At 34.3% G+C, this 63,109-nt stretch overlaps 7 protein-coding genes and 1 long non-coding RNA gene across 9 annotated transcripts; 4 read left to right on the forward strand and 4 right to left on the reverse strand.

Moving 5' to 3' along the window:
* The first annotated feature begins 5,673 nt into the window (after positions 1-5,673).
* Positions 5,674-8,979, forward strand: LOC129320775 (auxin efflux carrier component 1). The gene is made up of 6 exons (XM_054966368.1): positions 5,674-7,149; positions 7,278-7,521; positions 7,658-7,743; positions 8,125-8,282; positions 8,482-8,558; positions 8,681-8,979. Exons 1-6 carry the CDS (start codon positions 5,967-5,969, stop codon positions 8,745-8,747), a joined length of 1,815 nt encoding a protein of 604 aa, XP_054822343.1. The 5' UTR covers positions 5,674-5,966; the 3' UTR covers positions 8,748-8,979.
* A 7,812-nt stretch (positions 8,980-16,791) lies between these two features.
* Positions 16,792-17,749, reverse strand: LOC129320902 (uncharacterized). Its single transcript, XR_008595846.1, has 2 exons — positions 17,333-17,749; positions 16,792-17,126 (listed from the first exon to the last, which is right to left on the reverse strand). It is a non-coding gene; the product is annotated as an uncharacterized LOC129320902 (long non-coding RNA).
* An 8,030-nt stretch (positions 17,750-25,779) lies between these two features.
* On the forward strand, positions 25,780-30,866 carry LOC129319465 (phosphomethylethanolamine N-methyltransferase). The gene is made up of 12 exons (XM_054964538.1): positions 25,780-26,017; positions 26,111-26,229; positions 27,313-27,450; positions 27,567-27,704; positions 28,071-28,214; positions 28,439-28,549; positions 28,638-28,779; positions 29,257-29,537; positions 29,978-30,139; positions 30,268-30,321; positions 30,402-30,476; positions 30,557-30,866. The coding sequence occupies exons 1-12, from the start codon at positions 25,996-25,998 to the stop codon at positions 30,653-30,655; spliced, it is 1,485 nt and encodes a 494-aa protein (XP_054820513.1). The 5' UTR covers positions 25,780-25,995; the 3' UTR covers positions 30,656-30,866.
* A 544-nt stretch (positions 30,867-31,410) lies between these two features.
* Positions 31,411-33,693, reverse strand: LOC129319466 (tubulin beta chain-like). Its single transcript, XM_054964539.1, has 3 exons — positions 33,001-33,693; positions 32,443-32,712; positions 31,411-32,342 (listed from the first exon to the last, which is right to left on the reverse strand). The coding sequence occupies exons 1-3, from the start codon at positions 33,392-33,394 to the stop codon at positions 31,663-31,665; spliced, it is 1,344 nt and encodes a 447-aa protein (XP_054820514.1). The 5' UTR covers positions 33,395-33,693; the 3' UTR covers positions 31,411-31,662.
* Positions 33,694-36,110: 2,417 nt separating this feature from the next.
* Positions 36,111-38,888, forward strand: LOC129319270 (WUSCHEL-related homeobox 1-like). Of its 2 annotated transcripts, XM_054964275.1 has the most exons (5): positions 36,111-36,867; positions 36,963-37,262; positions 37,476-37,552; positions 38,132-38,632; positions 38,782-38,888. In XM_054964275.1, exons 1-4 carry the CDS (start codon positions 36,684-36,686, stop codon positions 38,615-38,617), a joined length of 1,047 nt encoding a protein of 348 aa, XP_054820250.1. In that variant the 5' UTR covers positions 36,111-36,683; the 3' UTR covers positions 38,618-38,632; positions 38,782-38,888. The 2 variants fall into 2 exon arrangements, with proteins under 2 accessions (XP_054820250.1, XP_054820249.1); XM_054964274.1 differs by lacking the exon at positions 38,782-38,888 and having other exon boundaries at positions 38,132-38,744.
* A 15,735-nt stretch (positions 38,889-54,623) lies between these two features.
* Positions 54,624-55,459, forward strand: LOC129320631 (calcium-binding allergen Ole e 8-like). The gene has a single exon (XM_054966163.1). The coding sequence runs from the start codon at positions 54,740-54,742 to the stop codon at positions 55,265-55,267; it is 528 nt and encodes a 175-aa protein (XP_054822138.1). The 5' UTR covers positions 54,624-54,739; the 3' UTR covers positions 55,268-55,459.
* A 417-nt stretch (positions 55,460-55,876) lies between these two features.
* On the reverse strand, positions 55,877-57,183 carry LOC129319776 (uncharacterized). The gene is made up of 3 exons (XM_054964843.1): positions 56,415-57,183; positions 56,142-56,331; positions 55,877-56,051 (listed from the first exon to the last, which is right to left on the reverse strand). The coding sequence occupies exons 1-3, from the start codon at positions 57,181-57,183 to the stop codon at positions 55,877-55,879; spliced, it is 1,134 nt and encodes a 377-aa protein (XP_054820818.1).
* Positions 57,184-57,522: 339 nt separating this feature from the next.
* Positions 57,523-58,537, reverse strand: LOC129319777 (uncharacterized). Its single transcript, XM_054964844.1, has 2 exons — positions 58,374-58,537; positions 57,523-57,913 (listed from the first exon to the last, which is right to left on the reverse strand). Exons 1-2 carry the CDS (start codon positions 58,535-58,537, stop codon positions 57,523-57,525), a joined length of 555 nt encoding a protein of 184 aa, XP_054820819.1.
* Between the last annotated feature and the right edge of the window lie 4,572 nt (positions 58,538-63,109).

Raw genomic sequence — 63,109 nt, forward strand, 5'->3', positions numbered from 1 at the left:
TTTTCATTTTATTCTCTTTTTAATTTCATTCTGAATCACATAAGAAATGATCTTGATTAGCAGTATTCAAATACTCGAACTTTCCTTTTCGTGGCCAGACTCTCTCACTCTAATACTTAAACGAATGCTGTCTAATTGTCTATTTTATGTGATAGAAAACACCCGGTATTTAATTATCTATTATTAATAATTATTAAAATGTTCATAATTATATAATAAGAAAAATTAATCTACAGGTCCTTGTACTTTCCTTCAATTATGAATTAGGCTCTTGTTTTTTGTTTTAACTAAATCCTTATAGTTTGATCCATTAAATATGTTAATCCTTAAAAATTAAACTTATTAATGAATGATTAAATTTTTAAAAATAAAAACACTTTTAGAGTTTATAGAAAATTTAATTTAATATTTTTGGGCAGAAAATAAAAAGGAAAATTAGATTTCATACAATTTTTAAATTTTACTATTTTTTACACAAAGTTATATGTATAGAAATTATTTAGAAAATAATATAATTATATAAATTTTGAAAGCAAAGGTCTATTATTAATCTTTAACTTTGCATGAGTTTTCATTTTGATTCTTAATTTTATAAAATACCTTCTCAATCCTTTAACACTAACATTGTTTTCAATAAAAATATAATTTGTGATAAAAATATAAGGGTTCTTAATTTTATTTTTAAAAAAGGAAATTCAATTATTTTAATTTTTAGGGATTAAAAATTTAATTGATTAAATTATAAAGGCTCAATTAAAGCAAAATAAGTTATAGGAACTTATTTAAAATTGAGAGAAACTATAGAAATTTGCATTGCATGAAAAACCAGATCGAATTGAATGGGACAACCCAAAAATCAATGAACTGGCCACTCCATCAGTTCAGTTTTCATGCTAACCCAATAAGCAGATGACCCGGTGTAACCCAGCCAACATGGGTTCAATCCAGTGTAAATCAAATAACCCAATGGGTTAGCTAGGTTAATTGGGTTGGCCATTTTGCCTTTAGAAACCCCAAAATGATGATGTTTTGGATTTAAAAAAATAAAAAAAAAAGGCACAAGGTAATTAGCTTAGCTTAGCTTGAATTAGATATCAATTACAAATCAAAGGACCTTCGAAGTCACCTACCCTCTCTATGTTCGAACTCAGTCTTAGCTCAAGTCAAACCACACTTTTTGGTTGTTGTCACTGCCCACTTTATCGTTGTTGTTCTCCTCACTCTCCTGGGTTGAATTTTGCAACACACCAAATTTTTTTTTAAATAATTTAACTCAACTATAGTTGAGTTACAGCCACCCAACACATTTTTATATCAATAATTTTAATATAAAATATTTTATCAATAATTTTAATATAAAATATTTTATAATTGGCTTCAACTTATACATTATAACATTTCAGATAAATTTTTACCTCCCACATGCCATTAGGCTAAATCACATTTGTCCATCCTTATACTCCCAACAAGTAAACTAAATCACATTTGTCCATCCTTATACTCCCAACAAGTAAAATAAGCAATTTAGTCAATTTTCAACATAAGGCAGTTATTTGACCTTATAATCATGCCATTTTAACCAATCCAAAGTAAACCAAATATTAAAATTACAGTCATCCAAATTGTACCAAAAATAGAAATAGTTTGAAAGGCATGATTACATTTATATATTCATATAATTGACAATAAACAAAAAGCCCTAATATTGGCAATATAACACATTATAAATCATAAATTAAATACCCAAAAGAGACAGTGGATTTATACCACTAAGCCTCTGGGACTCCTCCACATGTCACTCGTGGATCTTCTCCTAAAAATTGTTAACCATATAATGAGACTCAAAAGTCCCAGTAACCAAAGCCAATTTATGATAGTGTATACAAACAGTTAAGTGTGTGCTTACTAAGTGAGAATTAAAAATAATATAATTCCAACAAATATAAGAAATATTACAATACACACAAACAACCATCCTTATATCTCTCCATTAACCTCGAGCTGTAGCCCTCACTCGGTGCTAAATTACCCGGCCAAAGGTAGATTAGCCTGAGCCCTTACAAGCCACATATTGAGCTCCAATAGGGGCGTACCACGTGGCACATAAATACAACAACAATAGCAAGTCTCCCAACACCTCCTACAATAATCAAACAAATTCATAATAATATTGCACAGTTATACAATATTATAAAATTCATAATTTTCTCAATAATCACCCAATTAACATGAAGTAATACTAATCACAAATTAAAAGCATGGTTACCTTGTGACTCTTTCAATAAATTATTCCTTAAAATTTCTCTCTTACCACAATCTTCACTAGTAATACAATCTACAAATAACATATTATTTATAAATATTAGTTTCAATTTTTGAAACTAATAAAATAATTTTAATAATAGAATTAAAAATATAACATAATTTTTAATCTCAATCTTAATACAAATCTATAGTTAATACTATTAAGTAAAATTTTTAACTCCTCTTTTAATTATCAATAAACATTAATAATCTAAAAATCAAATTTTAAACTAATTTCTATTATCAAAATTTTCTTTTTATTTTATAAATTCGCACCTAAAATACCCAAAAATTAAAAATTGAGTCTCTAGCTTAGAATCATAATCCTATAGTCATAATAATTCATTTCTCATCCCAAATAATCATCCAAACCTCAATAAATCAACATATATTTTCAGATCTAGTTTAGAATTTGATCCATAAGCCATAAATTTAAAGATCATCAATAAATTTATACTCTAGAACATTTATTATACTACTGACAACCTCAAAAATCATATTTATTCAACATAAATTCATCCCTCTTCCAGATCTTAAATTTTCTACCTCTACAAACTCAGAAATTGAAGAAGAAGGATGGCTAAGAAAAATTTTTAGAACACTTACTTAGTCTTGAAAAGCTTAAAATCACACCCTAAATATCCTATTAAAAACTCTTACCTTAAAAATTTAGATATTTCGCACCGGCGACTCGCGTTCTCTCTGCCTCAGCACACACGAAGGAATGAATGAAAAAAACAAAGCAACAGGTGGGTTTTTATAAAAATTCAGTGGGTCCCACATTTTTTTTATTATTTCTTCTTTTCTCTCTCTCCCCTTTTTTTTATATTATTATTATATATAATGATTGTTGTGGGCGGCCGAAAGCAATTTTGTTCTTCTTCTTCTTCCTTTTTTTTTGCATACCTTTTTTTTATAATAATAATTTAATAATTTTTTAATTAATTAATTAATAATAATAATTTTTTAATTAATTTTTTTTAAATTTTAATTTATAATTATATCCTAAGTTAGATTTAATAATCATCTCCTATTAATTTGCTTACCTCTAAATATTTTTCAAAATTTTTATTAACCCAAATTAACTATTAAAATTTAAATTGAGATGTTACAAATTCTATCTCTCATTGTGTTGTAGAAGTGCAAAACTTGTGAAGCAGAACATGTCATGAAGCAAATCTCCTCCTTTGACATCACTCTCCTCTCTCTCTCTCTCTCTCTCTCTCTCTCTCTCTCTGTGAATCTCCTCCTCCTCTAAAGCAAAACTCATTAGTTTTCTAATTGCTCTTCCTCCTCTGCATTTTTTAATTCATGTTTATGGAGAGGGAAGCTTTTATCTAGCCTCAGTTCATTCAATGCTTAAGTTTTCTATAGTCAAGTTACTTTAAATTTAACTCCTTAAAGTCTGTGGCTAAAACTATTTTTATAATTATTGTTGTATTGATACCTTGCATTAGAGATTAATCTTGGATTTGGTTAAATGTTTTTATAATTAATATCTTTTTATTTAAATTATATTATTTTAATTATGATCAATTTGACCCCCAATTCAACCCCGGTTGAACCATTAACCCATGACTTTGTGTCTTTACTGATTCAATAATTGGTCTAGTTTTAAGTACTTTGAAAATTTACAAATATATTTTCCCCATATAATATCATCTTAAGCATGTTTTGATAGGTTCATTATTGCAATCATTGTTCACAGGCACACACTCTTCATCCTTATAATTCTTACTAATGAAGCACTACATAAATTCATAATTTACCATTTGTATCATTGCTATGAAGCATGTGTCTACGAACATGTAGGATCTTGAATCTTAAATCAATAACTAATAGCCTATTTGGTTTAAAGAATCAAAAGGAATGTAATGCTAAAGAATGAAATGAAATGTAATAAGGATTATATATGTTTGTTTAGTATGTTATAAAAGATGATTGTAATAGATATTATATAGATTTATTGATGTAATTCTCTTTATAACGTATGATGTAATCTCCTTCAACTAACGTAACCCTCTTTAACTTGCCTAGTGCCAACGAAACAGTTGGAATCATGTGATGCATCGGGATTACAAGTAATTTCTCCGCACTACATCGAACCAAATGGACCATAAAAGTCTAAGACCTAGTTTGTAGCAAGTGAAGGGTGCTGGTCAGAGCATCCCAAGAATTTTGGTATACAAAACACTATTAAAAAATAGTCTTTCTATGACACTTATTTTTTTTCAATGTATAATAATTGTTAACCACTATATATTTTGTGTTTATACACAGTATTTGTGTTTATATCCAGTAGTTCATAACCCATAAACCTTTCAATTAATTATATAACAGCCTTTTTTAAATAATCATTAAATAGTTGCCAAAGACATAGCTAGGCCCAATTTTAGTTATGTTTTACAACTTGTTCAGCAAATTATATTGGTTATTTTTTAGTAGTAAGAGTGTTAAACATTAATCAAAACCGATATCTACAAAACTCTGGTAATTTTGGGGGGTGGGGGTTAGAGTGAGAGATCAGGTAGATTTTTAAAATCCACATGATTGTCAATATCAGGATCAATTAAATTAAGATGTAAATAATCTTGTTAATATATATAGGCGTACATACAGCGGTGCCTGGTACGTGTTTTCCTCTAGTCAAATTTGCAGAGGACGCAATGGCTTGAGAGAAATATGATTGGGAGGGGAAGGGAGAACGGAAGAGGGGGAAAAGAACTATCATGTAGAATCTAGAATGAAAGCAACAGATGCATGCATTAAACCCAGGGACTGCGGAGGTACTGGACTTTGTAATCTCACCTAACTAAACTAAACGAACCCCCAAGCACTTGGAAGTGGTAAAACCCCCCAGAATTAGAATTAGATAGATATGGTTGGCAAACGACAATTAGGGCCACGTGATCCCCCTCTTACCCTCCTTGCCCCTTCCCTTTGTTTCGGCGTGCCATCTCTTTTTCATGTCACCTCACTTCTATTCACACCCGCCACCCTTTTCCCTCCTTTCTATTGGCTGTTGGGAAAGAGAAATATTACCTCCTCAGCAGCTCACGACCAGCAATATTGCTGTGGTATAAACTTTATTTTCTGTGACCGTCAGTTACTCTATCTCTACAAGAAGAAAAGCAGAGGGCGCTCTTTACGTAGCTTCAAGATGTAAAGAGGTATTGGAGACATGCCCAGCTCCAACTAAATGCTTTTTCTACGCTTTATGTGACAAATCTAGTCCCACAGAAGATAGAGCCACTCGCTAAGTTCCCGAGTGTAATCGAACACCCACCACGCCCTGCTGAGCCCCAAATCAAACACAGCTCAAAACAAAAAGCAAGAGTACAAAAATGAGCCAAAATAAAAAAGCGAACCCCCCCCCCTTCCCTCTCTCTGCGTTGTGCTTTGGGGACTGCAAGCGCAAACTTGCTCGCATCTCTCAAAGCTGAAAAAATATTTGCTGTATTCTGCTTATTACCCACTACCCAATAAACCAGAACACATGCTCTCTCGCATCCCCATCTCTTTTCATCATCACCCCCACCTCCCTCACCATCCTTGCTCCAGCATTCTTCTCCTTCTTCTGCTTCCCTTCTCCAGTTCCTCTCACCTCCTTGCTCTCCGTCTCCATCCCTAGACCATTTTCTGATCCCCGTTGTCCGCCCAAGATGATCACTTGGTTGGACTTCTACCATGTTATGACCGCAATGGTGCCGCTTTACGTGGCCATGATATTGGCCTACGGCTCCGTGAAATGGTGGAAGATCTTCTCTCCCGATCAGTGTTCCGGTATCAATCGTTTCGTTGCCCTGTTCGCAGTTCCTCTCCTCTCTTTCCACTTCATCGCCTCTAACAATCCCTACGAAATGAACTTTCGCTTCATTGCTGCCGATACCCTTCAAAAGGTCATCGTTCTAGTCATTCTTGCTGTCTGGGCCAACGTGAGCAAGAGGGGCTGCTTGGAATGGACCATAACACTGTTCTCGCTCTCCACCCTCCCGAACACTTTGGTTATGGGTATCCCTTTGCTTAAAGGCATGTACGGTGAGTTCTCCGGAAGTCTGATGGTCCAAATAGTGGTCCTTCAGTGCATCATTTGGTACACCCTGATGCTGTTCATGTTTGAGTTTAGAGGAGCCAGAATGCTGATCTCCGAGCAATTCCCGGACACCGCTGGCTCCATTGTTTCCATCCATGTTGACTCCGATGTCATGTCCTTAGATGGAAGGCAGCCATTAGAAACCGAAGCTGAAATCAAAGAAGATGGAAAGCTTCATGTGACTGTGAGGAAATCCAATGCTTCGAGATCAGATATCTTTTCAAGAAGGTCTCAGGGGCTTTCTTCCACGACCCCTCGCCCTTCAAATCTTACTAACGCAGAGATATACTCTCTCCAATCCTCTCGAAATCCCACACCGCGAGGCTCCAGTTTCAACCACACAGATTTCTATTCTATGATGGCTGGTGGTCGAAATTCAAATTTTGGTGCCTCAGATGTGTATGGTATGTCGGCGTCAAGAGGGCCAACGCCAAGGCCTTCTAATTACGAGGAAGATGGTTCCGGGGGTGGTAAGCCCAGGTTCCACTACCATGCTGGGCCTGGAGGAGCAGGGCATTACCCGGCACCAAACCCAGGAATGTTCTCGCCTACTGCGTCCAAGAATCTTGCTGCAAATGCTAATGCCAAGAGGCCTAATGGTCAAGCGCAGCAGAAGCCGGAGGATGGGACGAGGGACCTTCATATGTTCGTCTGGAGTTCAAGTGCTTCCCCAGTATCAGATGTCTTTGGGGGCCATGAGTATGGAGCTCATGAGCAGAAAGACGTGAAATTGACAGTATCTCCAGGCAAAGGTTCTATTTTTATCATTTTTTTTATTTATCATTTTCCTCTCTGAACCGTTCTAGTTCTGTTTTGGACCTCAACTTGTTTTCTTTATTAATTGGGTTTTGGTTTCTCGTGTTGTTCGATGATTAATTAGTGGAGGGTCACAGAGAGGCTCAAGAGGACTATCTGGAGAAGGATGAGTTCAGCTTTGGAAACAGAGGAGCAGACAGGGAAATGAATCACCACGAAGGTGAGAAAGTTGGAGACAAGTCTAAAACTATGCCTCCAGCAAGCGTGATGACGAGGCTTATATTGATAATGGTGTGGAGAAAACTTATCAGGAACCCCAACACGTACTCTAGCTTATTCGGCCTTACTTGGTCTCTCGTTTCATTCAAGTACGACGTCATTTCCTTTCTCGGATAAGTCGGGGGAAATCTCGGCATAATCTAGCACATTTTGTCCGTTTAATTTACTCTTAACTTGTTTAATATCGATTCTGATTGATTTTGGCTGGTCGGGTGTCCGTTGCAGGTGGAACGTTGAAATGCCTGCTATTATAGCAAAGTCTATTTCCATTTTGTCAGATGCAGGGCTAGGCATGGCCATGTTCAGTCTGGGTCAGTATAAACATCCTCCGTCTTACTGAACATCAAGTCCTTGAACTAGGCGCAATTTTTTTTCCCCTTGGGGAAACAAAAAAAAAAAAGATGAAGACACTGTTCAATTCAAACCCTTGGTTGCTTAAAAAAAGGGAAAAGAGGAAATCTTTTCGGATTCCATGTTATGTGAACCTCAATTATTATAATTAATTAATAAACAACATAATGTGGAAGAGAAAGCAGGCATAAGAAGGAGGCGAAAAAGCAACGGGTCATGAAACAGGGTGATAATACTTTATGAATGTGGGAGTGATAATGAAAAAAGAAGTGTGAGAAGCAGTGATGGGGCGAGGCATGCCTAATGCAATGAATGCCTTTTTTTTTTTTTTGGGTTGACAGGTCTGTTCATGGCTTTGCAACCGAGGATCATAGCATGTGGGAATTCGACTGCAGCTTTTGCTATGGCCGTGAGATTCCTTACCGGTCCAGCTGTCATGGCAGCCGCTTCCATTGTTGTTGGCCTCAGGGGCGTCCTCTTACACGTTGCTATTGTTCAGGTTCTTGTCTTTCTCTCTCCTCTGCCCCTTCCACTCCTTTAATCTCAAAAATTTTAAAATATACGTGCATGTGCCCTCCCCCCTCCCGAGATAATCCTGTAATATTACTCGCTTATTGCTTACTTTTTAGTCCTGCCCCAAAAACATTTCAAACTATAGCTGACCTCTGTGTTTGGAATCTATTTGACCAAAACAACAGGCAGCCCTGCCTCAAGGAATTGTCCCCTTTGTCTTTGCCAAGGAGTACAATGTGCACCCTGACATTCTCAGCACAGCGTGAGTATAACTATATAAATAAATCCTCTGTTCATGTTTCGGTTCCTAACGAGTCCGCTGCCTTCTCCATTCAATTCCATTCATTAATTCTAATCAGATGGAGTTCATGGACTTCACTGCAGAGTTATTTTCGGGATGTTAATTGCGCTGCCCATAACTCTCGTCTACTACATCTTGTTGGGACTATGAAGCATGTGATGGATGATTGTCCATGGAAGCTCGGGGAAAGCTACTGCAGGAGGAATAGGGAAATTAAACGATTCAATAGGAGTCCCCGGCCGGATGAATCTTCTGAGATTTTCTTTTGTTTGTCCTTTCCTTTTTTGGAATGAATTCTCCTTGCTCGGTCGGTAAAATTGAATGTAAAATCATATGCTTTGTAGCTAATCATCTATAAAATGGTTATTTATATGTTGTTAAATTTTATAGTTGATTTTAACGTCCTCGGATTCCAAATCATTCATCAAAAGAACGAGGAAGAGAAAGCGAAGGGGCATTATATTGGTTAAAAAATGAACACCTTCAACCTTTTTACCCAACACTTAGCTTGCCTTGGCTGTTCACCAACACAAGAAATTTAATAAACTAGAGTGTTCACACCTCAATTCTTGTTGTGCGAGTGATCAATTGTCAGCAAGGATGGATGTGGAGTGTTTGGTATGCGGGCAAGTTGCTTGGAGTGTACATATGAAGAAGTTTGTAGCTTTTTAAGACTTTACGATTTGTTATTACACCTAAAGTTGTGGGATTGACTATACAAGGATAGAAAAGAGAGGGGCATTGAGATGGAATGAAGGGAAGAACAATGATGTTGAGAAGACGAATATAGTGGAAAAAGGGACCCTCCCATACAAGAAGGGTTGGGGGGTTTGATTTTGATGTGGACTGCTTTGGAATATTGGGGGACAATATTCACAATCCAAAGTTTCGCCATCCTTTTCTCTCTCACCTTTCTTCTGCTTGCTTTATTCATCTCTCCCAGCCTCTCTCTAGCTAGATATATATATATATATATATATTCTTTTTAGTTACATACGTCGCCTTTTAGTGACACCTTTCCTTTTTCATTCTTGGTTTCTGTACGGTGCTTTGCATGACATCTTTTACGACCTTTGTAAAACTATAATCTAGATTAGAAGCCTGCCCCCATTCGGTCAATACAATTCCTGGTGCGTTGTAACTTCTGATTCGAATTGGTTTACTGCGCGTACGTTCATGGCGATGTTCTTTGAAATCGACAGGCCGGGGAACTTGTGTCACCGCTTGAGGAAATACCAGTAAATTAATTATCGCTACATGCACATGTCTATGGGTTAATTACTAATTAATGCCATTATTTTATTGAATAGGTGATTGATTTATTCATTTTGAAGTTGGCCTCGCAGGTGAAATTGAAATCCCCGGAGTACTTATAGTAATAGTGGCTATCCGATTAAATGGTATGAGACGTTTCATTCGAGAAATGAAAAATAATAAGAGAATATTGGCGAGGTGATATTCCCTCAAAGTTAGTGTCAGAAATTGGAACTGAACTTGTTTTCTCCACATTTTACATAGAACTAGCCTTGAGAAATTGGGGGCAAAAAGCTTTGGAACTCAGGTTTAAAAACCTTGCACAAAGACGAGCAAACTTATGAGATCCTGTCAAACTCGCTCATTTTTCACCTAGTTAGATGTGCATGGAAGTGGATGAAGAAATCTAAGTAGAACCAACAACACTGTGGTTGTGTTGAGTTAAAAAAAATTATTTTTTCTTAATTAAGGTTGGAGAGTTGAATATTATAAGTGAAGGGAACCACATTGAAAGGATTACTCTTAATTAATTATGCAAAGATAATGCTAGGATACAATATGATAGTACCAAATATATATTACATAGTGGTAAGAGAGAGAGTGAAGAATTGAAGCTACGTGAGGTGAGCAGAAATAGACAGGAATGGGCAGATGTGGGAAATGTATATGAAAGTGGGTACCATCAAACCTAAATGAATGGAAGAAGCTTCCCGCATGCTTGGACATATGGTTCGGTCTCGTATCCAACCACATCTCGCACTCCATTATCGTCCTCTACTCCATTATCTCTACTCCATTATCTCTCTGCACCATATGTATATATATGTGTGTGTTTATTTAGCTTGCTTATTTCATAACCCTACTGATAGTATGCATGCATTTCATCCGTGTTAGGCGTCAAGATATATGTAGAATTGACATAAATACTCGTAACACTGTTCATTTTAATTATTTGAGTTGAATAATTTGTTTCGATTGCGTGTAATTAAGATTAACACTAACGCACATTAGATAGACACACTTGTCCGTGAGGGATGTGATGTTGGCTTAGCATATGTGGACATGTGAATGCATGGGCTGGAATGCTTTAGCTTGTTCCCGGGTTTCATGATTCGTCAGTTTACTTTTAGATGCGAAGAATCCACATGCTCATGCCCACGCCCACGCCCACACACGCATTGAATGGTCCCTTCACTGATCTGCAAAAGTATAAAAATTCAAATCACCCATCGAGTTTAGCCCGGAATATTCTTCGTTATTAAAGCTGCTTCCATTATATTCATCCATACACGTCTCCATCTTCTTTCCCACATCTAGTAACACCATCCTCAAATTCAAAAACACACCGCACTTTCCATCATCAATTTAATTCTCAACCTGCGATGCTAGTTAGTGTGAACTCCACGTACATGCCAGACGACGATCATACTTTCAAAAAGCGGGGGCAAAAAAACTGCATCATGAATCGATCGAGCTAGCCTTCCCATATATATTATGATGTGATCGTACCATTTTGATTTTTTATCTTGGTTTTGGGTAGTTTATAATCGGGTGCAATCTTTTATATATTTCAACATTTTTAAGAGATTTAATCCTGCTTTCCGAATGAGTTCTAAAAATAATAATTACTAGATTTTATCAAATCATATAAAAATGTAATAGAAAATGAAAAGAAGTAAACAAAAAATTTAATGGTGAAATATCACATATATTTTTGCACAGAAATTAATTAAAAAAAAATCGATGATCACGTTAAAAAAATTGTATCTCTTCAGTTTCAACCGGGAGGGCCTTATGCATCTTGATTTTTCTACAGGAGCAAATTAATTTTGCTTTCTTTAATTTATAAAGACAATAGTATTCATGAATGTCCTACCCGCACTGAACGCAGTTTCGCACTTTTGCCCATATATATGATATTAGTTTATGTATATGACACTATCTCCGCTCCCTTCTTAATTATTAAGACATTACAAAAGGTGAAAGCAAATTAATTTTGAGCGCTATAATGGAAATTAAGAACCTTAATATGTGATATATTTAAAGTAAACAAAGGTATCATGGTAAATAATGTTGTTAGGCGCATTAATAAGCCAACCTTTGAAATTGTAGAAGATCCGTCACGACTTTCTAGGTTTTTTTTGTTTTTGTATTTTCAATAATTTTGTATTTAATCCTTGCTGGATATTAAATGAAGAGAACCCTTAATTTAATTTTTGGTTTTATTTTTCGAAACTTAAAAACGTTATCGTGGCATAGCAAGTGATGTCATTATAAAATTGGTGGGTAATAGTGATCCACTGCCTCGATAGTGGATATGTGAATGCGGTGATCTATGATTAAGAGGGGCGGGCTAGATTATGATTGATTTCGTGGAGGCTTTAAAATTATTTCCACTCAGTCCATACATTAATCATTAAATACTAATTAAAAAATAAAAATCGTTTTCCCACCATCTAATCAAATTAATATCATGCTGATTAACTAGAAAATTTTCTTCTTCGAAAGGGAAATCAGGCAAGATAAATAGAGTACGAGCCAGTGCATAGGGCCACCATCTTTGATTCGGGACACCATCTAATCTGTATCTGCCTTGGAACAGAAAATTTTACGAAATCCAAGTAAATACTTAGAAACGAAATTCCACCCAGCGAAGGCACATACCTATATATAAGTATAAAACTATAAATTATATAAAATTGATCTTATACCGTCACAAGCCAGGGACACACAGAAACTGGGAAATATGGGAAGTGGAGAAAGAAAAGCGAATATGCAGATGATACAATACGACAAAAATGAGCGGAAAAAACAAACAAGAAGGGGTCGATAACCTTTGATTCACGGAGAATTGATAGATAATCACTTAAATATGAAATAGCTGGACCAGAAGACGACAAAATGGCTGAGGCTAACTTGCTAGTGATAGATAATCTCTCCATGCACAACAGCATGTCATATGTGCGCAACATCCCTGAACCCCGTTGATTATCCGTGCTCTATATACATACATACATGCATGCATACATGTATGTATAGTCATAATTTCATTTCCTCCAAATGATCTCTTGCTTTTTTACGGGACAAATTAAAATAGGGATTCAGGTCAATGGGTTTGAATGCGTCATCATGAATGTCAATTAGTAGCTCGTGCCGCTGCGATTGTATACTAGCCATCATAATAAAAATTGTTACCACTTCAATTCGCATTAGAAGCATTATCTATCTTCAAAGCCATCACATCACATCATCGCCTTCGCCATACCTAACCTAGCTTTCGACAATCATCATATCAGGCTATTATCTTATTCGCCAGACTGGGTGAGTAACAAGGAAAGAAAGCAGGCGTTTGTAGAGTGGCATGGGAGAAGCAATGAGGGTAATTAGAGGAAGAGATAAATGAGAAAGTGGGGAAATTAGAATAGAAAGGCTAAAAATGAAAGGCAAGAGCAGTCTTTATCAGAAGGATGCTAAAAAAGGGCAAGTGGGTAACGTTTTGCTTGTCTGCCACTAACACCTGCTGGGTCGGCCCTTCCCTAGACATTGCTTTGTGCCTTTCTCAAGTTTCTATTTGTATTCTGTTCTTATTTACATTTCCCCCACCTTTCCTCCTCGTTTAATCCCTCCATCATCTCTTTTTATATGGGTTTTCTCTTCTCGCCCCCGATCATTCAAGGGTTAAAGGCTTTCTAACACACACACACATATATGCACGCTTTAATTATATTATATTAATTAATTAACAGGTACAAAACTAATAACGTAGAAATTAAAAGAGCTTGAGCAAAATCATGTGTGCTATAAGAGAAAATACGATATTGATGTGTGGGAGTGTTAAGAGAAATAAAAGAAATCTCACATCTAAAATTGAGAAAATGAATATTAATAAATATGTAAAATGTTTAATTAAATGGTGTAAATTATTTTGGTGAGTAGATTACACTTAAACAATAAACATAGTTATAAAAAATCTAACTGGAGAACAGTATGGAATTGACAGGTGGGTGCCATATATCTTTTAATTGTAATCCTCAACCCTCTCGCGCCCACCACTATACATGAAAAAGAGTTGCGTGTTAATTATTATTAATGAAAGGAGAGATGTCCAAACAAATCACTAAATCCATTCCTCTTGTCGTGGCTCTCCACTAACACATTCAAAGAAAAATTAGTAACGGTTCCAATGCGGGTAATGTTTATTTTAATCAACCACAGGAGCCATTTATGAACAATTGGAATTGATTTCCTCCTTCGACTGTGGATATGGATTCTTTTGTCGGCGAGCATATTTTGTACATGCTTGCGCGAATAGCTACTGAAATGGACTTTATTCCCAAGAACTATCATTATGTCCAAGGACCAAGGAAAAAACTGAATGGGTACGTATTTATATATGTACAATGTCGTTCGTGCATGTGGGAGATATTCTCCTCTGCAATGAAGTGAGGAGAAAGAAATATTAAGCAAGCTCCAGGGCAAGTAGAGCGCCGCAGCCTCGTGCATAGATTAATTTCTTCCTATTGATCAATGAAATGTCAAAATGTGTATGGGACCGAATCCTAATAGTTTCGGCCACGCATAAGTTAAAACGAATTAATATAATCCCCGAACAACGTTATTGTCAATAAAAGGCCAATTTTATGGTCTCCATGCATCGTATATTTAGGGGTCCCCCGGGGACGGAATTCCCATGGTGATATATAGAATTTCAAGTTCGGTTGGCCCTGGAGGATGGTGGGACACTATCATTTGTAAAGCACGGCTAGCTAAACGCTAAAACTGATTACGAAGTTGTGATATTAATTCCATAAAATTGACTATATAATGTCTCATCTCTTTATGAGTAATTAGTGGAGGTCTGATCACTACCGACCCAGAAATTCTGCAGTTTCATATAGCTTTCGACACTGTGCTAAGCAGCCTTTGATCTCATTTTCCACATAAAAGCCGCTTTCCTGTATTTAAAGAAGCCACTCTTTTTCGTACAACTTTGACACGAGAGAACCCAAACGTTGTGCGCTGCTTGGCTTTCGCCCGTCCCCCCGCCCCAAATATAGAATTATATTCACCTCAAACCGGGACTGCGGCCAATTACATATCCGGTGTGTGTGTGATCCTGTGGGCCATTATATTAAACAGAGTACTTGGTTTTCGATATTGACCTATAATACCTAAGTGGTACTGATTGCAAGTGCCTGTGATTCCTTTAGTTGACAAAGCTGGAGTGCTATACATTTGATTAAATTTTAGCATCATTTATTGTCACATGTATACTTTAATCCGAATAAGATGTTCAATGCTCTGGTACGAAACTTATAATTAGACTTCAATTTGATATGGACGGACAGTATAGAGGTCCCAGTTTAGAGTTTACCCGCATCCTCTCGGAGGCTGGCTCCAGGTCCCAGACATAAAAGGACAAGATAATGAGACATGGCCTAATGGCCAGTATAGTTAAATTAAATATGTTTTATGGGCATGGCCATTAGAAAAGTGAAGGAGCGGTCGAAAGGAAAGGCTCGAGATGAATGAGCATGATGTGCTCGGAAGTTTATAACATGTCGTGATGTACATATGGGGATATATAGCTAAATAATCTCATTATAGAGGGTGCCAAGAAGAAGAGGGAGCGAAATGATGAGGGACACGGGAGGAATAATATAGGAAAGACAATGATAATGCGCCCAAAAGGGGTTTATAGGGGGGGTAATGAGCACGCGCAAGTTAATTGGTGAGGGACACAAATGAGAAGGTGCAGATAGGAATGAGGAGGTGATCGTGCATGATTGACAAGTACGTCGGGAGCAACCCGGCCACCGCGCTAATCTTGTCAATGAAGCATGGGTCGCCGTGTGCCCTCCAGACATCCGCATTGGGTCAAACACCTGAATATGCCATGTCCTCCCCCACACCCATCTGACCTATTCAGACAACTGGCCACGCATTCTGTAATCACTTTGGGCCTCCATTTGGGTTTCATGTTTAGGCCCGATCATGACTCTTAGTCCAGCAATTCAAGGCTTCCATCCATCCGACCTGAATTGGCCCGCCCCGCCATCCATCCCTTTACTTAGACAGTTAAACTAAAAAAATTGAGAAGTTTTGCATGCGGTGTTCCTGACGAATTGATGCCAGCCTCGTATTCTGGTTTTGGACCTTCGGTTTCGCCTGTTCTTCCCCCCCCCCCCCCCTTTAGCACACATTCATGTTTAATAACACAATGCCTTGTTTAACCTTGCGGGGAAAATGTTAGCCAAATAATAACAAACATCCGCCTCCATTATATAATGCCAAGTATATCATCATCGTGTCGTCGTTTTCGTGAGAGTTCATTCGTGGTGTCAGGGAACCAAAAACATTATTTTCCATCCCAAAACCAAAAATAGTTTTGAGCTTGGGACAGACAGGGAAAACCAAAAATATTAATATGTAATAAAAAGTTTAATAAACCATCACATGCAGAGACTTTAAAAATTGTAATTTTTTTAACCTGTTGAATTTTAAAATATTATATGTCATTTTCATATGAAGTCGTGCTAAAATTGGTGGGTTTAACCCACCAAAGATTACTCGTTGAAGAGAAACGTTTTTAAAATGTAAAAATATCTTAAAATTTTTTCTCTGATGATATCTAATATCTTAAATTTTTGTTTGAATAAGTTTGTCTCGAAACTTCTTAAAATGAAGTAATTTTGTTCTATCATCAGGGTTGATTGTGTGTTTGACTTTCACTATACCACATGGCATTTTGTTTTAAAAAAATTAAAAAAACAAAAAGGCAAATGTCATTTCCTCTTTGTCTTTAATAACATCAAACGTGGCACTCCACTTCTTCCACCCCATGTCATTTCCTCTCCCTCCGATCACCCCTATCCTCACTCCCTCCAACGACCCCCACCACCTTATAGCTTAGATCCAAAAACCAAAGCTTTCCAAGAACTCAAAACGAAATTTGTAGGCACTGATATTATTTTCAACTCCGGAACTCACAAATTTAACTAAAATGATCCATAAAATTCAAATCAGCAAAAACAAACAAAAAACAATGCGTGGATAATGGAGCACCCAAACTTGTCAATTCAGTCGGTGAATAATATAACTAATTAAGCAAAAATACACCACGATAGATGAAATCAACCAAATATAGAGGATTTCATCAAGTCTAGGTATGCTCACTAGTTGGGTGTGCTCTAGGAATTTCTTCGCAACTTCGATGAAGACGAGAGGTTGAGGTCGAGTTTCTTCCCCTTCATCTTTTTCAACCTTTCAAAACAGCTAGGTGAAAGGTGAAGACGAGGTTGTGTTAGATGAAGCGAACGGAGCCACAATCATAGTACAAGGAGAAATCAAAGCAGAGCTCAGAGCTCAGAGCAAAAATTGAAGCAAAATTTCACAAGCAAAAATGTGAGCAAAAATCATAGCAGAGATTTCAACACGCTTGGGATTCAACCATTAACAAGAAATCAAAGTAAAAACTGAACCTTAACCAAGTCCCTGGAAAGATGAAATTGACTACGTCGTTGTGTCCATCCAGCTTCTCAGAGGCGAACGCGTGCCTTCTCTCTTCACAATCAAAAAGTTGGTGGCTTTCGAAAAACCAGAGAGCTTTGGCGGAGAATCTTCGGTGTCGTCATATTGGGGATCATGAAAGGTGGCGATTGGGCCATTAGAAGTCCTATTTCGCTCTACGATGTGAACATGTAAAACCCTTGATCTCTCCAAAGGCTGTGATGGAGTTGATTGGTGGTTGAACAACAACGATGGAGCAGGCCGCTGAAGATGCCATGCCACAAATCAAAAGTGGCTGAGCTCCCAATCGATTGAGTCAATAGTCATGTTGAGCGACGAAGGAAATGAGAAGAGGAGTCAAGGAAGAGGAAGATGGAAAAGAGGAAGAAAATGAGCCACAGGACACATATATCTACCTTCTTTAAAAAAAAAAATGTCACGTGGCAGTGAAGATTACATGGTCAATTGCTCATTTTTTAAAAAATTGTAACATAAAATTATTTCAAACAAAAATTTAAAATATCAAATATTTTTAAAAGAAAAATTTTATAATATTTTTTCTTTAATTTTTTTACTTATAAATTATTTTTAATATATTTTATTAAAATCAATAAAAATTTTAAATGTTATTAACTTAATATTAAAATTTAATAAAATTTTGCCTCTTTTATCAAATAAATATAAAAAAATTATTTTTTTAACATTTTATAAGGATGAAGATAAATATAAAAGAATAGATAAATAGTTTTTAAATTGGACAAAAATTAATATTCTTTTTACCCTCTAACCAAAATAAGAGGAGGACACATCTTTTAGTGATAATGGATTCATTTTGATCATCTTATATTTAATTCTTAATTCTTCAATTTGATATTCCTATGGTTCATGTTTGTCTTTTAACATCACCGAACATGTTACGTGTAGAATGGGAGCCTTTAAAGAGTGTTTAGTTGGAGAGGGGAATGGTGGGAGGCATTTTGCCTCCTTCCTCTTGTTTGATTCAAAAAATTAGAGGGTAGGGGAGGAGAATTTTTTAAAATCTCCCCTCCAAATTAGGGAGATTTGGAAGAGAAGAGTAAAATTTTTCATACCTGACCAGTATATTATTTATAATAAATATAAATATACTTTTTTAATATCTCAACACTGATAAAATAAAGGTAAATTATTTTTATATAATTATTATTTTTTTTTTTAGAAATCAAATAAGGTAAACATCAAAACTCTTTTATCCCCTGAACCGAACACACTCTTAACGAGGATCGTCAATTGGGTGCTTAATGCTGATTGGAAACCAGATGATGCGCTCTAAAGCGACCGCCCGTGACACCATGTGATCCGTCCGCAGCTCCACTGACTTTCGGGTTTTCTTTTTCTCAATTATTTATTCTCGAAAGCTAAAAGGGAGGCCACTAAACCTGATCAATTACTTCTTATTTTCTTCATACTCCCTTCACTCAAAAGTTGTTTGAGGTTTTTTTGTCTTTCGTTGAAATTATTGTTATTTTACAATTTCATTGCTTTATTTATTTATTCTATAATTATATCCCGTTTAACTACCTATAATTTTATTCCTGCTTTTTTCTCTTGCACGAAGGATTAGAGGAGGATATTTTAGGGCTTGTTTGGCTTCCATTTTTGAAAATAGTCTTTTGTTTTTAAATACAAAAAGTTATAAACTTATCCAGATAAGAATTTTGAATATAACTTGTTTTTAGAACTCCTCCATCTTTGGTTTTTAAAAACAAAAAATTAAAACATTTTAAAATTATTTTTGTTTTGTTTTTCTCATTTTCAAAATACATTACATATCATTATTAAAAACTATAATTAGTTGGTCACCTCAACCAATTACTATTATAAGTCACTATTGTTAACTATTAGCAATTATAACTGTTGGCTGATTTTTAGTTATAAAACTAAATTTTAAATTAACACGATGAAATGAATCTTTTTTCATTTTGTTTGAAAAAAAAATTAAAAATATATTGCAAGATAATTTTTAAAAACAAAAAATAAAAATGGAAACAAAACCAACGTTTAGTTTACATTAATCGATAATTTTGAACAACGTGCAAAACCTGGAACCTGTTATTGCCGGTGGCTTGTTTTAATTAGCAGCGAGTGGGCGTCGCACTTACTTGCCATAATTCGTGATTACGTGACTTTTCCCCACTTCCAAGGGTCGGCCTCATCCTCAGATAATGTGAAAGGTGGTAAAGCGGCTCTTCCTATTCATCTCGTCCTTCCCACATCCTGTGGTGCTAAATTCGATTCCATCATTTCATGTCCAGGCAAAAAAAATAAAAGTTGGATTCCATCATCGTGGTTGTCCGTTCCAGGCTTAATACCGCAACAGGTAAGCGTGACTCATACACCTATCTTTTCCGTGCGCTTCATTCTTTTTAGTGTGAAACCCATGTCAGTAAATATTTTGAGGGAAATAAATATAATATTTAATTTATTTAAAGCACGTTCTTTAATTAATAGAGTAAAATTTAATAAAATAAAAATATAATTAAAATATATATATATATATATATATATATAACTTACTTAATCTTTTATATTTTAGATTAAACATAATTTTTTAAAAAATACTTTATATTGTAGTTTAGAAGGATTGCATGCTTAATGTCAATGTTTTATTTAAGTTAAATTTGGGTGTACTTTTTTTGTTCGAAAAACAAAGCTTTGGGTGTACTTTTGTCCTTTATATATCATTTAAAAATTATACAAAAAATTAATAAGTTATCCTCCCTGCCAATTCTAGATAAAATATTTTTAAAAAAGATTTCTTAGTTCATGTATAAAAATTAAAATATATACATCCATTTCAGATTATAAAATACATTTAAAAAGATTTAGCGTCACTAAATTTAAGATGCTTCAACAAAAACAATGTTTCATTTATAAATGCTTTTTTAATATTATACTTCCCATTATATTATCTCTTTTTAATATTCTTTCACATGTAGAGTATGAAATGAAGAGCATTTTTAGAAGTTTATATTTTTATTTTAAAAGAATACAATTGTGAGATACATTTAATGAGCTTTGTTAGTATCTATAATTTTATTTCAAATTGTTACTCCCTCTGTCCCTGTATATAATGTGTTTTTAACTGAATTTCACATACTAATAAAAGTTTGTTATTTGATTAAAATCACATTAAATCACAATAATTTTTTAATTTTGCCTCTAATAATGTCAATTAATATTATGGTAGCAATGGCCAAAGTACACGATTAATACTAAAAAAATATCATGATGCATCTTACATTTAGGAACAAGATACGTTTTTATGAAACACGCTATATATATAAGGACAAAGAGAGTATCTAAATTGAGATGTGGAGGGAGTATCATTATGTAATACCCACTTCATCTCAAATTACAAGACATTCTAAACAAAATCACACATACTAGGAGTATCATTGTGTGATACCCACTTCATCTTAAATTATAAGACATTTTAGATAAGATCACACATATTAATAAATCTTATTAAATAGTAAATGCACTTCATAATTTTATTTTTGAGAAAATGATAGTGAAATTTCTCCAAATTATGCAAATGACAATTTAATTCCTTAAAATGTTATAATACTAATGAAGTTCTTAGAAACTTCTTTATCAATAACTTTTTTAAAAAAGATATCACTTTACCCTTATTGATAAATTATAATTTTTTATTAAATTATTACAATTCTTTGAAGGAAGGTTGTGATTCTTTAAATAAAAAGTTGTGAATACAGTTTTTACTTTGAGAACTTGCTTTTTAATAATAGAAATTAACTTGACAAATTGTGATTTTTTTGTTCAATTATTGTGATTCATAGAATAAAAATTGTTATTCCTTAAAAAAAAGTTATCATTGGGTTTTATTTTTTCATAACAACAATCACATTTAATAAGTTATGATTTCTTATTCAACTCTTGCAATTTACAAAATAAAAATTATGATTTCTTAAATAAAAGTTGTAATTGGGTCTTGTTGTTTTCAATAAAAGTAAATGGATCTTTTTTCTTAAAAATTTATTGATAAAGAGATCTCTAAGAACTTCACTGGCGTTATGACATTTTGAGGGTTCAAATTATCATTTATATAATTTGAAGGGATTTTATTATCATTTTTTATTTTTTTTTAAATATAAACTTAAAAAAATATCTTTCATTTAATGCTCAATTTATAAAATAATATTAAGGAAAGCATATAATGGAAGGAATATTATTAAAAAATATCATTAATGAAAATTTATTTTTGTCAAAATATCTTATATCTTCAAATCTGAAGCTCTCCAAAAATGTTTTATAACTCTAGATAAAAAAAACTATTACTCCCTTCGTCCCAAATTATAAGGTACTTTTGAATGAGTTTTTCCATCACTTTGAATATATTAAGGTTTTATTAAATGTACCAATTTTAATACTATCTTTTCTCTCTCTATAATTAATTTTTGTCTCTTATCTTTTCAATGTATTAAATTATAGATATTTTTAAAAGTTTATATTTTTATTTTGAAAAGATAAAATCATTAAGTATATTTAATGAGGTCTATTGATATGTGAAATTTAATTTAAAAATATTTAATAATTTAGACGGAGAGAGTATTATTTAACAGCCAGCTTTTATTATCTCTAGGTCTAAGTCATTCAATGGCTACTCTGATAAATTGTCCCTGGGTCATATTTTAACTGAATGGGTTCATCACCTTGATGTTTAATGAAGTTGATTGCCCCGATTCTTTTTACTAAACAACTAAAATTGAAATATTGATTTGTTTCTAATAAATTAAATTTGAAAATATACCATTTTTTCTAAGAAGTTAAGTACTGTAGGTTATTTTAAAAAAAATTACTCCTTACATAGTCCCTTCCTAGTCCTTCATCAAGCAAAAAGAAGACAAGCATACTTCAATTATGCTTGTACAGATAAATACGTGGACCCCTTATCAATTATAATTAGTTCGTGGATAGGAGTAGTTGAGACTTGAGATTCATTTATTTCTCAATAAAGAGATACATTTGCGTATTCTCCAACCTACTTTTATTTTGACTATTATCAAAAAATTAGGAATGAGATTGAGGGATGTTTGGTTTAATTAGTTAAAGAAATTGAATCAACTTATTATAAAATCATGAGATCAAGTTTTGAGATATGTTATATCACGTTAAATAAATATGTTGGAGGCATTATTAAGATGCCAATGAAACTATCATTTGTAACAACGACCCTATACAGGGAGCTATCATCACGGACAGAGAGACACACACGGGGGGGAGAGAGAGAGAGAGTCAATTTTATTGATTATTGTCAGATCGCGATAAAACCCATTTACAAATAAGAGGGTATGTGTTGAAGCCTTTGTCTATATAGGTTTAGGTTTGACTTAAATTATTGTAGAACGCACATACAAACATAGTTGTTTTGTGCTTAATGTTAAAGACTCTTGAGAAAGTACGGTGTTACAATAGCCATAGTCATACTCAACTCATGAATTCACTTATTCAACCACATACATACATAATCACATTTTCCATTTATTATCACAGTTTCCATTATAACATGCATTGATTAACCACATGTATACATTTCTCATTTCAAAACCACATTTCTTAATTTAATTCCATCCCAAACTATTTTAGAACACACGTACAAATATGCCATTCACCCTGATGCATGGTACATTCATCATAATAGATAATATAGTCGGTCAAGCCTGTGTTTGGTCTACTCTACCAAGTTTGATAATGATCCAACATTGACTTGAGCCCAATTCTAACCCTGAACAAGGTTCCCATGAGCCATTAGTAATCCCTAACTACAATTAACTTAAATAATTCATCATTTTACCAAATTACCCTCTGTTAACCTAATTAATCTTGGTTAATTTTTTCAAGGATGTTATAAAGCACAAGCGAGAAAAAGTGAGCATGATATATATTGAGGTGAATATATTAATAAATCATTTGAGATGATTTAGCCATATACAAATAAGGTCGTAGGAGATATCATAGAGAGAGTGGAGAGATAGCCTTAAGTCTTATAAATAGGGGTGGGGGAGATTAAAGAGAACGTTTATGGAAGCTGTTGAATGAGACTTCTTGGTTAATACTAGTTGTAAAATCTTAATCAGTGATAGAGTACGATGGCATCATTCAATCCATGCAATCAACCCCAACTAGTAAAGTAAAACTTCCTGTTATTGTTGTTGTTGCATGCACACTTAATATGTTCTCATAAGAGGAATTTAAGAAAGTACATTATGATATGAAATTGACATTAGGAAAATTATCATAATGTAAAATGAATGAAGCAAGTAAAAAGTTATAGGGAGATTATTATTATGTATTGCTCTAATACACTCTCTTCAATCCTTATCATATCTTATATATGGGGTGAAAAAACAACTTGCAACCTACTAAACTTGCTCATATCTACGCAAAACAAGTGGGCTAATTCAGCCAGCCAGCCTGTATTCATTATAAACATGCAGGATTATAGGTTACCCATCCTAACTCGTTTATAGGTTCATATATAGAAAAAATTTGCTTGAAGGTCTAGTACTATCATAACATATTGCGTTGCATACACACAAGTGACTAGACAACACTCATGCACTAATTATTTACTTCTTCTCTCAATCTTGAGAAAGTTGATTAAAATCATTCCCTCATAGTCTCACTCTCATCATCTCATACCCGTTTCATTACTGTAAGTATGACTCTGTGACCGCAATAGCATCTTGCTCTCTAGGCTCCATGATTCCACCTCTTGTCTTGTCCCTTGATTCTTCTCATACCGTGACTTACTGCTTTCGATACTTCATGCTTTCTCTTACTTGTCAGTACTTTTACCGACAGATCTAAACTTCTAAACTCCAAAGCTCACACTCAAACCAGATAAAATTGGAATGCTTATTGTCCTTTGATTTTTTGCTTCCCTAGAGTAATTCAATTTCCTCTCTCTGGTAAAGTGCACTTCTTAATTCTGGATAAGTGCTTGCTATTTGAATTTGTACCATACTCATTAAAATATTTCAGAATGTTGAAATATTCTTGAATTAGTACTTATTCATTTGTCTTTTTTAAATTTTTAATTCAACATAGGAGACTATGAATTTTAGACCTCTACCTACACCTTACTTGGTTTTAACCACCCAAGCGTCGTGGCTTTTTACATGAGTTACATTTTAATGAAAAATGTGAGGGAAATTAAGCTTTTTATCACTTATTGCTTAATGTAAGGGAAGATGGATTGTTTTTTGGGCCTAATATGCTGTGTTGTTGAAATTTTGTGCAATTTCCGCAATTAATGAATGTAAGGAAGGATATTTCCAAGTAAGGAATTTGGTAATATTTGAGCTTGTATCCTTTCATGATGATAACTCTTGAAATGGAATATCAAAAATTTAAACATGCCATTGATATTTTTTTTTTAAAAAATGCTACATATGAGTATAGGTTGGCCCAGCCAGTTTTGTGCAAAACAAGAGCCCTTTATGCTAGCTTATTTCGCCCATTGCTTAGGCCTAACTTATATAGCACATTTTAAAAGAGATAGATGATTTTTATTATAAGTTATCTGATGTGTTACTGAATTTTTCAATGTTATTCTTATTTAAAGTTATTGACTATAGGAGAATATATAATATGAATATGAAAATTTTGTCTTTTAAATACAAATAAAATCATAAATTTATTTTATTTTGTAGATAAAATTAATAGTTTAATCATTTTTTTAAGTTGAATAAAATTCTTAAAAATATCTTGTAACAAGAAAAATGAGGACCAAGGGTGTACTATTCGTTTGTATTCATTATATATCGATTACTTCCATCGATTTCATTTATAAGTAATTTATACCATCCTTATCAATATCAATACAATAAAAATATGTAAAATTTTAAATATAATCCTTATATAAAAAGCAAAAAGTAAATAAATTATATAATATTATTTATTGTCTTTCTCTTTCATTTTAAGAGTAGTTTAAAAATTTTAATTTAAAATAAAATAATTTTATCAATTAATAATTTGTAAAGTAAATTAGATTATATTTATAGAAAACGCCTAATATATAAAATTGGATGGAGTATTCAGTATTCACGAGGGAAAAGCACCAAATTAGCACGGACGCAAAATGGGTGAGATGGGGCCTCGCAAACCACGTGGCGAGGGATCATTGATGAATCGCGATCCCGATCTAGATTCTGTCCAAAGAATCTTTTCTGCGCGCTTTGGCCGTTTCGTTTTTTCCCCCCTTCTAAATCTCGCTCTTTTCTCTCACCGGTCAGGCAGTCACCAAAGCACGAAGCCTGATAATCGCAAATTAATAAAGCAGTTAAAAAGTAATAAAGGCCAGATTTTTTTTTTTTTAAAAAGACAAGGAGCCTCTATAAATCCAGGGTTTCCCTTGTTGATTGTCCAAGCCAAAGCATACGGCGAAGGGAGCTAATGCAGCAGAGAGGCAGAGTCCACAACCGAAGATCCAGGAGCTTCACAAGGTCTAGACTCGCCATCGAGGGTAGTTAAATTCATCTTCCCCTTATCTCTCCATACCCCTCATTCCTCTCTCTGCGGATTTCACTTCTTCTTGCATCGCTTCGTTTCGCCCCTCGCATTTTCTGCAATGGCTTCAATCGCTGCTCAAGGTATGTCCTTCCTCGTCAATTTTATTTGGCTTTCTTCTTGCGGGATCTTTCCAAGCGGGAATTTAGAATTGACCTCAGTTTTTTCGTCCGCAGGTTTGGACGAGCGTCAGGTTCAGAAAACTTACTGGACGGAGCACTCAGCGGATTTGTCCGTTGAGGCTATGATGCTTGATTCTAAAGCGTCGGATCTTGATAAAGAGGAACGTCCCGAAGTAAGTTTTGTAGTTTTCTATGGTGTCGTTCTTTTTGCTGCGCCGTATATTTTCAGTGATGTTTTTTTTTTTGATAGCATTGAAATACCGCAGTGAAACCTTCTTTTTAAAATTATTGATTTGTGATATATTTTTTGGTTGTTCATAATACTAGACGTCTTTGTGAAAATGTACTTAGAAAATTAGAATTATTTTAATAAGACTTCGGTCAAGTCATGATTTACCCATGTGATGTGGCCGAAATCGATCTATCCTGTGTTCTGAAGCGTGTCAGTGACCCATGTGATTGGCTTCTTCACTATGAATTTTTAACAAAGATAATTACATAAATGTCCCATGGAATCAATTTTCTATCTCAAGGTTTTAAAAAGTGGGTTCAACAACCAAACCAGCCAATCGTGTTATGAAACATGAGCGTTCAGTTTTTAGGAAGTGAGACGGGATTGTGTGTTTAACTTGAAAATACCATAAGTATTTAGGAAGTAACAAAACATATCAAACTGGGTTGCGTGACACTATTTGAGGTAACTGATTGTAGTTCAAATCATCGGACCGTGAACTGTGAAATACTCCAAGTCTACTCTCAATTTTTTTAACTATTTGATGACAAAAGATTGTTCCCTCCGCCTCCTTACCGGGGTTTCGAGTGCTTTCTATGTACATATTAAATGTTGAAGTAGACTATGTTTTCATCTTCAAGTAGATAACCTATACAGTCTGTTGAATTTTTGATATAACGTTATTGTGGTATTGTTCTTTCCCCTTAATCCATGTTTGATTTCTACCTGATATTTGGACTCAAATTTTTTCTTTTCAAGAAAAGTGACTAGTTCTTTGGTACGTCACTACTTCAGATCCATCGATATCACATGTAAAAATTCCTCTTTTTCTTGCGGTCATACATGTAAATTTGCATATTTATTTGTTGAATTTAGCTTTCTCTACGGAAAGTATCGTACAAGGCTTGCTAACTTCAGTATCTGTCAATTTTGGTATCACTTGCATTGAGATTTTTCCCCTTTCTATTGGAAGTTAGAATCAGTGCTTTTGTAACCACTAACTCCACTAAATTTGTCCCCATAGGTACTCTCCTTACTACCAGCATATGAAGGAAAGTCGGTTTTAGAACTTGGAGCAGGTATTGGACGATTTACAGGTGAATTGGCTCAGAAGGCTGGTCAGTTGCTTGCTGTAGACTTCATTGAGAGTGCAATAAAAAAGGTACGATCAGTCTCTTGACGCTCTGGATGTTGATAATTGACAGGTCTCAAACCGAAAGTTATCGTTCTACTGTGTAAAGGATGCCCTAAATCTTAAATATTATACCTTCTCTGCAGAATGAAAGCATCAATGGGCAATACAAGAATGTCAAATTTATGTGCGCTGATGTTACTTCTCCAGACTTGCATATTTCTGAAGGATCAGTTGATCTGATATTCTCTAATTGGTTGCTTATGTACCTTTCAGATGAAGAGGTATTTCTTTACAATAAAATTAATTCTAGAGAAAAGTAGCACAAACTTTTATGGCATTATGATCCATTAAGGTCCGCTGAAGTTAGCAGAATCTATAAAGTGATAGCTTGTGGTTTTTGGTAATAGCTGCTGGGATGGAAATTACTCTTACACTTAGATTCTGTTGTCATGCTTTCTTTTGATCGTTTCCTTCTACTAGTGATGATAATATTGGGGCATTTAAAGTAGTTGAAGATGCTTGGATCAATGATCTCAGGAATTAAACAAGATTATTTCTTCAATTTTCTTTCAAGGATTGAGTTGAATATCATCATACGTTCTGTTCGGAGATTAATTCTTCAATGTTTGGTGTTGATGATTGCTCAGGTTGAGAATTTGGCGGTAAGGATGGTCAAATGGTTAAAAGTTGGGGGATATCTGTTTTTTCGAGAATCTTGTTTCCACCAATCTGGAGATTCGAAGAGAAAATACAACCCTACTCATTATAGGGAACCCAGGTTTTACACAAAGGTTTGTTCTTTAAAGTAAATCTATCTTTCCTCCTCGATGAATGCAAAAGAAAAAATGATGGATGGAAAGAAGAGCATGACATTTATCCAAGTCCCATTTGGAGTGTCATTACTTGTAATTCACGTTGATTTACTGCTTGACTCAGACATAATGAGGAGCCTTTAATGCCATGGCTGAACCTGTTCCAATTAAATGTGACCTTGAAGAGTCTTTTCTTCTTGCAGGTATTTAAAGAGTGCCATATGAGTGATGATTCTGGGAACTCCTTTGAACTTTCTCTTGTTGGCTGTAAATGCATTGGAGCCTATGTGCGAAATAAGAAGAATCAAAACCAGGTAAGAACACGGAGCTCTTTATTGCTGCAATCTTCAATTTCAGTCTATTCAGTGGACTGATATATTTTACATTATCTCTATCATGCAGATTTGCTGGATTTGGCAAAAAGTTTGGTCACAAGATGATAGGGGGTTCCAGCGGTTTCTTGATAGTGTTGAATACAATCATAAGGGTATCTTAAAATATGAGCGTGTTTACGGACAAGGCTTTGTGAGCACGGGGGGAATAGGTATTTATTAATTTATTATTCCCCCATTAATAACTTGCAATTCTATCGGGATTTTAATTTTCCTCGATTAAGATAGAATAGAATTATGATTTTTCTTAACTTTCCTCAAGAATAATCTCACCTAATAATTACCTGTGTATGAGAGTGAAGGAATCTGAACTTTCAGTTTTTTGTTCAATAATGAAACTGAACTTAATGACTGACTGAAAAGCAGTCAAATGGTTTGTACCATGATTGCCTGATGGGACTTTCTTTTCCTTGACAATGGTGGCTCTGTGGCAGTCACACCATAGATTAAGAAAATAATGCATGCATGTGAGGAAGAGATCTGTTAATTAATGACAAAAATTTGCACTTTTAACTCTGGCTCTGGCATAATATTTTTTCTGGTGATTTTTACTGTAATTTAACTAGTACATTGAGGTGCCTTTGCTGACGTGTTTATAGTTCTAATATGTAAGGGTACTTGTTGTGCAGAAACAACAAAAGAAATTGTGAAGAAGTTGGAACTGAAGCCTGATCAGAAAGTACTAGATGTAGGTTGTGGTATTGGGGGAGGCGACATTTACATGGCCGAGAATTTTGATGTTGAGGTTGTTGGCATTGACCTCTCCATAAATATGATTTCTCTTGCAATCGAACGTGCTATTGGACTTAAATGCTCGATTGAATTTGAATGTGCTGATTGCACTAAGAAAATATATCCTGAGGGGACATTTGATGTAATCTGCACCCTTGATACCATGTTACACATCCAGGTGAGGAACTTCCTTTTTGTTCAAATGTTACCGGTTTTATCGACTCTAAGCTTTACAAAATAGAACAGATATCTTTTATCCTTTTCACGTCTCCTGCATGGAGGTCGAATAAGCCAAAACATAATCTATCTTAATAATAGCAGATCTTTCAGGCCAAATAAAAATAGTAGCAGATTTTATACAGTGTGCGCCCTTTAAAGAACAATACATAAATAAGATACAAAATCCAATTTCAACAAATCGTATATTCCATTTACACCTTTTTCAGGGGTGCTCTACCTCTCTTACTGACTCGAGGTAGAGAATTGGCACTGTGCCCTAACTACCCTGCTTTAGTTACTGTTATATTAACAAACTAACTACAATAATCCCCTCCCTATATGTTACAACACTGTATTGTATTATACTGCTAACTTTCTGCAAACTCTGTGTTTTTACAGGATAAACCAACATTGTTCAGGTCATTTTATAAGTGGTTGAAGCCTGGAGGTAAACTTCTAATCACCGATTACTGTGTAAGTGCTGGTGGCCCGTCGGCGGAATATGCTCAGTGCATCAAGAAAGGAGGATATTACCTGCACGACTTAGCAGCGTATCGTCAGGTATTTTGCATGTTCTATTACTGTCATGATCTAGCTTTCCGTTTTGCCTATTTAGATTTGATCGAATTATTTCGCAAATTAACTTGTTTTTAGCATAACAAGTCACTTGCATTAAAAATCGTCTGCAGATGATCAAGAATGCTGGATTTGATGATGTCATTGCTGAGGACCAAACAAATCTGGTTTGTCTTTACTTTGCTTGACATTTAAATTTTTATCTTTCTTCTGGAGTTCTGAGAAAATTATTGCTTGTACGCTCCAGTTCATGAAAACTCTGCAGCAGGAGTTGAATGCCCTTGAGAACAACAAGGAAAGCTTCATTTGTGACTTCTCAGAGGTTGGTCTCTCCTTTTTGTGCCCTTGAGGGACCTGTTTCTTTGAAGTTTGAGGTACTCATTCTTGATTCGTTAATTTCAGGAGGAGTACAATGAAATTATTGAAAAGTGGAAGGCAAAGAAGAACAGGGGTGCGTCTGGTGAGCATATATGGGGCTGGTTTGTTGCGACTAAGAAATGATGCTTCACTCCCATTATATAGGGTAGGGTTATGTAATAGCTAGAGTTTACTTTATTAGCATTGCGGAAAGAGAGTTTTCCAAACGCTGTTTTGGACACCCGACCGGTGGATTAGACTGTGTCGTTCAAGTGCTGTAGCACAAGACAAACCGTTTGAGCTTTGTATGCGGTGCCCTTTTTATGGGAATATTATTATTGCTTCCACTCTTTAATCCACAATGACAAATCCTGCTATCTGCAACGTAAAACTAAATCGTTTTTCAATCTCCAGCCTTGACTAAATAGTCTGATTATTATAATTATAAGCAATATAATAATCTTTTCATCCTCATCTTCCCCGATCCGGCGATCCTGTGTTTATGGTTTCTTTCTGTAAAATCCCAGTTGAACTTCTCATCTCTCATTTTGGGCTCAACGGGATGGAAGGGGCGGAGAGAATTTAACGACTTGGATTTAAAATAATTAGATCGATATTCTCTAATTAACTTCCCTTGCTTTTTCTCTCATATCTTCTTTCTACTAGAATTTTATAACTCCATTCCTCTATTTCTTTGTACAAGTTCATTAAAATCTCTCTTCCTCTTTTCCTTCCATTTTGAACCCAACACGGTTAAACTTTGCTGCAAGCTAACAAGAAAGAGGGCAAGTGAGACCTTTCAAAGCTTCAAGGGAGGTGACCAGAAAAGAGAACCCTTGTTCTGTCTCAGAAGCTAGCTATCGGATTAAAAGCCATAAAAACTCTCATCATACTGCAGCTAGAGTAAAAGGAAACGATATATAGAAAGTAGTTAAGCCCCAAAAGTACAAAACGGACACACAGTTAACTGTAAGCAAGCCACCGCACCGAAAGCATAACATTGACATGTGCATAAGGAACGCATGCACACTTCTTTGAAATTGCCGGGCATCAAATCAAACAATGCCACTGAACAGATACATGGCAACAAGACTGAGTTATTGATTTGCTAATGCTTGTAACACGCGACATAGGAGATTGGGAGAATACCTTCAGGTTTCAGCGCCTCCATCTTCTTCTTCTTCTTCATAATCTCCATATCCCTCAGCCGTGGCCTCCTGATACTGCTGATACTCAGCAACAAGATCGTTCATGTTACTCTCTGCTTCAGTAAATTCCATCTCATCCATTCCTTCTCCAGTGTACCAGTGCAAGAAGGCTTTCCTTCTAAACATGGCTGTGAACTGCTCGCTCACCCTCCTGAACATTTCCTGTATAGAGGTTGAATTCCCAACAAAAGTTGAAGCCATGTCAACACCTTTGGGAGGTATGTCACAGACACTAGATTTAACGTTATTGGGGATCCACTCAACGAAGTAGGATGAATTCTTGTTCTGAACATTCAACATCTGTTCATCTACTTCTTTTGTGCTCATTTTGCCTCTAAACATGGCCGAGGCTGTCAAGTAACGCCCGTGGCGCGGATCAGCAGCACACATCATGTTCTTGGCATCCCACATCTGTTGTGTGAGTTCGGGTACAGTCAGTGCACGGTACTGCTGTGATCCTCGAGACGTTAGAGGAGCGAACCCCACCATAAAAAAGTGAAGTCGAGGAAATGGGATTAAGTTCACAGCTAGCTTCCGCAGGTCTGAGTTGAGCTGCCCCGGGAATCTTAAGCAACAAGTGACCCCACTCATAGTTGCTGATATCAAATGATTCAAGTCTCCAACTGGAAGGAAACAAGATATATAAACATAGATATCGGTTATCAAGAAGAACAGAAATTTTATTGATGGGCTTGCAAGGATAAATATACAGTAAATACTTACAGCTTGGCGTAGCTAGCTTGAGAGTTCTGATGCAGATGTCATAGAGTGCTTCGTTATCAAGGACCATACACTCATCAGCATTCTCCACCAACTGGTGAACAGAAAGTGTAGCGTTATAAGGCTCAACCACCGTGTCCGACACCTTTGGAGACGGGAAGACGGAGAACGTAAGCATCATACGATCTGGGTATTCCTCTCTGATCTTTGAAATGAGCAGAGTTCCCATTCCAGAACCTGTTCCACCTCCCAGGGAATGGCACACCTGAAATCCTAAAATTATACCAAACAAAAATATTCAGTACAACTATAAAACTAAGCAACCGATTGATAAACGTCCTGTCCTGCATAGAAAAATGGTAGACCGTCCGTCCAATATTCTTCTGGACATCACCGAGAAACAGAAAGATATTGACTCAGCAGGCACAAAAATTTGAAGAAACTTTCGATCAAAACCCACGTTTCAGAATTTGAAAATTGACTTGATCACAGTAGAAGTCGTATCTTGATCAGGGATCACTTTGACTGAAATTGAGGATAAAGGAGAAAGCACGAAATTACCTTGCAAGCAGTCACAATTTTCAACGTCCTTCCTGACTACATCGAGGACGGAATCAATAAGCTCAGCACCCTCAGTGTAATGACCCTTGGCCCAATTGTTTCCGGCACCGGATTGGCCGAAAACGAAGTTGTCGGGTCGGAAAATCTGGCCGTAAGGGCCGGTACGGACAGCATCCATGGTGCCAGGCTCGAGATCCATGAGCACCGCCCTCGGCACGTAACGCCCACTGCTTGCCTCGTTGAAGTAAACATTCACTCTCTCAAGCTGAACATCTGAATTCCCTGTGTGTTGCCCTATCGGGTCTATCCCGTGCTCATCGCACACCACCTCCCAGAACTTTGATCCTATCTGGTTCCCACACTGCCCTCCCTGGATGTGAAGAATCTCACGCATTTTGGCCTAACTCACCAGGGGTAATATTGGATCTTCGTGGATATTTCTCTCAACTATCACTCAATGCAACTGCCTGGAACGAAGGCCATGGAGGTGGTCGTTATATAGCGATAGCAAAGAGTCTTTAGGGAACAATTACAGGAATGTCCCCGATAATGAAGAGTGAAGATGACATCGGACGGTGGCCGGAGGCCGACTGCTTTCTTTGGAGTGAGATGTCTGTTAGCGCAAAGCCGCATCATTGACTGCCATTTATTTGCTGTTGTTTAATTTGCACATCCCCGCCGGCTTAACAAGTAACAAGTTGAGTGACGATGACAACGGTGTAAGACGGTAATCAGAGCCCAAGGCTCTCTTTTTTTAATCTATCAAACCTTTCTTCTGGTTTGACTTGACTTGGGAACGTCTATATATGTCACGAGCTGGCATGCGAAACAATATCTTAATTAGCCAAGTTCCGCCAAATTAAAACCATAATTTAGTCTGATCTAAACAGCGACATGATTGATTCGATTAAAGCCCTTGGCGATGTAGCAACCTTTTTTACTCTTAGGACTAAAATGGCTTTCTTCTTGTCAATATATGCGATAACGTTTATTTTATTTGGACGGCTATAATAAGTTTTATAATAAGGTTTACGTTGAAGTAAAAACACGATCAAGATTATTTGATTAATTGTGATACGAACAAATTTTTTATGGGATAGTTATTCCATATTCCTAGGGCATTAAGATAAACCAATGCAAAAATTCAAATGTGTATGCGTTGAAGTCACCAATGTAAACTCAAATGGGCATAAGCTGAACTCGAACTAGCTTTCACTTGGAAGAAGCCCGAAAACAAAGACCAGAAACTTTCGCCTGCGAAGATTTCCACCACCTCCAAACCAAGTTTAACCGGATTTCTACTAATGGTTTTAAGCCCGCGGAGGATTCCAATAAGATAAGCAATAAACATGCTTTTGAGAACCCCCACTTTCTCTGGCTCAACAGATATCATTATATTTACATACATAGTCATAATGATGTAACTTCGATAAAAATTGCAATGCATCAAATTTAATTTTTGTTGCCTATATTTTTAATTTTAAAGGAAGGGGAGGGGGAGCATGCTCCAGCTATCCGATTGACTAGTCCTTGCCAATGCAAATGCTTTAATGATTTCTCGTCGTAAGAATGATGTCTTACCATAGTCTTGGGAAAGAAAGAAATGATGAGTGGAAGCACCAGGACAAGTGTCACCGTAATTTTTCTGAAAACAATGCATGACAATGCGTGTATAACTGTGTGTATCTATATATTCTACCCTTTCTCCAAGGTATGGTGGACAACAACTATCCAAATTCTTTGTTTGCATCTTCTTGTGATGTTGCATTTTTATATTCTTTAATTGTTCAGTTTCACTGATTGAGTGCGTGAGAGAAAGAAAGGGGCCTATTAAATAAAAAAAAAAAAAACTAGTGCTGGTCTGGTTTAACTCTGGGATGCATTTAAATATTGATAACTGTCAGTATTTTAAAATCTGTCATTAAAACAGGGTTTTGGAGAATAAGGAATATACATAAATGATTAGTTGATTAATGATTATGACATTAATTAATTGCCAATGTTCAATTGACCGAGGGTTTCAATTTGGAGGAAAAACATTCTCCCTATACCTAAAAAGCTAGAATATGATGAACTCATTGCAGCTCAAAGTCTCAAACATAAAGAGATGGGACTCGGATCAGAGGGTCACATTTTCAGTATTTTACCTGGTTTTGGTTTTGGTGGCCAGAAATGACAGGTGATTAGGGTTTTAATTAATGGATGCACTGCTCTGTAGACTTACAGTAGATCGTGGATGCAATGCTCTGTAGTTTGCATGTACTCCCATTACATATGTTCCATGCACATAATAAATAACAGACATAAAAATAGTAGGAGGTCAGAACTTGCAGGAGGTAGGCCCTCCCCCCAACAAAAAGCTTGAAATAATTAAACAATTATAGCTTTCAAATTCTATATCAGCTGCACATTGTCATTCCATCATCATGACGGAGGGCCTACATCAAAGAGGCAATCACAGAGAGGCAGAGAGAGACGTCTTCACCCGTACAGCCCGAACCACAGAACACAATAAAAAGAAAAAAAAGAAAATCCAAATAAAAATGAGCAGAGAAAGGGATAGAGAGGGGCAAACCAAGCCACAGGGGGAGGGGGAGATGGAGAGATTTGTTTAGGAGAGGACGACCCAAGAATTTAATCCAATAAATGGGGGGTCTGGAGTTCTGGACCAGCCGAGGATTCCAAATGAGTGGCAGTCATTTTTGCTAGGTCATCAAAAGTGTAAAATTTTTGCATCTGAACACATACACGTATACGGGGTTGCTCAGACATTAACAAAATTATAAACTAACGTCTGGAAGCCAAAAGAATGTATGAATCTCACATGCCTAGGATGATTACTTACATCAACACAAAGTGTGATTGGGCAAGGAAACTGCTGCGAGCATTGGTGTGGGTGGATATGAAGGTGAAAATGTAAGATATATCCGTACAGTAGATGTGAAGGAGGGAGAGAGGAGCAGTTCGGATTGAGAATTAGTGTGAAAGGCACGAGACGGGAGGGGAACAGTAAATGAGAGGGGAAAAGGAGAGAGGGGTGATGAGGCTCATGATAACCCTCATGATCGTCACGTCGTTTTTCATTTGCTTCTCCCGAAAATCTCCCAGAATTCCACGCTCCTTCCCTCTCTTCCTCCTCTTTAAGTTTCCTTCATTTTTGTCTTCGTCCTCTCTCTCTTTCCCGGTCAACCTCATGCCCGCCTTTCTCTGTCCCATGTTAATCCAACACCATTCTCTCCTCCCTCAGTATGCTAGCCTGATCCATCCCCATCTCTGAATGTCTTGATGAGACTCCCATCCTTCACATTCAGCTCACCTCCCTCTTTTTTCCCCCAATGCCGTCTTTCCTTTCCGTCAATCATTCTATGTATAAACCTTTCCTACTTCTCATTTGCACTCGCTAGGTTTCCACTTTTCATACCCTTGCATGCTCTGCTAAACTACGCTTCCATTTTTTCAACTTCAACTCCATGCCCTGATACTCCATTTCAATCCCATTACTGACCAGGTGGCAACGGTTGAGAAAAGTAGACTCCCGAAGCAATTAAAGCACTCCCACTTTTTATATTCCTCTTACGGTTCCCTTTCACCGTATAGGCTGGGACGACAACAGTAGCTTCATTCAAAGCTTTTCTAGTCATAAAAGCCCTAGCCTTTGTCAATCTGCCCCGTTGTCGATCAGAATGTGGATGGTGGGACATAACGATGGTGGTGAGGTCAATACGGTTGATCACCCATTCAATGGAAGGATGCTCAGGACTCTCATTCCAAGGCCGGTGACTTCTTCCAATAATACTTCAACTACAACTCCTCCTTGCCTAAGAAGTATTCACGGCTCCGATTTGTTTACACAATATCATCATCTGAGTAAGTTGTTTTACCATTTTCTCTCTCCTCACCCTATCTGTTTGCATTTGCTTCTGAATATTGGGTTTCTACATGTTATGATACATTGGTTTTAGCATCGACGACGGATCAGAGTGAGAGAGAGTTCAATGCTCCACCAGTTATGGTGAGCTCGAGGTGGAATCCTACACCAGAGCAGCTAAGAGCCCTCGAAGAATTGTATCGGCGAGGAACAAGAACACCATCGGCTGAGGAAATCCAACATATCACTGCACAGCTGAGGAGATTCGGTAAAATTGAAGGGAAGAATGTTTTCTATTGGTTTCAGAATCACAAAGCCAGAGAAAGACAGAAACGGCGCCGTCAGATGGAATCAGCTCCCTGTGACTTTGATAGTCTAGAGAAAGAAGACTTGGGTAAAACCACCTTACCATAATGAGTCTGTAATTTTTCATTGAAAAGACAGCAAGAGGAGGAGAAAAAGAGTAGTTGTTTTCTAATGTATGGCTTTGTCCGTTGCATTTTGTTTGTTGGAGAACTGTATTATGTGATGCTTTTTCCTGCTTTCCGTTCCGGTTGTTGCTCGAGATGTAAAGTTTGATTCTTTTTGTATTTCTTTTTGTCTGCAGGCGTAAGTAAGACAGTGTTTGAAGTTGAACGGACCAAGAACTGGGCACCCTCTACAAAATGCAGTACAGTTGCAGAGGTCTATTCCATACCCTCTCCTTTGTCTTTGTCCTTGTTCATACATACAATAAGCCTTTCTTTGACGTTTTCAACTTGAAATTCACTTGCTTAAGAGCCAAAAGTTTATAAGAATATATTAAGCAGTGATTACTTGCATATGATTACTTAAGTAGAGATGAAATGGTTGGTGGATAATTAAAGAGAGATACACGCTTTACGTAGTGAAAGGACCCAAAAAAAGCTTTGTTTATTGGGAAATGGAAAGAGTCCAGCCAAAAGCTGCATTCCTTCCTTTCTGTCGGGGCTGCTGTTATGAAACTTGGCTGTGGGGGAGGGTTTTGGGGCTCGTGCTTATTCATGTCGTTCAGGTCTTATATTTGGGGCGCCCCGCTTTACAGAATTGAGCATCCCCTTGATCATGAAAAGACAACTCTGACCATCTTCCATGTGTCTTTATTTGAATAGGAACTTGGAGCGCCCGAGTAAAATCTGTGCCTTCCCATATATAACTTTCTCTGGCTCCATTTTTCTATTTTACAGTGTAATAATACTGAGGTTTTTCATGTCTTGTATTGCATGTCTCTAATTGAACCTTCAGGAATCTGTTTCCATACCCAGAGCAACAAAAGCAGCGGTGGCTGAGCGAAGAACAGAAGGATGGATCCAATTCGATGAAGGGGAGTTACAGCAAGGAAGAAACTTAATGGAAAGGAATGCCACGTGGCAGATGATGCAGCCATCACGTCCTCCTCCCCCTCCTGCCGCTTCCACCCACCTCATAAACACCTCTACAGCTAGTTTAATTGCTTCCACAAGCACGGTAGCAATTGACTCAAAGCTCATTAAGGCACATGATCTCAGCTTCTTTATATCGCCTCACAGTGAAAGCACTGTGATCCACTTTAACAGTATCAGAGACCAGTTTGATAACTCTGGGGAACCTCAAACCCTTGAACTTTTCCCTCTAAGGAGTGGGGATGGCAGTGATAACGTCAACCATAAAGAGAGTGAGATTTCAGTTTCTGCAATGAATGCCAACTTGACCCCAAGCCAGTTCTTTGAGTTCCTTCCGTTGAAGAACTAACGAACACTATGCTATGTAAGCAAACCGACGGGGTTGTGATGTTACCCATATTGTCTGTAATTTTTGTCAGAAAGTGACCGTGCTTTTATTACCCAGTGATGCTAGCTATGTAGGATTCTGGTTTAAGTGAAGATATTTACCTCAAAATGCATTTGACTATGTAGATGGAATCGAAAGAATCATGCGTAGAATATATCTGTCAAATCGCATGCATGTGGAATCTGGAGAAGAGAGAGACATAACGCGAGGGCCATAATTTGAGACAAGCTAGCTGAAATAGGAACAGGATGTGACGGGCTTGGATGTTGAAGTGACCATGAATTTGGGGTGAAGAATTTTTTTGTTCTTTAGTAACATAAATGGAAAACAAAATTTAATGTTTGGAATGCGGTAGATTAACATTACATCAAATCAATTCCGGGGTAGTAAATTTCACTGTAGTTTATGACAATGAAGAAATTAAAAAATATGTATAGTTGCAAAGGATGGAAACAGATTCAGCTGCATTCAAAGTTAGCTCATAAATAGCATCCCCCAAAGTAAGTTCATGAATGTATAATGAATAAGCGTCCCCATCAACTAGAGCCGAGAAAACAGGCCGAGTCTATCGGACTAGCCCGTTTAAGCCCGTATAAAAGTAAGGCCGGGCTTGTAAATAGAACTGCAAAATGATAAATCGGGTTTAAACGAGCCGGCCTTGCAGGGTCGAGGGCCAGCCCGTTTAAGCCCGCATATGCATTTTTTTAATTAATTTTCATAATTTTCACTCTTTTTAGATTTGAAAAAAAAAAATTAAACTAAATCTTACTCTACATCACATATTAGCTCATATTTACTAAGGATGGAAGGCAAAAAAAAAGAAGAAGAAAAAATAGCAATGAAGAATCACTAATCAAAAATTATATCAATCAAGGATCACTTGTTGTCAAAATTCGAGTAGATACTTGTGGATTCGAGTTAGCCTTTATCAATAAGTATTCATTTAGATTTTAATAATAACTCATTTTAAATTAACAATAGTTCATTGTAGCTTGTTTTTCATTCAGGTTTTGACAACAATTGATTCTTAATTGATATAAATTTTATATAGAAATCCTTGGCTACTATTTTCTAAAAAAAATACAACATTAAATCTCCTAATTCATCTAGATCCATGATAATGATTCATTCAGTTCAACATTTACTCTTCTAATTTTGATTGGGTGTTTGTCAGCTTAGCCGATCCATTGCTTATTACATTGCTATTATTTTACTTGTGCTTTTAGTTCATTTAGATGTTATTTAGTTAGTTTTTTTTTGTACCTTTCTTGATTGAGTATTATATTAAAATGAAGTAATTTTTATTTGATTAAAAAATTAAAAAAATAAAAATAATTAAAAGGGCTTAAAGCCCGCAGGGCCGGCCCTGAACCCGCTATGTCAAGGGCTGGGCTTCAAATATCAGGGTCCTAAAGGGAACTCGGGCTTAAAAGGGCTGGTCCTTTTAAGCCCGAACCCTTCAAGGGCCGGCCCTTTTTACCAGCTCTACTATTAGCACATTTCAGCTTAGTGTGTGGATATGTAAGTTGAGGGATTTAAATCCTCTCAAAATTGTAGTTAGTGAATTTTTTGTGACGTTTTCTGGTTTAAGAAAGAGGGAAATTTGTTATAATTTATAAAAAAAATAAAATGAGCAAAAATATTTAAAAATTTTTACTTAAATTTACCAGTCACAGCTTTAAAGGATTTAAACCCATATGTTACCATTAAGTTAACTGTTTGTACACAAAATTTTGATTAAATATATAGAAAAGGGAGATTGGGCTTGGATTCACCTCTACGTATCCAACACAAAAGGGAAACATATGACCAATTAAAGATGAGTACAATTGTGCAAGAATTGTGACGGGAAGCTAAGATATAATCATAACAAGGCAATAGTATGCTGGGGCCAAATGTTTAGGGCCAAATTAAAACCGTGCTACATTTCACTATTAAGATCTAAGCCGTTGGTTCTGCGCAAGATGCTGGGACCTGAATATCACACGTCTTTGCACTGTGTCTCAAACCGAGGCCGTCTTCGCACGTTGCTTCGTGAAATAAAGAAAGGGACGAGGTATTGGTTTTAGAAGTTTAAAGGGGAACGGTTAAGATTAAATAAATCTTTACTTGATTTAACGGTATGCGCGTTCCCTTTGGTAGTAGAGAGGTAGCACAACTTCTGATAGTAGGGATTCAGATTCCATTTTTGTGCATATGAATCTCGTGTCTTGTATGGTGGGAAGATATTTGACACACTTCGATTTCTATTAATTCACGCTGTTTATTTTATGTTGCCAATTTTCTGTGTAAAATGCAATTCATCAAGACACCTAGAAAAACAGTCCTCTACAGAAAATACGTATTGACTTGATATCAGAAAAATCATCCGATAACTTTAAATGTTTGATAAGTGTATATTTTACTTAATATATATTGTTTGCTCTTTCATCTGCTAATTAATGTGTGAATTGACAGAAACTTGGATAAAATATCCCACTCAGTGATTTTTAGGCATTTTGAGAAAAAATAAGCAAAAATAATATCTAAAAAGTCCAAAAATGCGAAGTACTGGCTCAAAGCCCAAAAAGAGTTGTCCATTCGCATAAAGTGGAAAAGAAAAGTTCTCCGAGCTTGGACGAAACTCAAAAAGAAGAAGACCAATTGATATATGAACGCACTGAGTATGTACGGCTTTAGTCACAACAGATATGTGGAGTTTGGAGCTCAAAGGAAAAAACGAGGTTATGGGACTTGTAAAAGTTAAGGAGCCTAAAGTGTGTTTCGTTAGTCACACCTGATCTTTGGTCTCAAAAATAAAGGAGTTGCCAGGGATTGGAGTTGGAATGAGATTATGGAGTTGGAAGATGCAATATTTATTTGTAAAGAAAGAGAAGGGAGATGAAGAGATTGGACGCGTCACGGTGGTATGTTGTTTTGAAGGGGTAGATGAGAGAGGAGGGGTCAGTGAAGAGGCGCCAAGCATGAGCAAAGAGACCAGAAGGGAAGAAGAATTCCACAATATTCCCCGCCTTGTATTGCAGGGGACCATGATTTACATTGTTTATCCTTTTTTTAACCCCATCCGTACGTCTTCGACATGATGAACCAAATCCAAGATGCAACTTGTCAGCATCCAGTGTTAACCTTGACTACACTCCTGATAGAGCCAAATCTTGTACGCCAGGGCTCCCACCAAGAACATGCCTCTCCTGAAATCCCATTCGTCTGCCGTGCTTCCTTCTTCAGCCTTTCAACACTTCAAATGCTTCGGTGCGCCATCCATCAAGCACCCGCACATGCTCCCCCTCACTCCCTTTTCATGTTTTGCTAAGTTTGTTGGCGCTCAACAACACAAGTTCTTGCTTCTCCTGCTCCGTTGCTTGGGTTTAGCTTGGTGTGTTTGTGAACTAGTCTACTTAGAACATCTACGAGTATTCAACAGATCTCGCAGTGATCGATTTACATGTATCCACCAGAAACTCCACAATTCCATGTGCAATGTGGCTCAGTTGTCAGCATTGGATGTGGAATCGGGTCTGCCGTCACGAAAGTGGGGTTCAATCAACCCAAACAAATAACAAAATCAAAATTTTTAATTCGAATGCTTGCTCCCTGAAACTGTACGTACAACTCGATCCCAGTTGGGCTGGGTATTTTCAAGCCCGGGAGAAATGGTTGGGGAGGCGATATATAGCTTGTTTCTTGCGACTTGCGAGCGTTCTTTCACTAGGCATCGGGTACTCTACCCTCACTCGAAGAAACCGATTTAAAAAAAAAAAAAAAGGAAGGACGAGAAAAGGAATGGGACATTATGCTTCAACTTCATGAGGAAGAACGGGAACCACGGAGATTATGTGTGTGTTTGGTTTTTAATTTTGAAAAGTTCATTTATTAAAAATTTATTTGATAAAAATTAGTTTAATAAAAGTTAGCTTCTATAACTAAATTTATGTTTGAATATTTTTTTTAAAAGTCAGTTTGATAAATTAAAATTATTTGGGTTGATAATAATTTCTACTTTTAAAATGTACTTTTGAATATGTAATGACTAAAAATAACATTGATTTATAATAAATGATAATTTTTGTTATACAAATATAATACTCCCTCTGTTCCAAATTATAAGGCACTTTTGAAGAAGTTTTTTCGTTTCAAAATATAAAATACTTTGAGTAAATTAAGATTTCATTAAATGCATCAATTTCAATATTATCGTTTCTCTTTCTATAATTAATTTTCATCCCTTATCTTTTTAATATATTAAATGATGTGTATTTATGTAAGTTCATATTTTTGTTTTGAAAGGATAAGGTTGTTAAGTGTATTTAATGAGATTTATTGGTATGTAAGATTTTGTCTAAAAGTGTCTTATAATTTGAGACGGAAGGAATATATATTAGAAATGTTTAAAAAATATAAAAATTTAAAATAACAAAAAACTAACATGTTAAGAATAAAAAATATATAGTTTACTACTAGAAGAAAAATTAAATATATAAAAAGGGTGTCATGGTCGTTATAAAAGTAGGTACAACTCAACTCTCATTTTCAATTTCAAATTCACAAAAAAATAAAGTTAGTAAATCCACATTTCATCTCCATCTCAATACACATTTATACACAATAAGTGCGTATTTGGTTATTTATATGTGTGATATGTCAAGAAATTTCCTGCAATTTTTTTATATAAAAGTCAAGAGTGGCATGGTCATATAAAAAAATTAATGGATCACATTTTAAAAGATACATCTCAAAAGCTAAAGAAAATCAAGTTGAGCAAATTCACATTCAAATTTTTTTCCAAAACACATTTATAAAAGTACTTTCATCATATTAGTTATATTCAAACAACTTTTAACTTTTAAAAGTGCTTAACTTTTATCATATTGGTTATATTCAAACAACTTGGCACTTTTAAAAGTTAAAAGTTAAAAGTTAAATTTCCAAACAGACCTTATAAGATTTCACTCTCTTTGATGCTATGCTCGGAATCCTTTCATTATGAAATCCTCGGTATCTAACTCTGCCACACTTTGTTTTCTTTGATGGGCAATTGAGAATTTGTAAAATCTCCATCTTCTTTATCCTTTTATTTATTTTTTAGGTCAAACCACCATTAGAATTATATTCTCGTATGGTATATAAGCTATGTTGATAATACTGATATGAATTATTAAGATAAGGAGTATATTAGAAAACTTATCCCATTTTTTATAAGTAACAAAGTTAGCCTTCTTAATTTGTGTACATTAGTTAAATAGCTCAAATACTTTTTTTAAATTGCATAGTTTGGTCCTAAATAGCTCAAAAATTAGTTAAATAGCTAAAATATTCTGTTCAAGCCATTTTGTTTGGTTCCAAGTGTAAGTACTGCTCTCAGTAAAGGATCAAATATTGGTTCGTTGAATTATAAAGAAATAACCACTTCTATTAAACTCAGCCTAGCTGGTAGCTCAAATATTTATAACATATATTGTTCATTTTTCTTTTAAAATAGCACGACGCAAAATTACCATGGACACCTTATTTTTATGGACATTATTACAAACAAGGGCCACGTGACAAATTATTTATTTATTAGGATTAAAGAACTGATTGCCAACCAAAATATCATTCGATATTTAACAGTGATGGAAGAAAAAAAAAAATCTAAGATTACTTTTAAGCCTATCGTTATGTTTTAGGATACCTCATTGCCTTAGCAATTTACAACAGGCTTTTACCTTTAAAAATACAATAGCAATGCAAATAAAAGTTAGAATTGTCATTTTTAAATTTAGCATTCAACTTTTGGTGTCTCCTCGGCTCAATAATTTGATAGTCACAGAATGAAAATTTAGAAGTGTCACTTGTAATTTGGTAATCAATTTTTTGAAAACGGACAATTTATTAAAAAACTATTAGACCATTATAAACGCCATTCCTAAAGCTGAATGAGCCACAAGCAGAAACAAACAATAACAAAGGAAATATAAAAACATGAATAAAAAAAGGAGCCCAAAGACAAATACAAGTTGCCATAATTTGATAATCATTTTCAATTTGTTTTAATCTAAAAAAAAAGTAGCAAGATTTTTATGAATAATTTTTAAAAATGAAAATTTTATACACTTAGCTTTATATGCACATGCCTACATTCAATTGCTCCCACATCCCAAAGAAAAAAAATTGCCTAGGATGATTCTTGATAATTATAATTGTCCAAAGACGATCCTTAAAAATTACCCAAAGACGAATACAAGTTGCCATAATTTGATAATCAATTTCAATGTATTTTAATCTAAAAAAGCAGCAAGATTCTCATGAATAATTTAAAAAATGAAAAACTCAAATATTTAACCTTATATATACATACCTGTATTCAATTGCTCTCACAACCAAAAGAAAAAAAATTACCTAATATGAGCCTTAATAATTTTAGTTGTCCCCTTAAAAGAATTTAATTTGTCCCCTCCCTTTAAAAAATTTCACTTGTTTCTTTATAAAATTTTACCCATCCCATGAAAAAATTTATCATCTCAAATTTTACATATTTTATAACCTTTAATATTAGTCATTTTAAAATAAATAATAATAATTTACAAAAAATTATTTATAAGAAATTTATCACAAAAAAATTCTCTATATTTTATTTAATGAAAATTAAAAAATAATTCTAAATTTCTAATAGATTTTTTCGGCCAGAACACATAACTCTAGTAGATATTAAAAAAATAAAGACTCTTTTATGTCCCTGTAATAGTGTTTTTTTATGAATTATTTTTTAGTTTTTAAATTTTATTAAATTACACCCTTGATATAATTTAATATATATTTAAAATTATTTTTATAAAAATATCAAAATTTATTTTAAATATAAATTATGTTCCTATTGATTTATTTTTAAATTAAGGGTTATTTTTACCCCCCAACTCTACTCAAAAGGTCAATAGCAATTCTAAACTCAACTATAAATTAATTTTATTTTTTAACATTAAAATTTTGGTCCGTCACATTCTTGGTGTTAATTTTCCATCACATAGGTCCCACATTTAAATTTTTAAATAATTTTTTATTATAAAATATTTAATAGTAGGCCCATCATTTTTTTATATTTTTTATAATATAAAACTATTAGTCTCTCTCTCCCCTTTACTTTCACTCTCTCATCCTCATCTCCTTTCCCATCTTTCTCTCCTTCCCACTTTATTTTGAGTCCGGTTTGCGTGCTCATCACAGTGATGAGCACCATGGTACTCATCACTGTGATGACATCTGGACCATCTAGATCTTTACATCTAGACCATCCAGATTAAAATCTGGATGGTCCAGATTTAAAGGATTATTATATTTTTATTTTTTATTTATTAAAATAAAAATTATAAAAATTATAAAATAATTTTAATAAATTTTTTATTTTTAATATGATCTAGATTTAATTTAGAGGGTCTAATTTAATACTAAAATTTTTATAATTGATATATATTGACTATCTAAATGTATTCTACACAAGTCAGATTAACAGTTAATTTAGCCTATACAGAGTATATATAGATAGTTAATATATATCAATTATAAAAATTTTAGTATTAAATTAGATCCTCTAAATTAGATCTAGACTATATTAAAAAATAAAAAAAATTAAAATTATTGTATATATTTTTATTTTAATAAATGTAATGTATAATAATGTTTAAAATCTGGACCATCCAAATCAAGTTTTGGATGGTCCAGATCTGTGGTGAGCACCCGAACCCGTTCCCTTTATTTCTCTATCTCCCGTATCCCTCTCTCCTCATTTGCTTATCATCTTCAGCATCTTCCAGCTCATTGTGGATAGGCTTTATGAAGGATGATGATGGTGTTGTTCTTTCACCAGTAGCATGTTGTGACAACCACAATGGTTTCTCTCCCACTCGTCACTAAACTAGTTCTTGCTTCCCAACTCATACATGCCCACAAAACTTAAAAAGAGCTCTCTAATTAGCTTTAGGGAATGACAAGGGTTGGTAGAGTAGGGTAGAGCAACACCGTTGAGGAAGTTGAATTAGTGGATGATGAGGGCATTGCCAGGGAGGAGCTAAGGAGCAAGAACACACAAATAGAAACAAGAGATGAGAGGAATCACTGCCTCCCCAACTAGGTTGTTAGAAGGTGGCAATAGAGAGCTTTCACTCTTGTCGACTATCACTTTGTGCACCATGCTCTTGTAAACCCTATTGCCAACACCTCCACTTGGTCCCCCTATGTTCACAAATATGCATGGCATTGTTCTTTAATGGAGGAATATCTACCTATTTCCCATCTCTCAAGACCTAAGACTTGGCACTTGGTCATCCTGCAACAATAGGATCATCTCTGTGCGTCCTTATGCTCTCTTGGTCATCTCACTGGCACTTGGTCATCCTGCAACAATAAGATCATCCCTTGTACTTCCTTATGCTCTCTTGGTCCTCTCACCACTTCTGGTTTTAGTCATTGAAGCAAGACATGAGAAAGAGATAGGAGAGAATGAAAGGGAGAGAGGGGTAGAGGAGAGGGAGGAGGAGAGCAAGAAATATTTTTATATTATGAAAATGTATAAAAATGATAGGACCCACTATTAAATAGTGTATGATAAAAAATTATTAAAACTTTGAATGCGGGGCTCATATAATGGGAAATCAACACCAAGAGCATGATGGACTAAGATTTTTTTTTGGATAGAAAAAGTTAACAAATGTTAGAACATAGCACTTTTGACTATTTATTTAGACTCTAAGAAAACCTAAGCCTTCTAGACTCATGGACAGGACACGTAAGCCTATATTTTCTAGACTTTGGATGGGTTGTTAATGAGTCTCTGTGGAAGAAAATAGTGCATGTCCAATTGGTGGATACTATGTCTTAATTTTGCTTTAACTATAAAGCCATGGTATATCCGTGTAGAAGTAGTAAAAATCAAATCATATCAAAAATTAAAGTTTTTACAATCAGGTGATGGATCAGTAAAAATCTTAACATCAAAATCATCCCAAGAATGTTATCATGTGAGTAAATTAACGCATTTGTTGACTTTTCTATACACATGATCAAATGTGATTACTCAATCCTTCATGATGAGATCTCTAATATTCTTAATGATATCAAAAAATTGGTGTCTTTCTAAAAAGTTGCGCTCAATGAGTGTAACTCTTCCATTGAATCAAAATAGACATTGGCTTTGTGAAGATTAACATTCCAATAGAGATTAATACCTTCAATAATCCCCATGAGTTTCGCTACCATGCTACGATAATAACCTAAGTGTTTAAAGAATTTCTTAATTTAATTACCCTTGTCATCTCTTATAATACTTCCACAAGTGGAAGCACCATTGATGTTAACAAAGCCATTGATGTTGAGCCTAGCCCACCCAGTTGCTATAGGCCTCTATTTAGTTTCATATCTAGCATCTCCTTAGATAATGTAGTTGATATTAGCTTGAAGCTTAAGACCATTGATTGTTTGATGAGTATAGGAGAAGGCAATACCATTTTCCCAGATCTCTTGATTAAACACCTACGTTCATTATAAAATTCATCATGATCAAACTTTTTTTTTTGGACCAATATCATGGTCAAACCTTTTAAAATGGGTAAATTTTTGTCTAAATCTCTTCACCAAATATAATTAAAAAAGAGACCTTAAAGTCTAAAACTTCAATGTACATTAAAGGGAGTAGAATTAAATTAAAATGTTGAGAGAAATAATAAAATTGACAATATTTTAGATTAAGAAAAATAGCAATCAAGCACCTCTGTATAAAATTATATAATTCAAGAACTAATTATTATCAAAATTTAAATAAATATTTGTCGATTCGGCTTATTCTTTTATTAGTGAGTATCTATTTGAATTTTAGTAACAACTCGTTATAAATTAATAATAGTTCATTTAGGTTTTGATGACAAATAATCCTTGATTAAAATAAATTTCATACAGAGATCTTTGATTGCTATTTTGGCTTTAGATTAAAAAAAACTTTATTTATTTAGCAACTTCCAAAATTCAAGATAAAGAGAAGGTGATCAATAGAAGCTTTTTTCTCAAATTTATTTAAAAAAATTACACTTTAAATCTCAATTTGACAGAAATTTGTTGAAAGTTAATAGTAGGAACAAAATTATTCCAATTTTAGTTATTTAAAATTTAAAATATACCTTTTTAAAAATTTAAAATTTAAATCGCCCTTAAACTTAAAGTTTAGAGTTCATATTGCATATTAAGCTATGGTAATATTACAAATTTCTCAGGATATGAGAAAAAGAAATAAAAAGGTAAATAATAATGATGGCGATAGTGGTGAAACTATATAAAAGAAGGTTGTAAATTGTAATAATGAGTAAAGCAGTTTTGGTGTCGAGTTGACTATTTTTGTTTTTACTGGATAGGGTTTTAATAGGCTATCGATGGCTGCAATAGGAGTGTGACATAATCTTTTACTACAAGTACATTTTCATATATATTTTTTCTATTTGTTCTTTGGCACAATGGAGTCTTATAATAATATCGGTGAAAAAATATTATCATCTTTTATTGGAAAAAAATCTAGAATAGATTTCTTTTCATACACTTTTTCTCTGTCTCTTTATTTATCATAAAAATATTTAGTTTTATTTTATAAATTTTCACTTTCATCGATCAATTTAAACTAAAAAACTTACACACTACTTCAAAATCTTTTTAAAAAATTATATAACATGCAAAATATACTTTTTTCAATTACTGTTGAATTATTATTGATTAGAGTATATTTTTTAAAATGCAAAAGGGTTAGCATGCAATTAGGACCCTAAACTATAGGTCCAAGGGCAATTTGAATCATAAGCTTTTTAAAAGATGTATTTTGAATTCTAAACAATTAAAGTTAGGGCAATTTCACCTCTATCGTTAACTTTTAACAAACCTTTATTAAATTGAGGTTTAAAGTGTAGTTTTTTCAAATTGAATTTGACGGATATTGCTCATCGCAAGTGCACGGGTTATAGCAAGTAATATAATAAAAGTAAAGTATCATTCCCTTAAAGATTTGTTCAAAAACAATAATCAAGCAAAAGACTAAGCAAATTCGATCAAGTTGAGATACACATAGTTAGATGAAAATAATTTTACGAATGAAACTAACACTAGAAAATAAAGAAAGTGATTGATTCACAAACTTCAAACACAAATTGAGACATAGGATTATTTATCCCCCTTGCATTTTATAACACCAAAATCACCTCTTCTCATTAATGTTTTAATGAAAATAAGTGCTAACCTGGGGTTCTAAAAATACTTGAACAAGCTCTCTCAAATTATTAACAAGTGTTTAGTTAAATTAATTGCTTAATCTCTTGTTATAATTAATTAAATTTAATTTTAAATACCAACCCTAATGTGGCCATGCAAAGCTAGCAAGTATATCTTTATCTTACTAGTACAACCATCCATTCAATATGCAAATATCAAGTTCTTACACAATTTTACCCAAATTCTACACTCAATCTAGCCTTCTCAATCATCAATTAAGTGAATCCAATATCTAAATGGTGGCCAATCACTTAGAAGCATTAAGGAAGGAGCAAAATAAACACATATATATCATTAATTACAAAAAGAGAGGAGAAACATAGTGTTAATCCATACAAGGGTTTTAAATAATCCTAGAATAAAGGGTTTAGCTATTCATAATAATCTATAAGCTATAAATATACAAAATAAGTGGACACATTTTAGATTACAAGATAGAAAAGGGAAGAGGAATAGAAAAATCAAAGAAGAAGAGCTTCAAATATCTTTAAAGCTTCAATCTGTTGATCCCAACTCTTCTAATGCCTAAACCCTACACAACCAAGCTCCAAATGTGTTTACAAGTTTAAAGAATACGTTCTGGGTCGAGCTCTTAGCATATATATGTCCTAGCCAATTAATTTATGATAAATGAAACGCAGAGTTTTTTTGACAACGGCAAAAGTCGCGAATGAAAGTTATGACTTCAAGACGACTTTGGCAGTCTTGCACTATTTTTACAGCCAACGAAAACCATTCATTTTGTGCTTGATTTTTTCATTCAAAACCCTTCTAAAAACATCCACAAAGCTCCAAAAATGCTTCTAATCAAAATTTCAATCAAAATAACATGAAATTAGGTCAAAAATATCAAATCAAAGCTAAGAATACAAACCTAAAATAAAATACACATTTTTTTAATTTGGACAATAAAAATATATACAGTTGAGCCAAAATGAATTAAAATTTAAAAAAATATGATGAAATAACATGAACTTCTGGAGGTTAACAACGAACATTTGGTAAAAGTTAGCGGTAGAGATAAAATTGTCCTAACTTTAATTGTTCAGGATAACCTTATAAATTTATCAGAGAGAAATTATAAAATTAATAGTTGAATTTATAAATTTCTGAAACTTGACATTTAAAATCTAATTTAAATTAATTAAGATCTCTCTATCATTTTTTCTTAATTTTATAATTTCCTTCAACATTTTAATTTTATTTACTCTCCTTGGCGTTCGGTAAAATGTCACAACTTTAAAACACACACTTAAGCTAGAAGTCAGGAATCCAGTTTCCCAATTGAATTAAAAGAGGCTTAAAGTTGAAGCTTGATTGAGGCGATAATTCTTGAAATTCAATTACAAATTCTCAACAACTTCTAAGTTTAATTATTCTCACCGAACACAGAATAATTATATCTTGCTCATCTGCAGGATTTAGCCAGATAACAACCGGTCAATTTATTTCAAGGGAAGAAAACAAAGAAAGCAGAACCACGAGAGTGGGTCACGTGCTAAAAGGTTTGGGGGGGGGGGGGGTGCACGCGGTTTCCCGGAGACCAAGAGCAACAAGACACATGTCCATTCGCGAAGCAGCGTAACTTTAAATGAGCCCGCGTCAAACCTCAAGATCATACTAATAATACCAAAATTTATTTATTTTCTGAATTTTATATTGTAAAAAATATTATGCTCCTTGTGGCTTCCTCATGACAAAATAATAATGACAACAATAAGTGAAAATGACATATAAATGTTAAAAAAAATTAATTAATTTAATTTAAATTTTAAATATTAAATTTTAAAAATTTAGAAGTTTAATTTATAATTTTATAATTTTATTGTAATAAATTTATACTTTATATTTTAAATTTTAATAAAAAATATATTTATTTATTATTCAAGTTAAAAAAAATAAATTATAAATTCAATACAATAAGATTATAAGATTAAGAATTGAATTTATAAATTTTTAAAATTTAATACTTTAAATTTAAATTAAATTAATTTATCTTTTGGACCCATCTCTCGTTACCCCTAATAATAGTCATAGCCTGCCATTCTAGCATCCTGTGCCTGCGCCTTTCCGCGTCTACCCCGTGTTCAAAACGCGTGTCCCGCATCCGAAAACGCGTGTCAGCCCCTCCGCCCTCTTTTCTGATTTGATCTCATGTCCCTTTTCCCCATAAAAAATAAAACATGAGAAAATTAATTATTAATATTTTAAGTTTTAACGGACTTCAACTCAACTCGAGATAGCGTAACTCAGTATTCATCATTTTTTTAGTGAATAATTTTTGAACTCTAACTCGATGAAACTTCTTCCTATAATATAATAATTTAAGATGCTAATCCCTGCATGTTAAAATAAATAAATTTATGGGAATAAAAGTTGTTTGTCAAACATAAAAAATAAAATATTTAAATGGTTAAAGGAATTAAATTGTATTGGATTAAGCTTTAAAAATTAAGCTATATATAATCAAATTTAAATTATAGGTATTCAGATTTATCATGTCAAAATTTGTGAATTAAATTTTAAATCGATCAGAATTATAAAAATTAAATAATTAATTATATACTGCGTGCTTTTTTAAGGATAGTAACAATCATTTGCTCTTGGGGGAAAAAAAGTAAGAATCATTTGCTTACAAATAGTCGCATCAAGATGCGCCCGTGCCACTTTCCTCCGTCCACCACCGTCGGCTTTCCCATGATTCCAAGATTAGACATGTTCTGGCACTATCAATGCATATTTTTTCTATATATTCAAGGACTAGATGAAACGGTCGCGTGTCAGCGCAGTCCCCCTGGACGCACCTGCAAATACAATATAGGGTTTTTGTGAAGATCTTTCTGGCTTCAGGTAAATATGCCATTCTATATTCTTTTCATGATAATATGAGATATTGATAATTAATTACTTCATGAATTTTTTTAATTAGATAAAGTCATAATCTTTTAATTTTTTTTTACATGTTTTCAGCCATACATTCATTAAATATTATATATAAATATATTAATAATGACAATTAAAATTTCAATACATCATTATTTTTAAAAATTAAAAATTAAAAATAAATCAAGAATATAATTAAAAAATAATTATAAAAATCACGTGATACTTGTATTTTGAATAAGTAAAATTTTTAGAATATATTTTACTTCCTCCAATTTAAAATATAAATAATTTTTAAGATAAATTTGCATACCAATAAAGTCATATTTTTATAAAAATATATATTATTTTTTTATTACTAGTCTCAATTACCAATACATTTTATGATATGTGAGATATACATTAGGTTGCTTATATTTTAAATTAAAATTGATTAAAAAAATGCTTATATGTTGGATTAGAATGAGTATACTGTAAAATCCTTCTATGGTAAGGATGGCCCTACCCACATGTCTGACAAAACCCTCGTGCCTGAATTTAAGGTTTGCAATCTAATTCTGGCTAATTTAACTTCTAACTTCCACCAAGCAGTCTTGAAGACCTCCCCTCAAACATAGCCAAAGGAGATATCCGACACTTCACGCACTCGAGTTCTCTTTCCGAGCATGTCATGAGCTATTGAAGCCATGAATACAAGTAATTTAACTTCGGTAATAGCCAGTGAAAGAGGATATATTAGATTTGCATATGAAAATAGATAAGTTTTCTTCGAATGTTGTTTGCTATGATGAAAATAAGAAAGGAATATAAATAAGTCATGATAAATTTACTAAAATGCCATGCATAAGTTGAAGCACATAATGAAATTTTTGAAGAATATTATGCCATGCCTGCAATACCATTGTTACTTAGCTTATGTGATAGAATGAAATTTGGTGGGACGTTAGTCCGTAGAATGATGGCAGGGCATGAATTCATTAAAGCCAAACGAAGTCATTCTCTCTGTTTTTTCTCCCCCATTGTCATTTTGCTTTTGAATGATTTCCTCTAGACCAAACACAACTAAATGGTTTTATTGGCAAAAAAAAAAAAAAAAACTATTTGATGACGCCTTTCTCTCCCTTTTATCGCTCTCCTCCAATCTGCATCTCCGTTTTTCCACCCTTCCGGTTATGAGTTATTACGAGGTTGATTTTTCTTGTGTTTTTGGTCTACCCCCTATTCAACCGTCAAAAAAATTCAATTGAACGAATCTGGATTTGCCATCCGCTAAATTTTCTCTCTCTGTTTCTTTCTTTGGCAGCAACATTGACGCTGCCAGGCTTATCATCGCAGACATTGAGATTTCTGTTAAGTTAAAAGTTGGAATCTCCGATTTAAATATATTCCCACCTTCTAATATTTGGTATCCTTATAAATTATCTTTTCTATTTCTTTTCATGAAAAGAACTGTTCAATGAAGATAGTAGATAAGTACTTTGCTTCCTCCTCATATTATTTTCTTCTAGATTTAAGAAATCTGACAGGGCAATTTCAGAATTCTACATCAAAATTTTAGAGGAAAATTTGAATAATCTTTGAAATGATTTAATATCCAATTATGACTTAGGTATTTGTTAAAATTTAAATTTTAAGAGTACTTATCACATTAAATCATTTCAAAAGTTTTTTTTATTAACATTCTCCTAAATTTTTAAATGCAATAGGCAAGTTTGGCAAAGAAAAAGAAAAGGAAAAAAAAAGAAAAAAAATAAAAGAAAGAAAGAAAAAGAAGAAACAGGAAAGATGAATGGAGCTATAAAATCGCAAAACGAGCACCGCTTATCCTCAATTCCTCATGCCTTTCGGTTATTTCTCGGTTCACTGTCATACCACTAAGTTCTTCCTTTCTCCCATTTATCAGAAAACGCAAGCAGAACCGTAACAATGTCGACGAACTCAACCGCACCCGCTACGGCCGTCTCTAGCCCTGGCTCTAACCCTGTCTCTAAACCCTCGATGTATCTCCAAGACCCGGAAGAACTCCAGAGAGTCTTTAAACGCTTCGACGCCAACGGCGACGGCAAGATCTCCATCAACGAGCTGGACAACGTTCTCAGGACCCTCGGATCAGGCGTTCCGCCGGAGGAGCTCCAACGCGTCATGGACGACCTTGACGTCGATCACGACGGATTCATTGACTTCACGGAGTTCTCTCAATTTTGTCGCTCCGACACAGAGGACGGCGGTGCTTCCGAGCTCCGCGATGCCTTTAACCTCTACGATCATGATAAGAATGGCCTAATCTCCGCCTCCGAGCTCCACATGGTGTTGAATCGATTGGGATTAAAGTGCACCGTCGAGGAATGTCGCGTCATGATCAAATCGGTTGACTCCGATGGCGACGGCAACGTCAATTTCGAGGAATTCAAAACGATGATGACCAACAAACCTAGAAATGGCTCCTCCCAGTAGAAGAGCCACTAGCATTTTCAATTTACAGGTCCTCCTAGTTTTAGGCATCACAGTTTGTAACCATTCCGGATCCCAAATCTGCATCTCGGCTCCCGTTGTAGTATGTTTTCTCTTGCCTTACTTTTTGATTTTTGGGCCTTTTGTTACTACTTGGCTTTTAGTTTTCATTATACGAATAATTTTGTGATCGAATGGCCGAATGCTGAACAGAAACTTTGCATTGACCAAACGAAAACGTCAATCGCTTACTCCTTACTGTTTCGGTTTACGTGTCATTTCGTTGATGAATGATTTAGGGTGTGTTTGGATTAAAAATTTTACAACTGAGGTTAAGATTCAATTGATGTTAGTAAATTAAGATTAGAAAAAAAGTCAGTTAATGTAACGTGATTTATGTTTGGATACCTTATTTTTAAAAGTCAGTTAGATAAACTTTAAAATGTTTAATGACAAAAATAAACATGAATTTTTTTCTTAAATATTAAATCTTAAATAAACATGATTATATTTTTAGACTAACTAATAAGTAAAAATATTAAATTTAAAATGACAGTTAATAAGTAAAATATTTTAAATATTCAATTACAAAAATCTAAAATAAATTAATGTTCAATTGATATGATTTACAAGCTGGTCTCTAATTATATCACGAACATGCTGCATCTGTCTTAATGATCTGGGTAGATTTGACGAGTATGCCTCACCAATATCGATATCTTCCTCAAGGACATCTACACTTTCATCTTTAGCTTGAATGAATTGCTCATCAATAATTGAATTTCTCCTAATAAAGTTATATATTGTCATTGTTGCACAAACAATTTGAACTTGTGTTTTATATTTAAATTTGGGCATTTTTCGTATAATTGCAAACCTATTCTTCCATACTTCAAATGTTCTTTCTATAGTGCATCTCAAACTTGAATGATAATAATTGAAGACCTCATTATTGTTTGCAAATCCTGCAACTCGCCTGAAGTCTGGAAGGTGATAGCGTTCGCAACGATATGGATCAAGATACCCATTTAGTGTTGGATAACCAGAATCAACCAAATAATATTTACCTATTAAATAAAAGGAAGTTTTGTAAAATTAACCAACATTAAATTAATGCAATAATAATTATGGTAACTTTAATAAAATATACCTGAAGGTGGATGCGGAAAATGCATTGAAGGAGTTGATATGGCATTATCAAATACTCGAGCGTCATGAGCCGTACCTTCCCATCCCGCAATGACAAAAGTAAAACACATGTCCCAATCACATACAGCCATGACATTCTGTGTTGCATATCCCTTTCTTCCAATAAATTTAATTTTATCAACAACACTAACCACGCATGGCACATGAGTGCCATCAATTGCTCCTATAGCATCCTTAAAGAATGGCCAATACAGTAGATCATTTTGAATTTTTGAATGACATCGTTGAAATGAAGGATCAAATGGCTTTATGTTTGCCTTGGAAAGATTAAGGCAGGCAGCTAATATTTTATGAAAATTTCTATGGACAGAATGTTGAAATCGTTCCTGTATCATCCTATTACCAACTCCATGTCCAATTGTATTCAAAAACATTTCAACCATTTCTTCAACTCTCATTTTTTTAGATTTCTTTAGACCAAGCTCATCTAGTGTCGCACATAGTTGCCTAAACAAATGTTTTTCCATTCGAAACATTTCATAACAACGATCAGGATGACCTTGCAAAATCTCATTAACCCACATTTGCCCTGTTTGCCTGCTAGTTCTTCGTGGCTCTTTACACACATATGGCATCACATATTCACCAACTAATTGACATATTTCTTCTTGCTCAGATATATCTTGTTGTAACAAGGGAAGTAGTTGATGAGCCACATCTACATCCCAACCTTCATTCCAACCTAACATATATTCATTTGAATCTTCCATAATTTTCAACCTGAGGTAAAATAGTATATGAATATCATTTGTATATAATATAAAATACATAGTATATAAATATCATTTAACAACATAAAAAATAAAGCATAAGATAAGCATTAGATAAGAGTTAAATATTCACTACAAACCAGCCAAAAGAAACTACAAGCAGTCTTTAAGTCAAAATAAACACCAGTCAAGTCATCATAAGCATAGCGAGGTACAAGTCAGCCAAAAGCAACTACAAGTAGTCTTTAAGTCAAAATAAACACCAGTCAAGTTATCATAAGCCTAGATAAAAATTCATCCTGATGTATTCTTTGAAATAAAATCCGGTAAATGGTAGACTTAGTGCTTCAACCAATTGACCAAGTGGTCAGGATGGTCTTTAAGTTGCCAGTAAGCATCTCGCATAGGCTTGTATAGAACAAGATTGACACATCTCCAATGTAAATCTTTATCACCAAAAACTTCTGGGAGTCCATTTAGGTGAGCCACAACCTCAGAAACTATTATGTCATTTGCCAAAATCTTGTTCACTGTCTCTGTTCTAGCTCTATTATCCTTGGCCATTTCACTCATCGCATCTGCTATTTTCATTGAGGCAGGGACTTTTTGCTTTTTCCTCCCATTAACGCCTACCACCCTCTTTCTCTTGCCTTGACTTCTGTCACCACTAGTTCCACCAGTATTTGTGGTGACATTCAAGCCTAACAACTCATTGGTGACCCCGTAGGTACTGCAGTGTCAGATAAATTTAACTCCTCTTCACTATCACCGGAGTCTTCTCGAAGGTTAATAGTAGGGTGGTACACATCCTCATCATCATCATCCTCTATTTGGGTCTAGGTAGCAGATGGTATAAAAAGTGTCTCCTCAGTTGTTAGGACATCCTTGAATATCAAGGTTAATTCCCTTGCAAATCTCAGACCTTTATATCTAAATTTTTCATAAAGAGGATTTTCCTGCAACTATTCAAATAACCAACAATTAAAATTCTCAAATTAAATTCTAATTCTAAAAACACTTAACAACTAATCCATACCAAGATTTTTCGCTCCCATAACTCATCTAGAGCATGAACAGTATTCTTGTCACTGTCCCATCCTAAGCCGGTTTCACTTGAAAACAACTTATGCCATACGTTCCATTCTTTCCTCATGTTATCTAGCTTATTTTTCAATTGCTTTTGCTCATACCTTTTTCCTGTTTTTACCTCAAACCCCTCAATTATTGCCTGCCACCCATTTTTGTTGAAAGCAGTTCCTTTCCTTTGTTTCTTGTACACTTGTTCCAAGCATTCTTTAATAAAGATTTCTGTTAAAGTTGAATTCCACACAGCTTTTCCTTTATCGCTGTTCATTATTGTATAGACTAGCTAGCTATCACAAACATGCAAAATCAATATATATCTCTACATATATGCAAAATCAGTATATATCTCCTATTTTCAGTTTGGCATTTTTCAAATTCATGGAGTTTATATAATAAAGAACAAAAATTTAAAATAATGCAACTTGCACAAAAAGAATTGAAGCATGATAGTGATAATGATAATAATCGTGCTATATTTACAAATCCTCTTTCCTGAGCTGGAAAATATTGATTGAGATTAATTAAAAAAAGAAAATACTTTACTCTGTAGTCTTGTGTGACCTGGTCACAACCTTACTCTCAAAAAGAAAAAAATTAAGACCATCAAATACATGATTAAATGAAAATTCCCATCTCAAAAATCAAGTCTGGCTGGCTGGAAAAATAAAACATGTAGATACCTACATACTTTGGGAATAGCATTTGTGGTCACAAAGGGGTAAGGAAAAACTAAATCCAAACATGATCAAAAGAGCTAAATAATTAGCTTTGACAAAATGAAGAGGATCCACAAGGCTACAGCTAAATCATGAAATGATATTTTAACAATGTGGTATATATAACCTAATAAAGTCTCTAGTTTAAAGGCAGAGAAGATATCAAGATCTAACTAAATCCAGGTTGACTTTAGTGTTTCCTACGATTGAATAAGAAAAATCTTGGGTATTAATTAACAAAAGGGATTTGAAAGTTCTAAAATTGCTAAGAATCAAAATGTCCAGAGCCTAGCAAACGCGTGTTTCCTCCAGATGTTGAAGGAGCTGCCATATTTCGTCCTACTTCCAACGTGAGTGTTTAACAGCATTATAAATAATCGAACAAGGGAAGACATACACTTATTGGCATCTGTACTCATGTTACACGCACGCATTATCACATGGGATTGAAAAAGAAGATGAACATCAGCAACTTGAGTTCCAGAACGAACAGGGATGGAAAGTAAAGAAAATAACAAGCAAGATAGGAAACAAATGTACACGTATATCTTTCTCTGCTCTAAAATAAACAAATAGGGGATGGACATGAGATAATAACAAGCACATCACTTTCCAGAGCAGCAGAGCATGATGGGTCAAGGAAGAAAAGTCTTCAAAGAAGGAACAGCAGAGCACAACAGGAAATAAGGCAACAAAGGAGACGAAAAGAGTGACCTTACTTGGCAAGGACAAGTGTTATGGAGTAGATCCAGAGATAAGAAGCAGACAAAGTAGACTACTAGCCGAAGTGTAGATCTGGTTCACACTGCAGAGATCGAGAGGCAATAAGGAGAAGAAGCACTTCGACACAAGGACATGGTGGAAAGCTAGAGATTGACAAAAAAAGACTAATAGAAGAGAGCTGGAGATCCACGACTGGCTGAAGGAAGCAGATACTGGTCGAAGGAAGCTGACGAAGCTGACTACTGGCTGAAGGAAGCAAACAAAGCAGATGACGAGCCGAAGGAAGCAGATCTGGAAGTGTGTTTTGAAGCAGATTGGGAAGACGACTGGCTGAAGGAAGTAGATCTGGAAGTGTGTTCACGGGTAAAAGCAACATGTACAGGAAGCAAGGAGCAGCTTGGGTAGCTAGAAGACAAGAGAGAGAAAGCAATAAATTTTAAAATGCATTTAAGGCTTTAACGGGAAAACGTGAACGCTGAGCTTCAAAAGCCAGATCAGTTGGCTTTATAGATAATGCGCGTTTATCAGCTAATTGAGGTTGAAAAATTATGTCAATCCAAACAAATTTTTTTTAGTGTTTTGCATCTTAACCTCAGTTTCACCTATACTAACTGAAGTTACAGTATAATCCAAACATGCACTTAGTTTTTGAGTTGTAACTTGTGATCCCTGTTTATCCTTAGAATTTTATTAAGCTCTCAACGACGATTAAAGAACTTGCAAATGATCAATAGTTTCCCAGCTTTTTAAAGCTTTTGTTAATATATCTTTTTTTGTTTTTGCCCTGTCAGTTTTGGTTGCCTTTGAACTGAGAGTGGAATATGGAGGGGGTAATTCAGGTGCAGTTATCTTTGAGAGAAGTCTCCTCTAGTTAGGTCGCAGAAAAAAAATTTGGATAGCTTAGATTTAATTTGATCTAATTTAAATGATTCAGATTTAATAATTTTATTTTTTATTTATATTTTTAAAATAAAAATTATAAAAAAATTTAATAAATATATTAATCAATCTGATAGTTTAGATTTAATATAGATGATTAAATTTAATATAAAAAATTTAAATTGACTCTTCATATATATTCTAAATGGTATAAATATATTTTGAATAAAATAGTAAATTTATTAAAAAAATTTAATATTAAATTTAGATCATGTATATTAAATTTAGACCGTCGATAAGTATATTTATTAAAAAAATTTTACATTTTTTATATATTTTTATTTTAAAAATATAAATAAATAATAAAAATATTAAATTTGGAGCTTTCAGATTAAATTTGAACTACAGATTAAGCCTCTTCCTCAAAAGAGAAGCAGAGGAGGCTTCTCTTAAAGGAGATAAGCCGAGTCCAATTTAGGTAGGCCTAGTTTATTTAGGTCGGACTTATTCAAATAAAGTTTAAAATATTTAAACGTATAAAAAATTTATATAGTGAAGCAACAGGCTACTGAATACTCAAATTAGTAAATATTATTTTATCTAATTTCAAGTTTTATCTTAAAAATTTATATTTTCAATTTTTATATTATTTTTATTTTATTAATAACAATAAAAAGAATTTGGGTATCTAAGCTAAGCACATTCAAGTTTGACTTAGCTCAAATTTTCTCGATTTTATTTAAGTGGTTTGAATAAGTTAAGGATTTATTTGGTTTGAGAGGAGGAAATGGTTTTAATGTTACTTTGTTTAGTTTAAGAGAGGAGAGAAGGAACAATAATTGGTTAAAATTGTTTTTTTAATAAAGTATAGTCATGAATGTTTTTAACATGTAATTATAAATATATAGAGTAGTTATTATTATTAAATATATTATTAAAAATTTATCATTGCTTAGCTTGATTAAAAAGATGAAGAGTATGTAATTAAAATAAGAGATATATTAGTTATTATATAATAAAATTATGCCCCTCCCCTCTCAATTCCTCTAATTGGAAAGGAAAGGTTTGGAGGAGAGGGGAGGAACTTACTCCATTTTTGCAAACCAAATAAGGCGAGGAGAGCTTCTTAACCAAACAGACTCAAGTCCATTTTTAAGAAACAAGATACTTTGGATTTGTTCTGGTGGGCTCGTCGAGTTTATTTTAACTGGCCTCTTGGATTTAGTCAAAATTATCGGATCCGGTGGAATGATTCAAATGACGGCTTTCTAAGTTTAAGAAGTTTGCATACTGGGAAAGAATGTGGCAGGCGAGTGGTTGAAGAGAAATGGAATGATTCAATTATTCGAATGAGAACTTTCGTTTTTAGAAATTTATTCATTTATTGCCGGAAAGCATTGCACATGCGAGTAGTTCAAGTCTTGAAGAGGCATGGAAAGTCTTAATCAACTTACTTTGTGAAAAGGAGATGCCATATGCATGCGGCGGACTTGGCTTTTATCTTTTTTTTTTTTTTTCTTTACTTTCTCTTCACTTCCTATCTCAACTGGGAGATTCATTTTTCAACGATTATAATTTAATGTTTTATAAAATTTTTATTAAAATGTAAAACTTTATAAAAAAAGAAATATAATAATAATTTTATAAAATATTAAATTTCAATCGTTCAAAAATGAATTTGACAGTTGAGATGGAAAGTGGAAAGAAAATGAAGAGGGGAGAAAATGAAGAGAAGCTGGGTTCGCATGTGACCCCCCTAGAACTGAAAATTCAAGCAGGTCCAAATTATTTTGAATTTAAATAGGTTTGATTTTGTAAAAAGCTTGAGTAATTAAGTTTGGCTCGAATTCTTTTAGATTACTCAAATACCTAAATTTTATTTTAAATTAGTTTCAATTACTTTTTGTATTTAAAAATTAATTATTTTATTTTATAAAAATATAAAATATATTTTATATACCTAAATATATAATATGTTAATATTAAATAACCTAAAACATAAAAAAGTGATTAACATTTTTGTTACATTTTATATATTTTTTAAAAATAATTTTTTTATTCAAATATTTGAGTCCATTCGAGCTTACCTGAATTTTTTTTTTTGCCTATTTGTGCTGAACTTTTTTTAATGCTGGCCCTAAATTTTTTTGTTTGAATTCATGTTAATCTATCAAACTTGGCTCGAATAATCGACTTCAGACATTGAAATTGTGCATTTTCAAGATTTCGACAATTTCATCAATTATATTTGTTTTTTTAAGGGAGAATGACAATTAAGGACCTTCTAAGAATATTAATCTCAATTACGGACCATGAAATTTTAAAATACCAATTAAGAATAATGGTCCTTAATTGTGATAAAAAAATATAATTTGTGAGGTGGCATTCACTATTGTCACTTGAAAATTTACTAACTCAACTTGAAAAAATTTGTAATGTATATTGTGAAAATATGAAACCTCATTTGAAAATCAATTGTTTAACCAAAAGCACTATTTAAAAATTCACTAACTCGACCTAAA

Source organism: Prosopis cineraria, unplaced genomic scaffold (assembly GCF_029017545.1).
Source record: "Prosopis cineraria cultivar Desert tree isolate PC_DT_omini unplaced genomic scaffold, ASM2901754v1 PC9, whole genome shotgun sequence".
Taxonomy (NCBI): Eukaryota; Viridiplantae; Streptophyta; class Magnoliopsida; order Fabales; family Fabaceae; genus Prosopis; species Prosopis cineraria.

What these genes read in the sequence shown, in the direction of transcription:
- LOC129320775 (XM_054966368.1), top strand. Translation starts at nt 5,967, where the DNA reads ATGATCACTTGGTTGGACTTCTACCATGTTATGACCGCAATGGTGCCG. An exon ending in CATGGCCATGTTCAGTCTGG is followed by an intron (nt 7,744 to 8,124) that starts GTCAGTATAAAC and finishes TTGGGTTGACAG; the next exon opens with GTCTGTTCATGGCTTTGCAA. An exon ending in TACACGTTGCTATTGTTCAG is followed by an intron (nt 8,283 to 8,481) that starts GTTCTTGTCTTT and finishes CCAAAACAACAG; the next exon opens with GCAGCCCTGCCTCAAGGAAT.
- LOC129319465 (XM_054964538.1), top strand. Translation starts at nt 25,996, where the DNA reads ATGGCTTCAATCGCTGCTCAAG. An exon ending in TTGAGAGTGCAATAAAAAAG is followed by an intron (nt 27,451 to 27,566) that starts GTACGATCAGTC and finishes CCTTCTCTGCAG; the next exon opens with AATGAAAGCATCAATGGGCA. An exon ending in TGTGAGCACGGGGGGAATAG is followed by an intron (nt 28,780 to 29,256) that starts GTATTTATTAAT and finishes CTTGTTGTGCAG; the next exon opens with AAACAACAAAAGAAATTGTG.
- LOC129319466 (XM_054964539.1), bottom strand. Translation starts at nt 33,394, where the DNA reads ATGCGTGAGATTCTTCACATCCAGGGAGGGCAGTGTGGGAACCAGATA. An exon ending in AAATTGTGACTGCTTGCAAG is followed by an intron (nt 32,713 to 33,000) that starts GTAATTTCGTGC and finishes GTATAATTTTAG; the next exon opens with GATTTCAGGTGTGCCATTCC. An exon ending in CAAGCTAGCTACGCCAAGCT is followed by an intron (nt 32,343 to 32,442) that starts GTAAGTATTTAC and finishes GTTTCCTTCCAG; the next exon opens with TTGGAGACTTGAATCATTTG.
- LOC129319270 (XM_054964275.1), top strand. Translation starts at nt 36,684, where the DNA reads ATGTGGATGGTGGGACATAACGATGGTGGTGAGGTCAATACGGTTGAT. An exon ending in TACACAATATCATCATCTGA is followed by an intron (nt 36,868 to 36,962) that starts GTAAGTTGTTTT and finishes CATTGGTTTTAG; the next exon opens with CATCGACGACGGATCAGAGT. An exon ending in AATGCAGTACAGTTGCAGAG is followed by an intron (nt 37,553 to 38,131) that starts GTCTATTCCATA and finishes TTGAACCTTCAG; the next exon opens with GAATCTGTTTCCATACCCAG.
- LOC129320631 (XM_054966163.1), top strand. Translation starts at nt 54,740, where the DNA reads ATGTCGACGAACTCAACCGCACCCGCTACGGCCGTCTCTAGCCCTGGC.
- LOC129319776 (XM_054964843.1), bottom strand. Translation starts at nt 57,183, where the DNA reads ATGGAAGATTCAAATGAATATATGTTAGGTTGGAATGAAGGTTGGGAT. An exon ending in TTTTCCGCATCCACCTTCAG is followed by an intron (nt 56,332 to 56,414) that starts GTATATTTTATT and finishes TTTATTTAATAG; the next exon opens with GTAAATATTATTTGGTTGAT. An exon ending in TTTGAAGTATGGAAGAATAG is followed by an intron (nt 56,052 to 56,141) that starts GTTTGCAATTAT and finishes TAACTTTATTAG; the next exon opens with GAGAAATTCAATTATTGATG.
- LOC129319777 (XM_054964844.1), bottom strand. Translation starts at nt 58,537, where the DNA reads ATGAACAGCGATAAAGGAAAAGCTGTGTGGAATTCAACTTTAACAGAA. An exon ending in GAGGTAAAAACAGGAAAAAG is followed by an intron (nt 57,914 to 58,373) that starts GTATGAGCAAAA and finishes CTGACACTGCAG; the next exon opens with TACCTACGGGGTCACCAATG.